We start from the raw sequence: 72089 nt of genomic DNA on the forward strand, positions 1-72089 counted from the left end.
ACCCCCTGGTTTCTGCTGCTGCACCAGTCCCAGACCAGTAAGCTATTCTATTGTCCCTAGTAGTTTCCTGTGTCTCTACCTTTACTCACCCTGTCTCTTATTCCCCCTCAGGTCACCGGCCACCTCCTCCATGCACTCCCATTCTGAACCGCCACCCCTGCTGTCCCATCTGTTAAACTTATCACCAAATAAACAGTTGTTTGCCTTTCTACCCCTCCATGTTCTGCTCCTCTCTGGGTCTTACAAATCCCTCCCTGATATGCAGGCTAGATAAATGAATATGCAAATAAAAACAGATCCACATTCAGGTTTCTTATTTGTCTTTTTCATATTAAAATTCTTGCTTTGACTTTTCTTTTCTCTGTTTGTGTTTTGTAAAGCACTTTAATGACACCGGTGCTAGTTAAAAAGCTTTATATAAATAATCGTGACTTGACAGCCTGACTTAGCCTTTTCTTTTTTTTATATCAGAGCACAATGGTAGGATGCATTCTGACTGCACATTGAGTACAATAATACATTTATCTACAGTTTGCTCTGTTTCTTGCTGACAGATATGCTATTAAAAGTTTGTTGCCCAGTGCACCTTGCACATGAATAACTATCTTTTCTGTATTAAAACACACTCATGTAGCAATCTGCCAAGTACGATTGCGTTCAACTACCCAAACCATTTCATGAAAAACTCATTTTCAGCCTCTTAATTATTTTTCATTACAGTGGCGCTGAGGAGTAGATTGAAATTGGACAGTAATTGCCTGGCCTGAGTGGTGCAACAATCCTGATGCATCAGTGTAGATGAAGTGTGACAGGGAGACATCTCACCATTGTGCACTGCCCATTAGTCTGTTTCCTCCCTTCTGATCGCCTAAAACCCCCCTTAGATTTTGGTCAGTGCAAGGTCAGCGCTGCAGCCTTTTAAGAGAGGCAAAGTGCTGGCAGCAATCTGCTCGAAATGTTGATAACCTTGTCGCCAGCATTGCAACTGTCCTTAAGCGTGTCTGATTGTGAGTGACTGTCACATTGCAGTGCACTTTACCATTCTCCGGAAGCTGCCACTGGAACTAAAGGGGGCAGCTCCTGCAGGTTTAAGAAGGATGTGTTCAGCACAGCTTGTGAGGCTGCTGGTAGGATTATCTTTTTTCCCCCATCTGCGCTATGATAGAAAAACTTCTCCAAATGTACTATAGTGAGCAGTGCTGCCAATCAATACAGCTCTCTCTGCAAGAGGTAAAAAAGGGGTCTCTGCTGTCAGCTCAGCTTCAGTCCCCCTGCCTGTCTCAAAATCTGGGTTTATCCTCCCTATGGTGGTCAGTTACATGTGAGATAGCTGAAGTAAGAGTATAATACATGTCCATAAGCTTGGCACACAAAAGTGTGACAACTTCTGGCAAGGTTCAGTTTTGGAAAAAAGGTAGTAGGATTTCTAGAGGTAAAGTAAAGTAGCAGTTATGTACAGTAGTAGTTGGGGCTGTTGGGGCTGGGCCCCAACAGCCCCATAGCCCAATAGAATCAAATAACTATGCTCTGTATACCAAAGTAATATGAGAAAGTAGAATGCCTCTGGAAATTTGGGGTAAACTGACATTTACCTGTCAGCAGGTTGCAGGTATTTCTACAAATATTTTATAGTATTTTATAGTGGTATTAGTGTGTGGAAATAGGACAAGGTGTCATGGAAAGCCTCTTGTCAGACAAAATGATTTCACAAGTGGTATGCTAGCAGGCCCAGAAGTTCATTATTATGCAGTATTTTGATTCGCTATGTGATTTGGTTTAGTCACAGAAAAGAGAGAGGGATAGGTAATATTATAAAGCCTAACAATCAGGACACAAAATGGTGTCTCTCTTTTCAAACTGCAGTGGTTTGTCAGCTACCTATTGACCCTCACCTTTCCCCTGTATTGATTTAAACTAAACTAAAGCACAATACCAACCATACATTGTCTATGTACATATACATACTGCATACACTATACTACACATACACACATCCATCACATTGTATTTTAATTTGTTCATCTTCTGCATTCGCTTTCTTAGTTGTCTATTTTAGTAAATTCTGTATTTGGTCCAGGGCTCTATTGCTTGTATAGTTTGCTGTGAGGTAACGTGATAAATAAACACACTTCAACACACAAAATATTTTATTATACCGAGTGCAATTGCCACTGATTTCATTCTGCTTTATAATATTTAAGTCACATCAAAGTCACAATTGGCCATTGTTGAACTTTATTTATGGCATCTCCAAATAATATTCATGTCAGAACCAATTTGTTTAAATTAACATTAGGAACCAACTGGGCATGTCATTTTTACAGAATAAAGGGGGCCTCCTTGAAATAACATAACAACTAGAAATAGAGTATTAGTGAAGTAAGTGATAAATATATTTGTTAGAAAGTGTGATGTTGAGTTAGGTTGTTAGAGGTGCTCATCATCATTCTATACACTAACAATACTCACGTAGACTTTTAATATTTGTAGCAGTATTTTCCAACTACAGGCATAAGTCTAAAATGGGATGACAATGGTCATCTCCATAGTAAACTACTTTAAATCTCAAAAGAAGCTTCTCACTGTGATAATGCAATTGGTAGAAAGATATATAGATATATGTGATGATATGTATCTGGTGACTTAATTAAAATGAATTGGGCTTTATTATAAAAGTCATTAGCAACTTGGCCAGACGAACCACTCATAAGCCCAGCGTACTGTAATTTGTTTTTTACACCGGAGAGCTATTGACTCTTGCATGTCATGTGTCCCTGGCACAACAATGATTCCCCTTTTCTGCAGCCATTTCCTGTTTTACAGCCACAGTACAGGCAATATTAATAAGTGGAGGCGGACATAGGGCAATTTATTCATAAAGGCCATTGGATAACCACCTTGAACTCTGTTTGGAAAGCTGTGATCCCTCAGTGCTTTTAGAACTTCCTGGAAATCTTTCAAATGTTTTGTATAGGCTTGACATTCGAAATAATGAACGGATTTTCTCATAGACAGCTGTCCATTTCAGTTTGACAAGGCTGTTATTTTCCCTTGTCAGCTTTGTCACAGCATGTGTCTTACTAGTGCACACACAAATATTGTCTACTGTATGTCAGAGAAACCCTTTTCTGTTTTAGAAGAATCCCCAGATGTATATACAGCCTGAATCTTCTCCTTCCAGGTGCAAGATCCATGCCACTGAAAGCGGAACACTGATGACCATGAAACAAGTATTAAAACAAATCATTTAGCCTGAGTGCCTTGACAGCAGGAGGAATCCTGCATGTCTTCATCCCTATCCCTTAACCCAGTTCTATCAAGGTCAGCCTTTACACTGTGAAACAAGGACACAGGTCTTTCCTGAGGGCAACAAAGCAGCAGCTATGTTTCAATAAAAGCTCAATAAAAATGTGGAGGCCTCTAATAGTGCAGTCAGAGTCTTTATTATGAGATTGATGAAGAGGAATGAGCACTTTTAGTCAGGTTCAGTCGAGTGTTTACATGAGGCTGACATATAACAGAGCCATGAAAGTCATGAAACCTATCCAGTGGCTTCTAATTTAACCCTGTGGCCTCCAAGTTAGAACTTATTGCCTTTGCAATGAAATGTATTACTGAGGACAGATTAAGAGATGATTTATGGTATCTGTTTTATTAGTAATGGATTAGAGACACCATCATTATTTTTTTCTTATGTATTTAAAAAAAAACACAAAATGCTTAAAATCAAAAGCTAATTTCTTTCAAAGGACACGAAAACACAACTAAACATTAGCAGTTACTACAAACTAGTGTAAAATGAGTAAAATAACAAAGCTGCTTTCAGAAATAATTCATCTCTCCTGACACCAGTAAGAAGATTAAATACATCCAAGCAGTTCAGTTGCAACACAGAAATGCAGTTAAATAGGGGGTAAGTAAAACAATTTTTAGCTGATTTATTATTTCCACTTTATGTACTGACAGTTCTATCTGTGAGTACATAAAGTAATTTACCTTTACTTAATGATAAGTAAAAAAAAATATTATTTACTATATACTATCTTTTTTTCTATATGACTAGGGTATCATTCTGAAAATAATACGAGTTCAACATCTTCAACTTTTCTCGATATCCACTTGCATAGCTCAAAATGTCAAACATTTCAGAGAGAAATCTTTGTGGGCAAGGAACAATGATCTTTTTATTGTGATCTTTGGGCAGTTTGATGACACTGCAATAGAAACAGACATGAATTTGTAATCTAAGTGCAAGTTAAGACTATCCAAAGAAACAGCAGAAACAGCCAGAAACCCCATCCAGAAATGTTGCCTGAGATGAAGTGGGAACCTGTCCTTTGGTCTGATTTGTTAAATTTGTTCATTTATTCATTTATTTTTGGAAAGTCATGGAAGCTGCACCATCCACGTTAAGGAGGAGAGAGATCATTTGACTTGTTATCAGTGTAATCAGATGCATAGTTTGCATAATGTGCATAGCAAGAGAAGTAGAGGCCTGCATCCATGGCCGCATGCTTAGCTTTCACATCAGGCACCATCAATGCCAAACAATATTTATACAGGATTGGAGCAACATCTACTGCCACCCAGATGACAGCTTTTCCAATGAAGGTCTTACTTCTTTCAGCAACACAATGCCAACACCACATTCTACACTTACAGTATCAGAGGTCCGTAGTAAAACAGACCGAGCTTTCAGAATGCTGTCTGCATTCCTGACCTGTCAACATTTAAAAAGATTTGGTTAAAAAACATATGACAAAGGAGGCAGCTGAAATCTTATATCAATTAAGAATGAGTATTTTTTTTAAGAAACTTACCAAACACACAATGTTATTAAAAGATGAGCTGTTGCATCAATGTAAATATGCCCCTGTTCCAACTTAAAATATATCACTGGCATCAAATTTTAAATGAGCACATTTTTTAAATTTATGTCTCAGTTACAACATTTGATATGTTGCCCTTGTGCTACTTACAATACTTTCTAAATAAAAAAATATTTCCAGAGTTTTGATCAGAGGGCTACTTAAAAGTTTTACCTCTGCTTGATGTATTCAAAGGTTGCAACGTTCACTACAGTTCACAGCTGACTGCAATACTGACTGCATTTCAGTTTATCACTGCTTGGACATAAACAGAAAACACCTGCTTAAAGAAATATGTCCTACTCAACCAAAACAGTAACAGAAAGACAGTCAATTGTTCCCTATAAAACTGCAATGTTTTGTACTTTGAGTGTTTTCATCATAGTGCCATTACAGTAAACATCCCGTCTCTGTCCTCAATGAATTAGTCAATGCACAGCCACATAAATAGACAATAGCATTTGTCATTTTTCCACCTCTCACCTTATAGCAATACTGTATGGAGGAAAGTGAATAAATGATCTAAGATTTAATTCCTATATGATCTGTGCATTTATTTCCATTTTGATAATTTAGAATAAAATGCAGAACAGAAGTATTATTCTCCTGCCATAAAGGGGCCCCCTCCTGTTAGAGAACAATCCAATCCTTTTAATAGAAAGAGCTATTTTTATCAGGTTTCATCTAGAGAAGAGGATGGTGGTGGGAGGGTGAAGAAAACAACTTTTTTGCTCAAGAACTGGGAGTATTGTCTAAGGGACAGCTGATCTGTATGCTTTACTGCCAGGAGAAGCCACTTACTCCATCAACACAGAAATCCCTGCAGTACAGCTTTCCCTTGTACACTTACAGGCTTGAGTTCAGCCCTGTATTCCACCTGTCAAGACAGAGAACTAAACATGTCCATCTTACTCCATTTGGCCAAAAAAGATACAGAAAAAAACTGGAGAGGTGTGCTCCTCTATCTCCACTCTTACTTTTTTCTCTGTAGTGTAATAACAAGTTGCATATTTATAAATCATTTATTGGGGTGCTAATGGATTGCACTTAGAGGAAGAATGTCCACTTTGGCTGTAATTACTCTGGCATGAGATCCTGCACGGTGTCACATGGGAGGTCTCTTCTGGTCTTTTTGCGTGACTATATGCGAAGAATTTTTATGAAACTTTTTGTGTGCAGACTGTTTTTATAGTCAGCAAGAAAGGTTTGAAATTAGTCACGTTTTATACTTTAGGTTGATAGTAAAAGGGAACTTTAAAGCCCTGTGGGGAATGAAACTTGTAATCCTACCTGTTTCATCAAGTAGCTCAGAACAAGCTTAATAGAATTACTAACATGCCAAGTCAAACAGGTAGGTGAGTAAACAGCATCGTAGTGTGACAATGCTTTGTGTGTATGGGCTGAGGAAAGGCCTTATCACATCCTCCTTATAGTGAACCATTAGGATGTAGGTAAAGAGTAAATGACCTGCTGAAGATATCTTTATACCCTCCTTTTAAACAAATGCCTGTGATATGACTGTTCAATTTCATTGACTGTGTCATGGAAGTGTTGTTTTGTTTGATGTCTGGTTACAGGTCTAATGTCCTGATTATCTCTGCCCTCTTTGTGTTTCAAGATCCTCCTCATTGTTCACGTAGCCTGTCCTTTGACTGCTGTGTCTCAGGAGGTAGAGCAGTCCACCAATGCTGCCTCCATCGGTCTAATGTCAAAGTCCCCTTGTAAAAGACACTGAACCCAGATTTAGTTGCTCCCAGTAAGTGTAGGCTCCCCCATCGGGGTGTGTGTGTGTGTGTGTGTGTGTGTGTGTGTGTGTGATTGTGAGTGCGAATAGGTGAATGAGAAGCATTTTAAAATGCCTTTTGTACCAAAAGGGTAGAAAAGCTTTATATAAGTACGTACCATTTACCATTTACCATCTCCCCTCACTATGCCTCTTCACCATCTGCATCTTGCTTTTGTCTTACACTTTGCTTTGTTTGCTAGGTGTTTACGCCTTTGTTGTAAGATCTATTGAGATATTATGCTATTACACAGAGATCAACCTGTGAATAAACCCTTTATGTGACTAGTAATCCTGTCTCACGTTCTTCCTTTTAGGTCCTAAATCTTGCAATATTACATTTAATTGTAATGTCTCAGAGGATAATAAATGAGTGCGGACTATGACTTATGATAAAATGTCACCCTTCAAACTAGGTTCATTGCAACGCAATAAAGAATATCAAGCTTACATATTCCATTATATTAAAATCAATATATTTGTGTAGTAATGATAATAATTATAATAATTATAATATTATTAACAACATTAATAACAACACCTCCAGCACTACCATACTGAGTACTGGGGGCCCCCAGGGCTGTGTGCTCAGTCCCCTGCTGTTCACTCTGCTGCCTGTGTAGCAATACAAAGCTCTATTCATAGCATCAAGTTCGGCAATTACACAACCATGGTGGGTCTCATTAGTAACAATGACGAGTCAGCATACGGAGAGGAAATGCAGAGGTTAAGGTTTTGGTGTAAAGCTAACAACCTGTCTCTGAGTATCTCTGAGTCTCTGAGGAAGGTCCAAGTCCCGACACCAATCCTGTCCATCTTCTACAGAGGGGCTGATAAGAGCATCCTGAGCAGCTGTATCACTGCCAAGAACCTACAGCGGATAGTGAGGACAGCTGAGAAGATCATTGGAGTCTCTATTCCCTCCATCATGGACATTTACATTACATGCTGCATAAGAAAAGCCACCAACATTGGGGCTGACCACTCACCCTCACACACACTCTTCACCCTCCTGCTGTCTGGAAAAAGGTAATGAAGCACTCGGGCCCTCACATCCAGACTGTCTAACAGTTTCTTTCCACAAGCAATAAGACTCAAAATACAAAGAGGCTGGACTGACACACGTGCCCTCACACACATACACACACACACTCCAACAACCCTGCTGGAACATTTTTCTTTTTGCAGATTTGTGCTTTGCACAATATTGCTGCTATTTACAGTATATAACACGCTCACTGTACTGGTCGCTGCTGCTCCTACTCACTGTCTCATCGTGTTGTGTTGTTTTTGCACTGAACCTTTGTCCGTACATGTGCACTTTATGTACCGTGTTGTGTCATCATCTGTCTTAATTTATGTTGACTCATGTAGCACCTTGGTTCAGGAGGAACATTGTTTCATTTCACTGTGTACTGTACTGTATAAGGCTAAAATTACAATAAAAACCCACTTGACTTGACTTGACCAATTCGACTTGTTTTTTATGGCTTTTAGGGTGTAAATGTATATTAATGCTTTAAATGATGAAAAAACTCCTCCAGGTAATGTCATCTGGAGGAGTTTTTCATCATTAGGAGTTCAGATGATGTCATCTGTGGGAGCTGTGGAAAAGCAGGTTGACCAATATTACAAACTCCATAGTGTAAGCAAAGAGATACAATAACCTGGACTGATGGTTCCTCCATTTGATGTCATCCTGAAGTGTTTTTGAGCTAGAAGTAGAGCCATATTTTAATGTAGGGAAGCTGAGGGAAGTTTAATAGCATTTATTTACATTTACTACTGAAACTAGAACCAAAAAAAAGAAGAAAAACAGGTCAATATCAGTGTCTATCAGTGCATCCTTAATGCCTCAACAGGTTGTTTGTACCACCCTCTCATATGACCAAATAAAAGGTTTGTTGAAATAGCACCACGGAGTATGGAGGTAGGTGTCTGTCAAATCGCACCCCTTTTGGCGCCAGACAACAAAATGACAGATACTGTGAGAAAAGTAGAGAGGGAAAAGAAAAGAGGGACAACAAGAAACAACAGAGAAAAAAAAAAACATTGGTCAGGTTGGTACAGCCACTAACTGCACATCTGAAACACACAGCTCCAAAGCTGGGGTCACCTGCAAAAAAGTACAAGCGAAGGGAGACAGAGAGAGATAGGGACAACTATGGGAGTAGGAAGACACAAAGTTAATGTCATTCAGTGGTGACATATAAACACATAGAGATGGAGGAGAAGAGCTGAGGGCAGGGGAGGAGCTTATTACATCATTTGGGCCCCCAAGCACTCTGAGCTGGGTCACTGAGCAGCTCTAACTATAAACTTTATCAAAAAGAAACGTTTTAAGCCTGGTACTAAAAGTAGAGAGTTTCTGCCTCCTGAATATAAATGACAAGCTGGTTCCACAGGAGAGGGGCTTGTTAGGTAAAGGGCAAAGTTATGGGTGCAAAGGTTTGTAATGTCAAAAAGATAAACAGAAGAATGTTTTCATTCAGCTAGTACAATTGTTCTTATATGATAAATTAATTAGTACATTTTTAGTTAACTTTGATCAACAGAAGAGTCATAGTTCTGTTGAGCCAACTATTTCTTTAACTCTGAGCAGCAATGTCTGCTAGACCCTAGAAATCATTAATGTATCTATAGAAACATCTACCTTTGAAACCTTTGAAAAAGCAGTAAAACTAAATCGCACTTGCAGTTTAGTTTAATATAAAACCATCCAATGATGTATTGTCAGTTCACATCAGCCCAAATTTATGTTTTAGTAGACAACTTTAGATTTTAGTAGATTTATTTCTAAAACATTGGCATCAGATAATGGACTAGTCTCTATGCTTGTTCTGTTAGATCTTAGTGCTGCGTTTAATACCATTGATCAAAGCATTTTATTACAGAGACTGGAACATGAAATTGGGATTAAAGTAACTGCACTAGGTTGGTTTAAATCTTATCTATCTGATAGATTTCAATTTGTTCATGTTAATGATGAATCCTCCATGCACACAAAGGTTAGCTATGGAGTTCCACAAGGCTCTGTGTTAGGACCAATACTTTTTACTTTATATATGTCTCCTTTAGGCAACATTATTGGAAAACACTGGATGTATTTCCATTGCTATGCTGATGACACCCAGCTATATGGTAAAATGGTCTGCACTTATATAGCGCTTTTCTACCTATTGGCACTCAAAGCGCTTTACACTGCTTCTTATTTACCCATTCACACTCACAATCACACACACACTCATATACCGATGGGGAAGATGCTAGATGCTGCTATGCAGCTGGCCAACACTCACTGGGAGCAACTAAGTTGGGGTTCAGTGTCTTGCTCAAGGACACTTCAACATGTGACCAAAGGAGCCGGGGATTGAACCAACAACTGTGAGATTAGTGGACAACCGCTCTACCTTCCTGCGCCACAGTCGCAGTAGTATATCTATCTATGGAACCAGATACAAAACATCTATTAATCAAGCTTCAATCATGCCTACAAGACATAAAGGCCTGGATGTCCCACAATTTCTTACTTCTAAACTCAGGGCCTAAAATGAAATATGCTGTCCAAGCCTATTGACTTAACTCTGGCCCACAGAACTACTGCAAGAAACCTCTGAGTTGTTTTTGTCCTTTACCTTGCATATCAAACAAATCTCTATAACAAATCTCTATAACAGCTTTCTTGTTGGACATTGCCAAAATTAGGAGCATCCTGTCTCAAAGTGATGCCGAAAGTTTAGTCCGTGCATTTGTTGCTTCTAGGTTGGACTACTGTAATTCCCTATTTTCAGGATGCCCCAGTAACTCCCTAAAGAGCCTGCAATTTATCCAAAATGCTGCAGCAAGAATGTTGAGTGGAATTAGCAAGAGAAATTATATTTCGCATTCACATGCTTCATTGGCTTCCGAAAAAGTAGAATTTAATAACTTGCTTCTTACATATAAAGCTCTAAATAGGCTCCATCATATATAGAAGACCTCATAGCTGCATATCATCCCAGTAGACCACTTGGAGCTCAGAATGCAGGCCTACCTGTGTTTTCTAAAATTTCCAAAGGTAAAATGGGAGGCAGAGCCTTTAGCTATCAAGCTCCTCTCCTGTGGAACCAGCTCCCAGTTCAGATTCTGGAATCCGGCCCCCCTCTCTACTTTTAAGTCTAGGCTTAAAACCTTTCTCTTTAATAAAGATTATAGTTAGTTATAGTTATGCTGTTATAGGTTTAGACTGCTGGGGGAATTATATATCTTTATAGTCCTGACGATATTCTGTAAAGTGCCTTGAGATGACTTTGCTGTGAATTGGCGCCATATAAATAAATTTGAATTATTAATTAACTTTTAGTTTAGTGAGTAGGATGCAAAAGTCTTTCATTTACTACTACTATTACTACTACTACTAGGGGCGACTGTGGCGCAGGAAGGTAGAGCGGTTGTCCACCAATCTCACAGTTGTTGGTTCAATCCCCAGCTCCTCTGGTCACATGTCGAAGTGTCCTTGAGCAAGACACTGAACCCCAACTTAGTTAGTGTTGGCCAGCTGCATAGCAGCTCCCCCATTGGTGTATGAATGTGTGTGTGATTGTGAGTGTGAATGGGTAAATAAGAAGCAGTGCAAAGCGCTTTGAGTGCCAATAGGTAGAAAAGCACTATATAAGTGCAGAACATTTACCATTTACTAATACTACTACTACTACTAATAATAATAATAATGAATATAATAATTAGATTAGTTTGAAAAGTTAATTTTCCAATTGACGCCTTATCATTCCACAAGCTTTAAACGTATGAACAGATAAATGTGCACTAAAAAAGTTGCACGGACAGAAAAATTTGTCCCACTCTGCATAGCTAAAGTGAGTTCCTGTACAGAGCTTCACACATGAACTGTATCGGTGGCAAATGGCATTACTGCAGGACTTTATATGACATATTTGCTGGAATCTCTGAAGAGAAAACACCACAACAACTCAGTGATGTGCTGCTGAAGACTTCACTGTGATCACCAAGATGAGATGTCATAACAGTTTCTGATCACTGCTGTCACAACAACAACTTCCCAGTGTGCACCTCAGTGAGGCCCAGAATCCCTAAACTGCTCTGTTGGTTTTTATCAGCCTCTCCCCACTGAATCATATCACCTCTCTTGTACATTCCTCCTCTACTCAGTCAAGGATGCTCCCATCTAGATAAAAAAGCCTTCTCCTGTGCTTCTTCTAAAAAAGTGCTTCTTCTGTGATTTATTTATTTTTTCTTAAAATTGTGGGGCTCACAAGAGATGCATTAAAAAAACAATGATCAACAACGATACATCGGGGGCTAAGAATTGGTCCCAGCATATCTCACAAACATCTTGAGGGGATTTCTTCTCAGATTCAAGAATAATCTGATTACATTTTTTAATACTAACTCAAAGTGAAGGTCACTTTGACACTTTCATCCAATTCTTGGGAATGAGGTGCTTTTACACTGAGGTTATAGACAAACTATTAGACATGGGGACCTTTCTAATTCCTTCATATAAGCCAGACAGAGGTTCTATACAGGTGCCTAAATGCCTGTTGATGAATTGTGAAACAAAGAAATGCTGAGATGCTGAAATGCTTTTTTGTGGTGTAACATTTAAAACACAGCACAATATCATATTCTGTGTGAATGCGCAGTACAGGACAAGTGAGTGAGTAATGTAAATTCCGATTTTGCCTGACAGGGAACAGCAAGCTGAATAATCTCACACTGAGCATTTCATGGATGACCTTTCCAGTCTTCGGCATGAGCGACAGTAATGTGAAAGGCAGATGGGAGGGAGAATGATAGGGGTTCAGGGGGAAGTTAGCAGTGCCCTGTGGCTCCTGCTTCTGTTAGGGTGCTATGAATCTCCAATGGCTTTTTATATATAACAAGAGATGTGCCCAATTTAATAATTATCACATCAATATGTGACAGTGAGTTCCCATTACAGAAATCCAGTGTGCCACTAAATTCTTCAGGCATACTTTGAAAAGGTCTATCGGTTAGAGGCGGACAGCTAGATGGAGATCATAACTGTGAGACGTTAAGCTTCTCCGCAGGACTCAGTGGAAACGGAGTTAATCTTGATAAATGCTGGATGTCTATATGAAATTGCCTAAACTAAATTCAAGATAAGAGGCTATGCAATCAACATTTTAGGCATCAGATTCGGACACTTTGTGGTGTAAGATATACAGTCTTGTTTCATTCTTTTTCCTCTTTTCTGCTGGCTTAGAATACTCAACAATAATCTTCTTTTTTCCATGTAGACTTTGAAAATCTTGAAAAACCTCATGCTCAGTGAGCATGGAAAGAAGACAGGAAATAATGTCTGACCTCAGAGAAGAGGTGACTCATAAAAGGGTGTTACACAGAAAGGGCATGACACACTGGGAGAGTCTGGAAACTAGATTCCCTTTAGCTGTGATGCTGATGAATGTACCACCATGAACAATCCATCTGTGATGCAACCTAGTAAAGATGTCACTTAGCCTAGCAACAACAAAAAGCAACCTACTTTACTCGCCAGCAGTTGGCAGGTTTTTTTTTTCAAGTGCACGTTTTTCAGGAAGCACTAAACAGAGCAAGAGATAGAGAGATCACAGGTGAAGTGAATATCATTCACTCACCAGGAGCTGTTCTTTAAGAGCTATTAAATGGTCCTTCCCAGGAATTTTTCCCCTCGACTCCAAGTCTCTCATTATGTCCTGTAGAGTCCTTTATGATCTCAGGCATGTTTCCCATGATGCCCCATCTGTCTGCCCTGCTGTGACAGAGGGTCCGGCCTCCTCTCATTTCTGTTGGACAGCTTTATCACTCACCTCTTACTGGCGCTATCTCTACATCAAAACAATGCTATGGCTGAGTGAATTAGTATGTCCTTCACCTTGGTTGGAACCCTGTCATTATTTTACCCACACTCAAGAGGAGAAAACATTATTTAGCACATGTTACAGGAAGTGCAACATTGGTATGTCCTTAAAAGCTGCAGGCAGTGAAATAGGAAGGATTTATATAATAGTTGCATAGCTGTTTTTGTTGGTTGTGTGACATTGTGTGGCCATCCCTGAACAAAACATCACTATACAGTATTTAGGTAACACGAGTTAAGTTATTTATAGATGCTTAAGTTTAAAATTAGTCCACACTTAAGAGTCCACACAACTCTTAAGGTAATCAGTCATTGCCAGTAATTGTTGATAAAACACATATCAGTCTTGCTTATGTTCAGATGAGTCCAAAAACTAAAATACAGTGGACACGTTGTGAAGAGTGAACATGACTATGGAAAGTGTTGGAATTCAGCTGTAAATTAATATTGCATATAAATTTACAGCAGCAAAATGATTAGAAAAAGTATTTCTTATGGTGTGTGTAAGACTAGAGAAAATAGTTAATGTCTATAAAAACTGCAAATTGTGGCTACTACACCAAACTCACTTCATAGTCCTGCTCTTTGTCAATATCTTTATTGTTCAGACTAGCTATGTAGAAATGGTAAATGGTCTGCACTTATATAGCACTTTTCTACCTATTGGCACTCAAAGTGCTTTACACTGCTTCTTATTCACCCATTCACACTTACAATCACACACACACACACACATACACCGATGAGGGAGCTGCCATGCAGTTGGCCAACACTCAGCGGGAGCAACTAAGTTGGGGTTCAGTGTCTTGCTCAAGGACACACTGACATTTACCGGAGGAGCCGGGGGTTGAACCAACAACTGAGAGAGTGGTTGACAACCGCTCTACCTTTCCTGCGCCACAATCGCACTTATTAAGCATTTGTAAGTAAAAATACAATTTCTATTCCAGATTAATTGTTTTTTTCAAGGCAATTGATTTGCTTGCTTTTTTAAGTACGGTTTACTTATCAGAATTTACAGTGTTGGTACAGGTGCCAAGTAACAAAACATTACTAGAATTAAGTTAAATTTATTAGCTGAATTTCAAATTGTGAGCAATTGTCATTATCTTATCACTTTACTACGTAATGCATCACTGCTAAACACCAACCATGTTAGATAAAAGTAAGTTTGAGAGGGTCATTTCTATACTCTTAGCATGACTGCCGGATTAAGTTGTAGTTGTAGACTAATTCTCAGTCTGTATGGATATTTACAGTATGTCATTTTAATTTTAAGAGATAAGGTGTGCACATTTAGAGGTGATGGCCCCATTTTTTCCTCATTATCATGTAAACATTTAAAATATGCCCCCGTATACACCAACTGATGTGTGGCTCAATGCACACAAATACTGTAGAGGCTTTCAGAGGTGCAAATAACAATTACTGACAATACTCAAGGTACCTGGCTCTCTCCTTGACAGTTCTGCTTTGCGACCTTGCTGCTGAACAGAAAATGTTTTAAAAGCCCTTGCTGTTGAGGAAAGAGACCAGTGTCTCCTGTGTGATACGGATCGATAGCGAGCTCGGGTGAAGTGCACCTCCTTTATAACCACTGAACCTGAGCCAGAAGGGTTAAAAGAATGAAGGAGGGCAAGGGCAGGCACGGACACAGACAGAATGCTTGATGAGGTGAGAAAACAGATTGTGGAGCCAGGATAAGGAATGCCTAAGGCTGGGCCTGAGATGGTAGCAGACAGTCTGTACCCTTGCAGCTTCTGCAAGGAAAAAAAGAGAAGCACATATCAAAATGGCCCATGAGGATGATGGTAGCAATAAAAGACAGATGATGTCCAATGAAATCTATGAGCATTTTAAATCTTGCAGAAGGCAAGGCCAGCGAATTTAAACAGGAGCTGAATTAACATTTCTGCTGGGTATATTTTGGAAAATGGGTCCAACCTTTGATTCAGTATTTAAAATAAGTAAGACTCCTGGGTTGCTACAAACTAAGATATAGAAACATAACTAGAAGAAAATAGGGTGGAAGACTTGGACTGAATTAAACAGACTATGTTCTTCATAAAACGGTGCAAAAAACAACTTTGAAACCGCTAAACCAAAAGCAGCAGGGATATATGGATAAAAATACAGCACCCCATCAAACTTCCATGTGTTCTAAAAGCCCCACTGAGGTCACTTTACAAGTGTTAAATGTGTATTCATATGGTCAACTATGATGGAAAACCAGGCCCGTGACATTTTGGGTCAGTTGTGGGTGTTTTGTCAGGAAGAGCCAAGAGGTGTGTGGCTGCGACTAGGGAAATGGAAAAGCTGAATCAGAGCTTGGAGAAGAGAGGGGAGGTAACTGGCCTGCAGCTGATGTTCACGTTCTGCTGTTTGCGTGCTTCTCAAGAAAAGACAATGGACATTACCAGAGGCAACACATGCCTATAAATAAGGCAGAAAGCTTAGAAGGTAATATTGACAAGAGAAGAAATAGTGTAGGAGTCCATTAGTCTTATAAAAAATGAAGGCAGGCGTTAGCGGTCAGGCTGAGAACTAACAACCCAATAGTTAAACAGAGTGTTATCCTGAAGACAATGCACGCAAAATCACTGACCTGGACTCAATCCCTGAAACTTCTGCTCTTTTCTTAGGAGTTGTTAATGGAAAAAAGTAACTGAGATGCATTCACCAAATGCTGTTGCCTTACTCTGTACTGTATCCACTTTGATTCTTTTTACTCAAAGCCTCACGAGTTAGAAACACATTTGTGAAATAGTGTTTTATTTCCCCATGGGTAGCCGCAGAGAAAGTTATATTTGGCACAAAGGTTATGTTGCAATTCACTCATTGCATATGGAGGACTGCAATGAAGGGAGCAACTTTTGCTTTGCAATTTAGCTGTCATTATAATCAATCATTCAGATGCTTCAAATTGCCAAATGAGACCTTTCGCAATGGTGATCAGTGCTATTTGTCAAAGGACATGAAGGGTATGAATGTGGTGGATGATGAGCATTTGGTCACATCAAAATCAAACGAAGGCTGAATAGTGCTGTGAATGCTCAAAAGAAGACCATTTAAGTCACGCAACTCTCCCAGGTCTCTGCATTAGCCTCTTTTTACTTAGTTTACAGTTTTAATGTTCTCTGGAAAATGATTAACAAATAGTGCAAGAATAAAAGAGCAACTTCTGAGCTCAAACCAAAAATTAAGTTTTAAAGAAGAATTTGAGATAAATGAAAGTGCTAGAAAACAGCAACAAATGTAAAACACTGCGTACTTCAGGAGTTTGATAGACTGGTGACCATATGTGGAGCTGTTGGGATACAGGGGGAATGACAGAGGAGAAGAAGAAAGCAGCCTTGTGGGGATCCAGTGCTGATGATCATTGAGTATGAGACATGCTCCCTACGCCTCACAAACTGCCGTCTGTCTGTCAGGAAGTCCGTAATCCACCTGGAGTCAGGCATGTTCAGCTGGAAGAGCTTGTCTCTTAGCAGAGCTGAAATGACTGCATTGAAGGCAGAGCTGAAGTACACAAACAGTATTCTGGTGTAGGATCCTGGGGAGTCCAGATGAAGTCGAGGGCCATATTTACAGCATCATCTACAGATTTGTTGGCTCTGTAGGTGAACTGCAGGGGGTTCAAAAGGGGGTCTGTAATGTTCTTGAGGTGGTGCAAGATGAGGGACTAAAAAGACTTCATGACTACAGAAGTAAGGGCAATGTGTCTGTAATTATTGAGTCCCTTGATCATTGCCTTTTTAGGGGCTGGTACAATGGCTGAGGTCTTAAAGAGACTGGCACATGGCAGATCTCCAGGGAGTTAATGGTAAATTGTCTGCACTTATATAGCACTTCTACCTATTGGCACTCACACTGCTTCTTATTCACCCATTCACACTCACAATCACACACACACACACCGATGGGGGAGCTGCTATGCAACTGGCCAACACTAACCAGGAGGAACTAAGTTGGGTTTCAGTGTCTTGCTCAAGGTGTGTGTGCAACATGTGACTGGAGGAGCCAGGGATCGAACCAACAACTGCGAGATTGGTGGATGACCAATCTACTTTCCTGCGCCACAGTCGCCCCATAGGTGTTAAAGATGTCTGTGAACACCGGAGACAACTGAATGGCACCTTGCTTCAGGGTGGAGGGGGAGACAAATTCCAGGCCCGCAGCTTCCGCGGGTTTCGCCATTTAAACAGTCCATTCACATGTCTTTCAAACCAGCAGTAAAACTCATTCAGGCTGTTGGCCAGGCACTGGACGTTCACAGGGTGAGGGGCTCTAAGCTTGTAGTTAGTGATGAGCCTTGAGCCCTTTCCAGACAGAGGCAGACAGAGTCGTTGACTCATAATTGCTGTCCCATTCTCTCATCATGTGCTGATGTAGCTCTGCTCACCTCCTTGCTAAATCTGTACTCAGCCTTTCTGTATTTGTCATTTTCTCCACTTCTGAATGCAGCAACTTTCTATGACTTCAGCCATCTGAGATTAGCTGTGAACCAGGGTTTGTCATTATTATAACTCACCCTGGTGCGTGATGGAATGACACTGTCCTCACAGAAGTTAATGTAGGACGTCACAGTCTCCGGGTACTCATCCAGACTATTAGTGGCAGACCTAAAAACTTCCCAGATCATACAGTCCAAATACACCTGAAGTTCACTCACGGCCTCACTTTTCCACTTCTATGATGTCCTGGCCCAGTGCAGCACGAGAAACAGCATGAGAAGCACCGCAGATGGTGGTGTAGCAGTGGTCTAGTACATTCCCCTCTCTGGTCAGGGACCTAATACTGTGTGTATTTGATGAATTCGTGAGAGATTACCTTTGTTAAAATATGCTAGGACAGTAACCAAGGCATTTGTCCATTCCACACACAGTGTCTTGTAAATCTCTGTTTTCAGCAGCAGGGTCAGATTGGCTATTTTGTTGGAAAGTGAGCACATGTTAAAGAGGAATATACCTGGGAGTGCGGCCTGCAATCTGCATCTGCAGGGCCTCACTTCTTGATCAAAACAGCCAGTAAATCTACGGTAGAGGCCAGAAAAGTCAGAAATAGATCCACGGGGGTAGTAGCTTTGATGTTCATGAGTTTTTTCCTAGAGTAAGGATACAGGAACTGTAAATGAAACACAAAACAAGAAAAAGTAGAGCTCACCGAGGTTGCCATCCACGGCTACATCATTCATATCCACTGTTTAAACAGTGTAAATGCAGTAGATTTGACCAGTATTACACCATTAAATGTGCATTATCAGTTATTAGCCCATAATTATGCTCCAGTAGGTGGTCTTCTGCTTACGAGCTGTGTGATAGGGAGGTGAAATCTTCTTCAGTCTTCACATAAAAAATATAGCAAACTAGGAGACTTTTGGTGACATATCTTAAAGACAGCGTTCATGGTAGCCAGCTCCATCTTCTATCCTGTGGTTTGCTAAGGCAGCAATATGAAGGAGGCAGACACTAACAGACTGGACAAACCAAGGAGGGCTGGTTCTGTTTTGGGGAGAAAGTAAACCCTGAACATTGTTGACGAGAGGAAAATGTTGTCCAAACTCTTCTCAACCCTGGACAATGCCTCCCGCCCATTCCATTGCATGCTGGCTGCACAGAAGAGCACTTTCAGCCAGAGACTGATCATAGTTAAGTGCTTCACAGAACAACACAGGAGATCCTTTCTCCCAGTGGCCATTAACTGTTTAACTCATCCTTCTTCTGTAAAAAGGAGGACGACTAAATAGTCCAAATGGACAAATAGTATTTTTTTGTAGTAGTTTTTATGTCATTTATTATTTTTATTTCATTTATGTTTACTCCTCAGCTGGGTTGTTTCTTATTTATTGATCAGTAGTTTGTAATTGTACTTGTTTGTTGTCTTGGTTTGGTGGAGGTTTTTTCCTTTCTTTTCTACTTTTCACGTAAAGAGCAGCTGTAACAAGGCAACACCATTTCCCTATGGGATTAATAAAGCTGTTTGAATCTTGGACTGGATTGTGTAATATGGCAGAACTAAACAGGATATTTTAGTGCAAGATTGGATCTTTTTGTGGTTGAAAATACATTGTCTAGTAAAGATTTATAGAGTATGTTCAGTATCAATGTATTTGCAGCTTGTATGTTCACAGGAAATCTTATCTTCTTCATGAAAATGTAATCACATTTGCTGTTTAGCTGAATAAGGACTTTATTTTAACAAACAGGGTTGGACAGGCTGGGAAATATAATTTTACCTGACTTAAGGTGTTTTCACACTGGAAAGACTAAACTTGGGTTTTGTTCATTTGTCGTTTTTACTAAAAATACACATTTGATAGTTCGTTTTGTTTTGACATTGCAATTTTATGACTGTACTGGAGGACTCTGCATGACACACCTACATCCTGCGGGTTTTCTTATGTTATCCCCTACTTTAATGTACTACTTTCAGTTTCTCCTTTAAGTGGCATTGATCCCCATTTTGGCATTATGTGTTTTCTGCAAGCTCAACATGGATCCAGCAGACTCATGATGACTACGCCAAAGGTTTTAGCCCAACGCCAACTTTTACCGCCACTTCATAAACGGAGAGCTCCAAAGCAGCACCTCTCCATCAAGTCACATCCTACAAGGTCAAGTTCAAGTGGTCCACCCAAGCATCCAGAGCCTTCGAAAATGTCATGCATTTCCACAACCCCTAGTCTTACCTTGCCCAACCCGACCTCCCATTCATTTATCCCTCGAACATAGGGGTCAGAGCTGCGTTTCACAGCTTTCCAAATAGGAAAGTAATGCTCTGTTTTTCTCGTTGTCTTTTGATAGCAGAGAGGAACTATGATTTTGGCAACAGAGAGCTTCTGGCAGTCAAGCTAGTCTGGAAGAGTGGGGACATTGGTTGGAGGTAACCAAAAAGCTCTTCTTGGTCACTACGGACAACAAGAATCTGGAATACCTCCATTCTGCTAAATGTTTGAACCCTTGTCAGTCTCGTTGGGCTCTCTTTGGCCGTTTTGACTTCTCCCTCTAGTACCGGCCTGGCTCCAAGAATAGCTGACACCTACATGCACGACGTGGATGACCAACCTCAAGATCCCAGGTACATCCTACCCTCCTCAGTTTGTCTTGCCACAGCTAAAGTTGACCTTAAGGAAAAGCCATTGGCCATGCACCCTCCACTTGTCCCCCTCATCCTCCTCTACCTTCCAGAAAATTTTCACTCAAATTCACTGGTGCCACTCTCTCAACTTCACGTCACCCTGGTGCTTCCCGTTTGTTATCCAGCAACGTTTTTGGTGGCACTCCAGGCACAAATACATAAAGGAGTAAGTCGCTGCGTGTCCGGAGTGGACACAGGCCAAGACCACAGACATCCTCCGAGTGGACTTCTTTGCTCATTAACAACCCCTACTCTGGTCCCACATCCCTATGGTCAGTGACTTGTGACTGGAGTTCCCCCTTTAAATGGCATGACCACTATCCATACAGTAGCTGACCACTTCTCAAAAATGGCTCACCTCACACCCCTTCCCAAGCTAAGCACTGCCAAGGAAACTGCTGACATTCTCCTCACCTAGGTCATCTTCATCGCCTCCCCAGCAACATAGTCTCAGACTGAGGACCTCAGTTCACTCTATTGAGTTGATTTAATCAAGTGAAAAGGACTGCTCAAGTAAGAACCAAGTTAATATCACAGAAGGATTCTCATGTTTGTCTATGTTGTGAACCAAGTTAGTCATGGAATGACTTTCATGTATGCTCATGTTTATGTCATGGCAGTGTTTTATTGGGACCCTAGAGGACCAATTTCTCTAAGTTTTGTATGTGGACCCAAAAGTAACAGAGAGGGATATAAAAATAAGTAATTTTATTAAAACAAAGGGAACACTAGATGACCAGGATTCAAAACAACGACTAGGCAGAGTAGACAGAAAATATAGAACACACAAATCAAGGACTAAACTTATTACAGAAGGCAGGACTACAGAAAAGTGGGAACTAAGAATCACTTCAACTCGGAGGACCAAACTATTCAAAAGGATATTTGCAGACTAGAATAAAAAAAAAAACAAAGAAAGGGAACACAAATCTAAGGGAACTAACAACTAGACAGATTAAAAATAACAGGTGAAGCTGTTGTGTCTGATGCATTATTGGAACCAAACTTGAAACCAATGCCTTAAATCTTCCTTGGGTAAATATTACAGTATGATATGTAACTTCAGCGTAAAGGGGAATTATTATTTAAGTAAGTATATCTGGTTAAAGAAAACTGGCTCATCATTACACTCAAATTTTGGAACAATAATTACTAAAATAAATAAAGTGGTAAAATGATCAGTGTTTGAACATAACAACTACATTTCAAATGAAATTATGTAAAAAAAAAAAGCCAACTGGTGTTATTGGCTTAAGACATTATTAAACCAACAGCCACTGTCACCACCAGTCATTAAAATATGACATGGTTTATTATACTCTAAGGCAAGTATTTTTACATATCAACCACACAGCCACTACCCTTCCAGTATAATAAACACAAGACACAAATGACAAACTCTAGGTTGATGAAACTATACTGTATATTTGAGTTTGTGTGCAAAGACGAGAGAGACAAAGAGAGAAGTAGGGGATGATTAGAGTGGTGGGTGTGGGGGTAACTGAGCAGACAAATAATTGTTGGCTTGAGGAGGGAAGCTTCAGTTTTCCAAATTTGCTTCTAAGCAGTTCTGTTTATTCAGCAGGAGAACAAAATTGAGGTTTCATCATGAGCTTTATGGGATGATCACACATGCAATCAGCTTGATGTGTGTCTATGTTTTCCACAGAATACCTTTGAGCAAATTCAGCATAGATGCAGTCCTGTTCTCTTATCTGCTATGTCAGGCCGCACATTTTCAGTTAGTCCAACATTTGTGAAGTGGAGAAGAGACTTCAAGCATCATCAACCTTTGTTTTTTACCTGTAATACATTTATAGTGGTTACAACAGCTAATTAACAGATGAACAAGACTGTGTTGCCTTACAATGGAAAGTGAGGGCAGTGTTAAAATGATGGAAACATGGGTCATGGTTTTCTTTACCTCAGTGGGTGTCACAGCAGAAATGTGAGTTTATGGTTTTAGAGAAATCTGATAAAACCACACTTTCAGCAGTGCATATAGGAAAAAATTTGATGCTTGCCATTATGTGAACTGTTGCAACACAAAGTTTATTGCAGCTTGCTGCCTATGTGGTTCTACAGTCCCTGAGCTTCTACTGTAGTGTTTATAGTCTATATCATCTGTAAGCAGCTTGTTTGTTTCATTATGTGGATACTGTTATGTTGCATAACGGCGTAAAATCCAGCAGAACCATGATACATCTGACCAGTCCATTATCTGAACTGTTTGTCCTGCTAGAGGTCACTGGAGGGCTGGAGCTGATCACGGCTGACATTAGGTAAGAGGTGAGATACATCCTGGAAGTATTACTCGTCTTTTGCAGGGCCACACAATTTAAAGTGCAGTGGTTAGTGCTGCCACCTTTTCTCACTGTCTACAGTTTTTGTGGCTAAGGCTGCACTGGAATATTTAATTGAAGGTATTGCTGCAAAAGAGGTTCACAGCAGTCATAAAAATTGTCACGTACTATTGCCAAACACAAATATATACATTTTATATTAATTTTAATATTCATTGTTTTAATATTAAATGTATTAATATTTTGACATTAATACTTTTAATGATTTTTGTCTCCTTTGTTGAAATGGTTGCCTTTATCTATTTGTAGTTCTAGTGTGTGAAAAGCTGATCAGGTCTGATATGTTTTAGCTCATGTTTATACAGAAGAGAGAAAATCATAAGGGTTTACAAACTTTTGAACAGCACATCATTTTGTGCAAGATAACAATCATGCACAAAATGATAACAACAGGTGTTTCATTCTTCATACCTGCTTTTTAAATAAAAGAAAGGAAAAGCCATGACTCTGTTGCAGGCTGTAGTTGAGCTGCTTGTACGTGTTTGCTAAAAGAGAGTATTCTAGAGAATTATAAAGAAAAGTGAACTGATGTAGTTACACATTTAGTTAATGTAGGACAAATTGAATGCAGGCTTCCTAGACTCAATCTGCCTATATAGTGTTTGTCTTTGTATTGCTTGGCAGAATGTCAGATGCCTGCACAGTTGTGTGTCCGGAGAAAAAGCGAGCAGGCTGTTTTATTTTTGTATTTTTTGTGTTTTTTTTACACTGCAGTGGCCTAAATGATTCTGGCCACTTCTAAATCTGATATCATTTGAATAGTCGGGTTTAATCTCTGTGCAGCTATATTTTTGGCCTCACATGCTGATGCAAACCATGAGTAATGAATGTTTATTTGTGGAGCTAAAGGAAGTGCTTAATTATGCTGTCAGCCTCTTCCTACAGAAAATTGATGAACTCTGTGTGTTGATGTAGTGGAGGAAAAAAAACAGTTAATCATACACCAAGTGGTATGTTCACAATCTATCTGCCTCCAGACACAATTTCCTGCTGACAAATGCTAATGTACAGCTTATAGTAACGGCAATTGTGCTACATTTCATGCTACTGTAGTTATCTTCCTTAAAGACTTCAAATTGTCAGTAAATAAACATTAAATATTTAAAACTGCATTAATAAGATTTAAAGTTAAATTCTTTCAGTTATTATTTGTTAAGAGTTTAACACTGAAGAACTTCGTAGAGAAAACCTTTGAGACAGAAACCCTCCCACTTCAAACCAGTTAAAGGAACACACATAACAGAGAGGAAAAAAAATTCAAAACAGTTTTGGCAGGAAAATAGGAGTTCATCACCTCCCACAGTGGAAAAATGTGGGTAGAACAAACAATGAGTGAACAAAGGCTTGAGAAAGCCTGGTGGTTTGCAAAAAAAAAAAAAACAACAACTATTTTAACACTTCAGAAAAAGATGATTCAGTACATACCGCTGTTCATTTGATCTGTTTGCTTTGTTGAAAATGCAATGTTTGTCAGGCATAACCTGTAATATGTGTCAATACACACTAAATGTTTTAATGCACCATATACTTGTACTCCATACATGTTTATACAAAGCTTTGTTGGCTCAATAATCAATATAAGCTTAATTACTTTCCTGTTTAATGTTATATATGACAGCTGTTAGTTGCATGGGGACTGTGTGTTTTGTCATAAGGAAAAGAAACATTTCAGTAAGACAGTGTGTAAAGATCCCAAACCCAACCACAAAGGACAACTGTGGCGCAGGAAGGTAGAAAGCTACCAATCCCAAAGTTGTTAGCTTGATCCACCTCGGTCTTCCTCTACACATCCTGCCTGGCAGCTCCAACCATAGCATCCTTCCACCGATGGCCCCTCTAACTTTATCTCCTAAACATCTAACATGAGCTGTCCCTCTGATGTCCTCATTCCTGATCCTGTCCATCCTCGTCACTCCCAAAGAGAACCTCAACATCTTAAGCTCTGCTACCTCCAGCTCTGCCTCCTGTCTTTTCTTCAGTGCCACTGTCTCTAAGCCGAACAACATCTCTGGTCTCACCACCGTCTTGAACACCTTTCCTTTCATTCTCGCTGATACTCTTTTATCACACAACACACCTGACACTTTTCTCCACCCGTTCCAACCTGCTTGCACTCGCCTCTTCACCTCTTTTCCACACTTTCCATTGCTCTGAACCATTGACCCTAAGTACTTAAAGTCCTGCATCTTCTTCACCTCTGCTCCCTGTAACCTCACTGTTCCACCTGGTTCCATCCCCTCCTATCTCTCTAGATTTTCCTCCACCTGCTCCCAGCTCTCACTACAAATCACAATGTCATCTGCAAACTTCATAGTCCACGGAGATTCCTGTCTAACCTCATCTGTCAGCCTGTCCATGACCAGAGCAAACAAGAAGGGGCTCAGAGCTGATCCTTGATGCAGACCCACTTCCACCTTGAACTCCTCTGTCACACCTACAGCACCTCACCACTGTCTTACAGCTCTCATACATGTCCTGCACGATGGGGTGCGATTGTGGCGCAAGGAAGGTAGAGCGGTTGTCACAGTTGTGGGTTCCCGGCTCCTCCAGACACATGTCGAAGTCTCCTTGAGCAAGACACCGACCCCGAACTTAGTTGCTCCCAGTGAGTGTTGGCTCCCCCATCGGTGTATGAGTGTGTGTGTGAATGGGTGAATAAGAATCAGTGTAAAGCGCTTCGAGTGCCAATAGGTAGAAAAGCGCTATAGAAGTGCAGACTATTCAGACCATTCATTCACCACTCTAACATACTTCTCTGCCACTTCAGATGTCCTCACACAATACCACAGCTCCTCTCTCGGTACCCTGTCATACGCTTTCTCTAAATCTACGAAGACACAATGCAACTCCCTACGACCCTCTCTGTACTTCTCCATCAGCATCCTCAAAGCAAATACTGCATCTGTTGGACTCTTTCTAGGCATGAAACCATATTGCTGCTCACAAATGTTCACCTCTGCCCTTAGCTGAGCTTCCACTACTCTTTCCCACAACTTCATTGTGTGACTCATCAGCTTTATTCCTCTGTAGTTGCCACAAGATCTTGTTAAACAAACTAGCCAGAAACTCCACTGCCACCTCTCCTAGACACTTCCATACCTCCACAGGTTTGTCATCAGGACCAACTGCCTTTCCACTCTTCATCCTCTTCAACGTCCTCCTCACTTCACTCTTACTAATCTTTGCTACTTCCTGCTCCACACCAGTCACCTCTTCTACTCTTCTTTCACTTTCTTTTTCCTCATTCATCAACTCTTCAAAGTTCTCCTTCCATCTTCCCATCACACTCCTGGCACCTGTCAATACATTTCCATCCTTATCTTTAATCACACTAACCTGCTGCACATCCTTCCTATCTCTATCTCTTTGTCTGGCCAACCTGTACAAATCCACCTCTCCCCCTTCAGTGTCCAACCTAGAATACAAGTCCTCATGTGCTCGTTGTTTGGCCTTTGCCACCTCTACCTTCACCTTCTACCCTATGTTCCAGCCTCTTCTGGAAGGAAGTGTTCACTACAGCCAATTTCACTCCAGAATTTCTCCTTCTCTTCTAACTCACATCCTACCTGTGGGCCATAACCACTAACAACATTGAACTTCACATCTTCAATTTTTAGCTTCAGATTCATAAACTTGTCTGATACTCTTTTCACCTTTAGAACATTTGTCACAAATTCCTCTTTCATAAAACCTCCTACTCCATTTGTCTTCCTATCTGACCCATGATAAAATAACTTGAACCCTGCTCCTAAGCTTCTAGCCTTGCTACCTTTCCACCTGGTCTCCTGGTCACACAGTATATCCACCTTTCTTCTCTGCATCATGTCAACCAACTCTCTAGCCTTCCCTGTCATAGTCCCAACATTCAAAGTCCATACTGTCAGTTCTACACTCTTGGCTTTCCTTTTCTCTCTCTGGCTATGAACACGCCTTTCTCCTCACCTCCACCGGCGCCCTCTAGTTCAACAGCACCGGTGGGGGCCGTTGTTAACCCAGCCCCAGGGTCATGATTCGCATGTTTAATTTGACATGTGTTATACGTTGGATGCCTTTCCTGACACAACCCTCTGCATTTATTCAGACTTGGGACTTGCACAAGTATACAGTGGCCGCTCATGGTTGCATTATAAAAGATAACTTTGGTCATTTTTTAAATGATTTGCATTTTCCACAGTCACCATACAGACACTAAAAGCAGCTTTAAACCTTGTTGCAGTGCAAAGGTTTTTATTGTATGAAACTTGACATTTTGAAATAAAGACAAATATTTAAGAAGGTACATATTTAAGGCACTGTACCCTGATCAAATTTAGCTGTTTTGTGAATATAGACCTTTGAGGTGACTATAATGACCATAATTTCAAGGGAAGCTAATAGCATATGTTTGTTAGTTGAGTTTAAAATTGCCATAATTTCGAGATCACCTTGTTAAATTACTAACCACAGCTTTCTACCCGACATCCTCTATTCTGTCAATGTGCTTGTGTCAGGCTGTCTGTGTTTTTTTTTTTTTGCTTTAATACTTTGAATATAAAGGCCAGTTATGACTTCAGTGTGTTGAGCATTTTCAAGCAAGAAAAACCCTTTCAGAGTTGAAGAAATATTAGGCTCTTCATGCCAGCATGTGTGTGTTTTGTCTTTCTTTATTTCTGTTAATTTGGACCTTAACCAACTTCTGTGAGTCTAAACACAACCATAAAAAACTTTAATATTCACTAAGTCTGGACGTACTGCAAAATCATATATTTTGGTGGAAAAGAAATACATCATCTGGGAACAATTTATTTTTGGGACAGCCTTTTATTTACCAGGTTCAGAAATACCTAAAAACTGGTAGTTGCTCGCTATGATGTCCACATTTTCTGTGGATCCATGGAATTTCAACATGATCTTCTGGATGTTTATACAATGTGTTACTGCATTTTCTGCATGTATATACTGAATACAGCATAAGCCTGCATCCACAACAATCATAAAACCACTGTTTATCATCATAATGGCTTCTTGACATGACTCACACAACTACACTTCTCAAAGGTCCGGTCAGATCTGAACATCCCTAAAACATTGTAACCACAAAGCAAACACAGAATGTAACTCCCTTACCTCTAAACTGTAACAATATGCAATGCTTTTTACAGACACAAACAGAGTTATGGTAATGTGCAACGGAATTCTATTATGAAAAACAAAGCAGAAAACGACATCATAAAAATGCAGCTGCTCATGGATAATCTAACACATAGAAACTGTAACCTTTTAATGCTGTCTCCTTTTTCTTTGCTGCTCTGGATCAGCTGCTGACTGTCTTACTCAGAGTTGTGTGGGAGCCACAGGCTCTAAATCACAGAACTTCTCATCTGAGACTGCTGGGGTTCCTTCCAAAATAATTTGTGTTTGTAGTTTAGTTGTTTAGGAATTTAATTTTCGGGAGACAGGGTTGGATGTCATCATCCTCACTGTAACAAGTACACGGTGCTATTATTTCTGCACCTAATCACTACAATCATATACATGCATTGGTGAAAATAAAATGTTCTTCTCTAAAGAATATGTTTCCTTTTGCCTTTCTTAAATGCTTGAATATGATCAAATATGAAATTCTTGATCACATGCTTTCATTTCTAGCACATACAAAAATATTTCCTACTTGGGAATCAAAGGACTAATTCTCTATAACTTCTCATTTTATTCACTTGCTTAGCAACAAAAAAATTGCTTTATTTTACAGCCTTTAATGTGGAACCACATTATCTAAAACAGCATACACCAGTGTAAAACATGCACCTCTGTATCAAGCACCCATCACTGTTTGTACAGCCTTACTGTCAATGGGGAAAAATGGAAACAATATTTTTTGAGGTCACATATATGTTTAACAAAGTTGGTCATTTTGGGTGGTAATTTTTTAGAAATACATGTGTAATAGGACAGTTTTCATCTAACAGTTGTGCTTTAAGAAAAGCCAGCGGATAAATTAAACATTTCGATTCATTCTTCAGATAATATGAACATCCACTGAAAATATCCATCCATTCATTATCTGTAACCGTTTATCCTATTTTAATCAAAGTGGGGCTGGAGCCCATACCAGCTGTAATCCGACAAGAGAAAGGGTCCCCTTGGACAGGTCTCCAGTCTATCTCAGGGCCAACACAGAGAGACACAACCATTCACACTCACATTCTCACCAGGCAATTTTAGAGTCACCAATTAACCTCTTAATTAACCTGAGTACCCGGAGGAAACCCACGCAAGCATGGAGAGAACATACAAACTCCACACAGAAAGGCCACAGTTGGCAGGGGCACCAATCACCGTGCTGCCCCTGAAAGCATCCTGTATATGAAAATATGTCTACAGGTGAACAAAGTTAGCTGATATTTACATTAAATTCAGACATGAGTCCTGATCTCATTCTTTACATTTGTCATTTTATTTTTTCATCCATTAAATTTATGTAATGCTCTTGGACCATGGTACAACTGCAATGCCTGATTAAAATCACACATCACTTATCTGTACAAAAATTCTCCCATGCAGTTCCAGCTAAACAGCTCCTTATCTCCAAAGAAACACCTTATTCCACTCTTTCGTTCAGCTTTTTCATTACTTGGTATAGAGAGTTGTGACTAGCCTTTGAATGGAAAACTAATCCTTTAGCTCCAAAAAAACAAACATTATGTTGATTCCTTCTCCATTCCACAAAATATGTACCATTGTAGGTGACCTTTTGAGGACCTTGTAATTTTGGCCCAAAGTCAAGTACTACTGTGTACACGCAGTATAATACCAGAGGGCTGCTTTGCTTATTCTTTCTTGCTACAGGTGAGCATCTATACCTGCAGCCTGGCTCGAAATAATGTCATAGCAGTTGAAAGTAGTTATGCAGAGTGTCTCTTTCTCTGCATAGCAACTTTGCCTACTCAGTTCTTTCTCCAACTTCATCTTTTCACCCTAGCAGTATTGGTAATTGTGCATTGTAAGGCTTTGGCACAGGCTGCTGTTTGGTCTATAGCGAGGACCTGATACTGCCTAATGCCTCTACTATTAAGAAGCAAATCACATTGCAAACACTTCATTAAACAGCCCGAGGTGCTGTCATTGTTTAATGACATATCGATGAATGTGTTCAGTGCACAACAACGGCAACAGCACTCCCTCTTTTTTTCCCCTCACTCCCTGGGGGTGTCATCTGTCACTCCATCTCCTGCTAATCGATGTCTCTTGAGAATGCTGCAGTAGCCCCACTGGTGAAAAGGTGCATTAAAAATGTACTGCTGTTATCTCTGCTGGCCTATTCATTAATTTTGCATGGTTTGGACAGGCCTTCGAAAACATGCGATCCATAGTGCTTAGTTAGGTAAACAGGAACTATGGTCTTGTCATCTGATATTTTGACACAACATAACAAAGTCTGTACTTCACGCTCCGCTAACAATGTACACACACTAAAAGTGTGGTTAGAGTGACAACACTCTTTAAAGTGAGCATGCTTCTTTCCAGTTCACCCCAGCTATGTAGCGTTCTTTACATTATTGCTCTTATGTATTATGGCTCAATTTGGGCTGTAAACAACCTGGTTTGCATCAGCAGCAGAGTGGAAATGTTCTCTGAAAGTCAGCTCTGATAGACCTGCAGTGTGCTGACTGGTGGCTGAACATAGAGCAAGCTGGAAGAAAAGGACATATATTTCACTCAGAGATGGTGAAAATACTAAAAGTAAAGTACTCGAAATGACTGCTCTTAAGTTAGTGCTGCTCTGCACAACAACTGATTGTGTTCATACTTGCACAAAACCTGCTCTCATTTCCATAGTTGCTCTCATATGGTAGTGGGCGCTGCAGGGGCATCTAAAGCAGTCCTTTGTGTGCTGCTGTAGAGGCCTCTACATCACCCACTACACTAGACAAAACTTTGCAGTTTTTGCATTTAAATGTTGGGCAACCCAAGCTCTGCTTGCCTATGTTGTGTATATATGTGATGTATCACAAACAACGTGGTGACTGCTAGTGTGACCCGCACTGAAAGGGATCCACCAGGCCTGTGTGCAGTCGTCATGCAACAATGATGTATCGCGGACCACTTGGGGTTTTGCGCCACCTTGAGCAGAAGACATTAAACTGGCATAATTTTGCTTAATTTTCGTGGGACATGTGAATTCGCAAATGTCTTCTAACATGTTAAAAGTTAGTAGACTGATAATCAGAATCAGAGATACTTATTTCTGCCTGGTTTTGAAATATTTCTGCCCATTAAGCAACCAAACAATCAGTAAGAACATATTAAAAAGCCTACATGTAACAATGCCACTACAGAAACAACAACAGCTCTTTTCATATTAAACTAGACAATAAATTATGTTTATTATATTTCGTAATGCTGCATTTTATTTGATGTGAGAGATCTTCAATGTGTTAAGCTTGAAGTGTATTTACTTCTTATAATAAAAGTGCACTCACTGTATCTTAACCTGCAAGAACAGACATTTTTGGCCTCATGATGATATCATGATTTTTGTACATATATTGGTATTCACACTTAATGGATGCATTTTGCTGGAAATAGTTAGTAGTGCAGCAACACTTAAGTTATGTCAGCTAAACAGTGAGCTGAAAGTTAAAAACCTCTGCAATAGTGACAAAGCCAATGACTTTTACATTGTCACTTTATTTTTACATTGCTATTAGATTCATTGTTAGAAAAACTTTGCTAGTTACTTTTTAAAGTAAACGTTCTTAGCTGTGGATGTCAAAGCTACATATATTTTAACTTGAAACTTCCTTTTAAATTTCAGCTATCTACCAATATGGATTATGTTGTCAATGTGCAAGTATATTCTCGAGTCAGACACAGGTTGAAATAGTAATGAAAACTGAAAGCTTTGGGAAATTTGATGTATCCACAAACCAGCAACAGCCTCAGGCAAACAAAATCGGTGTACCAGTTCAACACTGGCCCTATTGTTCCTTTCAGCATCTGTCAAGATTATACTAGCACTGACATGCTAGGCCATCCAGGGGAAAGGATGTCCTGTCACTACCTTCACTGTAGCTGCCTGTGTCTCTCTGAAAGCCTGTATTATTTAACATGTTTGGGCCATGAGTTCAAAACAATGTTAATGGTCTCTCTGAGACCTGGAGAGACTTCTGAGGGGGGTATTTGTTACAGCCACCAGCACAGTCGCCTAAGCCTGCCCCTAAGAGGCGTCTTCGCTTCACGTTTTTTTGATGCTGCATAAATCATTGTGGCTGGCTCTGACAGAGGCCAGTGACCTTGTGCAGGTCAAGAGGGTCACACCCTGGCTTTTGAAGTTATGGCTGTGTAGGATGTCAAAATACAATTCCTCCCTTTTTACCTCACAACCTGACTATAGATGAACTTCCTGGCAGAGGTCATGACTTACTTCTCTTTGGCTAAACATTTCACCGAAAAATTTTATTATTTAAAACTGACCAGGTTTAATTTCAAACTTATCGCTGATATTCTAGATGCTGTGACTAATTTAAATGATAACAGGTTCTATTCTGTTTTATGGTATGTGATTTGAAAGGAGCCTACTTGCCTGGGTTTAAAAGCTAGCGTGGAGTTTTTGTATTGTGAGAGGCAGGTGTTCTGGCAGACCCCACAGCAGCCATGACACTCCTCTGTCTCCCAGCTGTATCCCAGTCATACACAGTGTGGAGGAGATCATTAACAACCCCAGCATTTATCAGACCCACTCCTAGAATTGCGGTTTGAGTAAGGGCCCATACACTGTACATGCTGCCTGCATCACCTTCAGCAAAGACAGAAAGCAATGACGTTGGGCTTCCATCCTAGTATCATCAGGCATCTCTGATTTCATATTGTCTGCAAGAAAACATGTTTTTGCCAGACAGTGTGCATCACATCTAAAAAGATTGTATTCAGACATTCACATTCAGACAGGATTTGGATATGTATTCCAAAATGACCTGTTTGGTCCCTCCATCCATTGTCCTATCTGGAGGTCCCATGTTCTGTAACCTGTAAAGCCCGGCCACTCTATGAAGGAAACTAATTTTGGCCACTTGTATTTGCAATACTGTTCCTTCTGGAACTATCTAATGCTCTTTATTGTTATTATTTGGTTAAGTGGCGAGAAGTAAATCTGCTTATACTACTACAATAACGACACTATTCTTATCTCTTTAAAAAAACAACCTTTTTTTAAGCATTTGGAATGTCTAGCAAACAGTAATGTAACACCACCAAAACAGAAAAAAGGGGAATCAAAACAATATTTGGGGTCATTTTTATAGTTTTTTTGTTTTTCCTCGTTTTCACAGAAATGTCGCCATGATATTTCCACTATGACTTTTAAAGACATTTATACTGTAGTAAGTGAATGTTGCCAGGTGGAAACCATGTCATTTCACTTGGATGTAAATTTTATGCCACCCTGAGCAAATAAGGATCCTTTTGTATCCATTGTAGTATTTTTATCTCTCTTTAATGCACCAGTGTACTGTAAACCAGTGTTTAATACAGCAGCATTTTTGGAGCAAATGTAATTCATGTAAATGGACTTGCTCCAGTCAGCAGGGCTGCTAATGGGGAGTGGAGTAAATCCACACAAATGTTTCACATCACATTCAACTGAACCATAACTCTAAAACTTATTGGGTGAGCTTTGACGTGCGCCATTTACTGATAACAAACCATCCACATTCTATCTCACCCTGCTCAGCTGAATATATAACATATTAAAATAAAAGTTTCTTTGTTTTTGCTTGCCAAAATATTTAGTTTTGTAATACAATATACAATATGTCTGATGAGAGCATTAGAAAACTTTTGCTTGTTTCACTCCACTTAGGTAACGTTAATGAATAATCATGGCTGTGTTCGGGTACATACAACATTTTCAAGTCCTCCAACTTTAACACTAAAGCACTCTCTATTATTAATGAACCATTTGTTAAAATATAGTTGTGCCAACATGTCAACCATCTTCACTTCATGAGAAAAGATTCTAATATTAGACTATAGGGAAATAATTGCATATTTAATTAGTTTTAGAGAATATTTGTTTGCATGGAAATGTCACTACCGTTGAGGTTAAACAGAGAAACGTTGAAAAGGAGCTGCTCGAGCTGATCTGACACCAGAACCACGCACAGTAATAGGGTGCACAAAACATGACCATAGACCATGATGAATAAAACTAACTTTACTAACTAATCTCAGTCGGCAAATCAAGAAATTCACTTAACATTTAACAATATTTACACAGAATGTGCTCTGTTGTGCTGAACTTTGAAGTCGAACTCAGCTCACTAGTATTAAGCCCTGTGCTCTGCTCTGTGATATACATCTCTCTATGTGTCAGTAATTACTTTTTTTTCATTAATTTCAAAAACATATTGCAGAGGGCTATAATCCAAATATGTATGAGAAATTAATGTAATCTCATCATGATGCACTGGGGATTTCACTTGTCTGTTACAACAACAGTTGTGTGAAAGTCCTGTGTTTTTGCCTTACAAACTCTAAGGGCTGTAAAAAGTACATCATGTGGGCATGTTCAGTGCTCCAACTGAATGTCACCAAGTGATAAGAAGAAAAAGAAGAAACTTTACTGGTCATCACTAAGCACATAAACATTTTCATGTACACATTACGATAAAATTCAGTCTCTGCATTTAATTCATCCCCGTGGGGGAGCTGTGGGCAACCATGTGGAGGCACTAAGGGAGCTAGTGCTTCAGTGTCTTGCTTAGGTACAGAAACACCTGGTGTTGCACGAATTGAGCCACCAGCTCTTTATCACTTTTCCTGAATGGTACCAATGACAGACTCTCTCATAACTCACAATCTTGTGTTTTTGCTTTTAAACATTTTATTGTAACCACAACCTAAATACTTTTGTTGCCCAAACTTAACCGTACATTAAATGTGCAATCAAACTCAGCTCTGTAGCATGACTGTCCCATGATTCATATGTCCACCACCCAACCCAAGTAACTTGCATTCCATTACTAAATGCAGCACCCCCGTCATTCGAAAACTGTGTTGCATTGGAACCTGTTCATAAAAAATAATAATAATAGTTGCTTTGTTATGTAAAAAAAACACGCTCAGTGTTCCATGCACCTCTTTCTCTAGGAGTTTGGTAAAATTTGTGAAAATTATGAAATTGCGATCCAACAGAAAATGGAAAAGTGTGTGCGTACCCCAAAAAAACTACTACTTGTATTTGAAGGTGTATCATCTTAGTGAAGGTGCCTGTGAACAAGGCATTTAACCTTCACCTACTTTAGTGAATGTGCGCAGCTTTAATCAGCAGGAAGCTGATTGCATTTTGCACCTACCAAGTGTAAAGTGTACGTGTTTGAATGTGGAGCAGGACATTAGTGAGAAAGCGCAGTAATCCTCAGCACATCTTCTTGACTAAATAAAAGTGAAAGACATTAATTGTGAAGGTAAAATCTAATTTTTGCTGCAAGCATGAAGTCTTTCATTTCTCTTGAGGCCACAAGTTTTTTGTGTTCTATGTCTTTTCCAGGGTACTTTGGAGCTCTGCCCTCAAATGTTTTGACTTGAGCATGGAAAATATGCTTTTTGAGTGCATTCATATGGTGACAACTTTAAAAAACAGTGTTTTCATTCATTGTCAACAACCAATGTGAACATGAATTGGCTCTTGACAGGCAGAACATACATATTAAACTCATGGTTATCTGATATGCTCTGACAGCCCCTTCATATCATAGGTTTATCAATCAATTTCAGAGTAAAAATGTGTCTTTATTTTACTGTAGCTAGAGTTAAACAAAGCCAGGTGTGGAGCATTAGGACTGCAGCTTTGAGAAACAATAATAAAAAAGCAGAACGAGGAGACGTCTTCTGTCTCTGCAGGGTCTTTTCTGTGTGTTATGAGTCGTCTTTCACTCTTCATTGTTAGAAACAAAGTATTTGCCCGGCATGTAGACTCCAGCACATTTCTGATTAATGTTTTCTTCTGCTTTGCATCTATAAATTATTAGGGATGACGCCGGCTTTGAAAAGCAAGACTCCCAACAGATGAGGCTTACAGTATGGATTTATCCCTCACCAATAAAAGTCTCATAGCCAGGGTTCAGGGCCCAGCTATGCATTATTATTCATGAATTCTTGTTTCTCAATGTCTCCTCCCATCTGCGCCATTCACTGACTCTGCTGCTCAGAAGACATACAGACCATGCTATATACGATTCTTTTGGAACATGGATTACTGCAATGAAACCAACGTGGTCTGGATGCTAAAAGACCAAAGGCAAAAAAAGAGAGTGGAGATTCCACAAACCAAACATTTGTATCTAAATTAAGACACACATTAACATGAGTGAAATCTAATGATAGAGTTTAAAATGTATTTGATTGAAGAGTTCTAACTTATGAACCCAGTGTTGGAAGGCAGCAATTGATAAGTTCCAGTGGAGCATTATCTCCCCTGCCAGCTCCTAATTAAGTCCAGTTGTGCGTTTGAATTGGCACACTTAAATGTTGTGCCAGATACTTTGGAGAATGATGGATTATCACTAAAGTACAGGCAGGAGGGTTGAGCTTTAGGAGAGCAGGGGGAGTTACTTGTCTTCAGGCTGTAAGGGTTACAGAGTTCAGTCTGATCTGAAGTACTAAACCCAAGATAAAACAAGCAAATGCTTATACACTTCATTAATTCACTTCATACCATTCGTATCTAGACCAGAATTTATTTAATCTATGTCTTGTTTATTACATTTTTAGTAAGGCATCAAAAGAAGCTGCACATGTTTATTCGGTGACTGTTAGTTATGGGCTGGAAGCAAATGTCCCTAACATATGGCAGCTTAATGGACAAACAAACACACACACACACATACACACACACACACACACCCACAAACACACGTCTGTCTCCAAACAATCATACTTTATGTAACACAACTTTCAATTCATCCATTGATGTAGGAACATGACAAAGCAAATGTGAACAACTATCTCTTCGCTGATAAAGTACTGCAGTTACTACATAAAATAGAGAATAACATTCTTTCTGAACAGTCACCATTTTTATTTACAAAACGTTATTGTGGATGGTTGAGATATGGTAAATGTTCTGCACTTATATAGCGCTTTTCTACCTATTGGCACTCAAAGTGCTTTACACTGCTTCTTATTCACCCATTCACACTCACAATCACACACACACTCATACACCAATGGGGGAGCTGGCCAACACTCACCAGGAGCAACTAAGTTAGGTTCAGTGTCTTGCTCAAGGACACTTCGACATGTGACCAGAGGAGCCGAGGATTGAACCAACAGCTGTGAGATTGGTGGACAACCGCTCTACCTTCCTGCGCCACATATATAAAGTATTTTTATAAAGTATAAGTCTAAGTTTTAACCATGGCTACCGTCTTTACTAAATATTTATCAACTTAATTGCCTAACTTCTATCTAAACCATGTTTTTTTAAATTCTATCACAGTTCTATCAGTCATTTATGAAAAATGTGGAAGATACTGGCAAACAGTGTTAGATTACAAGATACTTACGTGGTTTGCTTTGAAAGACAATGGCAAATGAATTATTTTTCCTTTCTGTTCATCAGTTATAGTGGAACAAAACTGCTGTTTTTTTGTCCTGGAGACAAAAGCTGGTTGTACTATACAACCACCTTCATACAGATTGAAAGAGTTTTTTTCTCTTTCCATTTATGCACCACACTAATTTTGAAGTGTGCCAAAAAGAGAAATCCTCTGCTGAGGGTGCATCTAAATATCCAAGACAGGAAATTTTGCTAGAAATGACTGTGATCAGTGTCACACTAGTGAAATGTTTTTTCTTGTTGATGTGAAATTTAAAATGATGCCTTGTGGCACTTCCTTGTATTTTGTGTGTTGCATTAAAAAATGAATTTGAAAACAAAAGTTTTTACTTTATATTCTGCAGACTAAATGCTATGAAGCTGCTATGAATGCTGAAAAATATGTTTTGACAGTTCCATAAAATGAAATTATATAATTTGAATGTGCACCATTTTACACACATTTTGTACTTTTGGAAAGTTTGTTATAATTTGGAATGGATGGATGATGCTGTCATTACCAAACTGTAAGGATATCAGTCTTTTGTTCCAGTGCCTTATAGCAATCTCTGTAAAACCTAACAACAAATCTCAATGAAAGTAAGTGAAAATAAGTTAGTCTAACTTAATCCTCAAGAAAATGTGGAGTCACTCATTTCTATGTAGTTAACTTAACTCAAACACGAATTGTTGGTGTAATAACTTATATTGGTGTATAACTTGTTTTGAGTGTATTTACATTTTTGGAGACTTAAGTATTGGTGATATAGTTAGTTCCCTTAAGCTACATAAACTTGTTTTCTCTAAGTTAATTTTATACTGCTACAAAAATGTTAATCCTGTTGCCCGTGTAGCTACTTTAAGTATGGCTTGGTATTTTAAATATTTTATGTTTATCTTGGATTACAACTAATATTGAGCCAATGCAAAAACTATTTATGTCTTTATTTTGTTTTAGTTTACAAATATGACAAAGTTTGTCATAATTTTTTGTTCTAATCTCTATTGGTGTTAAAATGTGAGGGATATTTTCATTCTTTCTTAGAAATATTTTCATTTCTTTCAAAAATTACAATTCCCCATTCCAAACAGTTCCAGATAGTAATCAGTTGCAGTGTTCTCTTAACTGAAGAACCTCTTTTACTGTAAACATTAAAGAAAATACACATAATATCCAGCCCTATACCGCCCTGCTAACCCTTCTGTGCAGTTCAGATGATTAATATAGATATGTATTTTTTTTTAAACCTTTCTTAAGTATCATAATTATTCCTATATCAAAATAAGTGCTCTCAAAGGGACAGTCTCGTCTGTTGTGGCTGATAACCTTGCTGCTCATGGGTTAAATGGTTTTGAAATTTCTTTTTACAGTTTTTTTTATTGAGACTGCTTTGAAAACCTGAGACGCAGTCACAGAAGTTTTGAGATGAGACCATAAATCTGCAATACTTCACCAAGTATTACAAGGAGATTTGATGGAACATGGAAAAGGTAAAAGTATTTTTCATCCATTGCAATGGCACTGAATCTGAAAGGTATATATGTATTTTATAGTGCTTTTCTACCTGTTGGTGCTTTACACTGCTTCTTATTCACCCATTCACACTCACAATCAAAAACACACTTATGGTCTAATGGGGGAGCTGCTATGAAGCTGGCCAACACTCACCGGGAGCAACTAAATTGGAGTTCAGTGTCTTGCTCAAGGACACACTGACATTTACTGGAGGAGCCGGGGGTTGAACCAACAACTGAGAGAGTGGTTGACAACGGCTCTACCTTTCCTGCGCCACAATTGCCCCATAACATCCCCATATGCATAAATTTGTTTGTTTGTTGAGCAAGACAAGAAGAGCATCAGTGCAGATAACAGCCCTGGCTGGCCTAACATTGAACTATGAACTTTTCACTTCTTTAATTGCAAGGTATTTTTGTATTCTCTTTTCCCCCATATCTCTCTTAGGAGCATCCTGTCTCAAAGTGATGCCGAAAAACTGGTCCATGCATTTGTTACCTCTAGGTTGGACTACTGTAATTCCCTACTTTCAGGATGCCCCAGTAACTCCCTAAAGAGTCTGCAATTAATCCAAAATGCTGCAGAAAGAGTGCTGACTGGAACTAGCAAGAAAGATCATATTTCACCTCCACTAGCTTCTCTCCATTGGCTTCCCATAAATTTAGAATTGAATTTAAAACCCTGCTTCTTACATATAAAGCTCTGAATGGTCAGACTCCATCATATATAGAAGATCCCATAGCACCATATCATCCCAGTAGACCACTTCGATGTCAGAATGCAGGCGTACTTGTGGTTCCAAAGGTAAAATGGGATTCAGAGCCTTTAGCTATCAAGCTCCTCTCTTGTGGAACCAGCTCCCAGTTCAGATTCAGGAAGCAGACACCCTCTCTACTTTTAAGTTAAGGCTTAAAACCTTCTTCTTTAATAAAGCTTATAGTTAGTTATAGTCATGCTGCTGTTGGCTTAGACTGCTGGGGGACCCACCCCCCGATGCACTGAGCTCCTTTCCACCTCTTGTCCCTCTCTCCTCTCCTCCCATCCCACAGTTGTCACCACTGTATGTCATTAACTCTGTGTGTTTTCTCCTTCTCTGTCTCCCTCTCTCTGTCCCTTTCTGCAGGTGTCCCTGGCTTTGGAGCTCTGTGTTTTCCAGTGTTCAGCTACTGGTCCTACCAACCTGCTGATGTTTTGTTGTTGCTTTTGTTGCTCTTTTCTTTACTCTCTTCTCTTTCCACTTACCCCAACCGGTTAAGTCAAATGTGTGCCAATGACTTACTTCTCTTACTTCCAATGACATTTAGACATAAAGGAATTTGAGGAAATACTTGTTAAATATTTGAACTTCTTGTGTTTTGGAATGAGAAAACCTTTAACCCACTGTAGAAAGTTTAAAATAAGTTACATTATTGTAACTTTAGGGGTACAAGAGTTTGTCAGAAGGCCACATTTGTGTGCTTCAGACCTGAAAGGAGATATCTAGATATGAATATGACTTCTAGTTGACTGCTAAATACTACATGGATCTTTGCCATGTCCTGCATGCAGGAAAAATGGAATGTAACATATACCTCTGAAAATTGATTTCTGTCTTTAAAAACATCTCTGTAGTTGAATGAATATGACCATGCCTGTTACATAGGCCATATGGAAGCAATGCTTTTCTACAGACATTTCGACACAATTCCTTGATTTCTTTCTATAAAACCCATAAAACCTTAAAACATTTTGATGTCATAGTATTGTGAAATGCCAGTGTAGTCTTTGGCAGACCCCACTGTCAGATACAATAAGGTTTTAAAATGAGAATAATAATTTATTTGTTAAATTTATTTAATTTTATTGTTCTGTCATAGAAACTGCAAGCTATAGGAGGTGGTATTTGGGTGGTAGACTTCTAGTCCGGTTTATGCATAAAAAACACACATAAACAGACTGAGCCCTTCAGAGAGGTCACATGGATCGAGGTTTGGCCAAAATTGAAGTCGGTTATTATTGCAGTGTTTTATAGGAATGTCTTATTTATGTGCTGAGGATTGGTCTGTGACATGAATATGAAGCAGCTATACTCAAATAAATGTGCGTCATGGGGTTGGGAGGATGTAGTAATAGCCGAAACCAAGGTCGGAATATATGGTTGGGAAAATATCTTGCTGATTAGACAAGAATGCTGCAGGCTCTTTTGTGTGCAAACATACCAAAAAAGTGTAGAACCTGAACAAGATGACCTCAACCTCATAACCTGACCTGCTCACAGGAGAGGGCAAGCTTTTATAAAGCATCAGAGAGAGTGTGTTAGTGTTATGGTTATATTTGCTGATTTTCACCTCGGTAAGAGTTAGTAGTGTATGTGGTAATTCTGCCTCATTGAGAATGTCTCCAGAAAATAGTTGACTGCAGAGTCAATCTGGGTGGCAGCCCATGAGTTAACACATGGGTTGAATAAGTGGAAGTGCTGATATTTTGTGGATCAATATTTGCTAGTCCCCTGGGCTGTCCACACAATGAGAAAAGTGTAGCTGAAGGCTGTGTTTTTTCAGAGGCCTCAGACTAGTCTTTACATGATGATTACCATTTTAACTAGTCCTTGTAGAGCACAATGCAGTTGATAGAAAAGGACAATGCTTTCAATGTGAATATGGATACATAATGGGGACAAGACCTACTGCAGCATAGAAAAATGTAGAATGTCTCATCAGATTGTGTCATGAAATGGAAGGCAACACATGAAAACAGGTATTGTTATTATTTTTTTAAATTAGAAATTCACGTGTTGGACACAAAAACTAACCCATTCAGTCTTCTGCATGGCTGCCTCATTTTCAAAATGCTGTTGTCCCCTTTACTTTAAGCTTAATCTGCCATTGATTCTAAAGTCACATTAAACAACAACCCAGGAATGACTCCATGTAATAATCATACAATCTTCTTAGTAGTACAGAAAATGCTCAATAGCTGTGAAGCACCCCTTTGAATTTGTACACTACCATGCTGTGTGTTTTTAGGGTGTAATACAAAGCTACAGTGTGTTGACATAAATTTCACATTTAGCAAAAATGTAAGTCAGTGAGAAAACAAAAAGCACAGTGTTATGAGGAAAATATCTTTTCATTTGATGTAATGCAAATGCTTTTTTAGTACATAGGAAGTTGTAGATTTGGTAGAGTTCTGTTTTTTAAACACTGAGAATTTCGAGTTTGGCAGCTTGTTAGACCATTCGGAGACCACTGAACTGAAGAACTTTGCTTGGGATCTTCTCCTGTGTCGTGTAGTGGCCACAAGATACTATGTGTTGGCAAATCACATTGGGTGGGAGGGATTGTAAGCCTGGATGAGGGTGTTTAGTTTGGAAGCTGCTGTTGAGTTACCTACTCTGTAGGTATGAGTCAGAGGTCTGAACTTGATGTGGGGTGCTACATGAACCCAGTGCAGAGATCTGAAGAGTGGTGTGGTGTGTCCTCTCTGGCTGCATAAATATTTGAGGTGCAGCTCCATTTTAATTTATCTGCAGGGATTTAATTGTGCATGGTGGTAGCTCTGTCAACAGGGCTTTGCAATAATTGAGCCAAGTTACAGTATGACCAGCAACTGAAAAATGGCTTGCAAATCTAGAAAGGTATCTGATCTTTCTTATGTGGTAGAGTGACATGCCCAAGAGACAGAGGAGATTTGATTGATAAAGTCCAGTTTGCTATCGATGATGACCCCCAGATTTCTGGCAAACATAGGGGGGACAATCTCTGAAGATTCTACTTTGATGGGTTAAATATGTATTTCTCTCATGTCAGAGAGACTAGCAGAAATCGCAATGTAGAATCACACTTCAAGTTCATCTTTGTTTCGCTCTATTTTTGGAGTATTTCTGCCGCTCGGATTACTTACAGTCTAAGACTTTCTGGTTGTCATAATTAATTTCTTCTGTCTTAAAAATGTCTTTCACGTTGTCATTCTTTGTAGAATTTTGAGCAAAATAATGAACTTGATCCATTTTGGAACAAGGCTCTAGCATAACAAAACATGAAAGAAGTTAAGTGCTGTGAATACTTTCCAGATACATTGTATGTAAGTACAGTGTGCATAAAAAAGACTCCTTGAACAACTATTTAATGAAGGCTATATGTCTATATTCTTACATAGAAGCATTTCTAGACGTAGTACCTGTGTGTCCATGTGATATCCCAAATAACCTTAGGACAACCCTTTAGGACACAAAAACATCTTGGTTATCTTTAGGGAAAGGAGCTTATTGGTGAGCATCTGGTGGCTGGACCTCTATTCAAGTCCAGTTGGGCACAGCCCAAAGAAATAAGATGCAACCCTCTTGAACCACCACCTGCAGAGACAGGAATCAGGGTCAGATGCAATGCAAGTTGAGGGGCAATGCCAAGGACTTGACATGCTGATCCCTGGCTTCATAGGGTTTGAGGGATGTGGATAGTCACCTCTCTGTCAAGGAAAAAGCCAGGACTGGTGTGGGAGGTTGAGTGATTCCAAGAAGACATAGCTGGGCTTACCTCTAGGCAAGGCACTGGCTGTGGAAGAGGATTTGAATTATTTTCTGGAGTTGCTCAGAGTGAGTGACGCGGGACTGTGTTGGAGTTTTGGTGGACACCAGCAGATATGGAGGCTATCAGACTAAAGGAGGCCTTTTGGACATGGTTGGCCTAGTGGTCTCTTGAAGCAGCACAGGCTGTTCTGCTCATGTCCTCTGTTGTAAATTGGACTGGCAAACTGGGAGTTACCCTTAGTTACCCTTTTTAAGAAAGGGGAATGGAGGGTGTGCTCCAATTTCTGGGGTATCACATTGCTTAACCTCTCTGGAAAGCCAGGACACTCTTTATCCCATTCCTCGTTCTGCTCTCCCTCGCTCTCTGTCTCTCTCCTCCTCAGTCAACCATTTGTTACACCCAGATGTTTTTAATTATCCATCTCGATCCACCATTCACTTTCATTACCTCTCCTTACCTCCTTACCTTACCTTAGAAAACAAAAACATCATGAAATCCAAGGAACACACCAGACAGACCAAGAATAAAGTTGTAGAGAAGTTTAAAGCATGGTTACATTATAAAAAAATCCCAAGTTTTGAACATCTCATGGAGCACTGTACAATCTATTATCCAAAATGGAAAGAGTGTGGCACAACTGCAACCTAGCTATAAGAAGTCCCATTTGCAGTTCGTGACAAGCCATGTGGGGGACACAGCAAACCAGTGGAAGAAGGTGCTCTGGTCAGATAAGACCAAAATTGAACTTTTTTGAACCTAAATGCAAAACGCTGTGTGTGGCTGAAACACTGCACATCACCCTGAACACAGCATTCCCATCGTGAGACAGCAAGATACTTTGGGGATTATTTTCTTCAGCAGGGACAGGAAGCTGGTTGGAGTTGATGGGAAGATAGATACAAAGCCAAATACGGGCAATCTTAGAAGAAAATCTGTTTAGAGTCTGCATAAGACTTGAGACTGGGACAGAGGTTCACCTTCCATCAGGGCAACAACCATAAACATACAGCCAGAGCTACTATGGAATTGTTTAGATCAAAGCATATTCATGTGTGAGAATGGGCCAGTCAAAATTCAGACCTAAATCTAATTGAGAATCTGTGGCAGGACTTGAAAATTGCTGTTCACAGATGCACTTCATCCAATCTGACTGAGCTTGTGCTATTTTGCAAAGAAGAAAGGGCAAAACTTTAATTGTCTAGATGTACAGAACAGGTAGAGACATACCCCAAAAGGCTTGCAGTTGCAAAGAAAAACATTTATCCTTTTCCTTTTACAAATTGCTACATTTATGTTGCACTTTGTGTTGGTCTATCACATAAAATCCCAATAAAACAAACACTTTGTTGTAACATCACAAAAATGTGGAAAATTTCAAGGAGTATAAATACTTCTGAAAGGAACTGTACCCCATTGAATGGTGTGGTAACAGCTAAACAACAATCAATATCATTAGGAAACTACAATCACACAGTTTAAAGGGGAATGTTCTTTTATTACAGAATGTTCTATCTCCAAGAAGCTCTTAAATGAGCATTCCCAGTTTTTAAAATGTCACTTAATAATGTTGGGACAGGCCACAATAGACAGACTTTTTAAGTATAGCTCAAGCTCCACAAACACTGAATGCTACATTTCCCATAGTAAAACTTGCACCTTCGATTCTTAAATGCAGACCTACTATTATAAACTTGCAGCCTCAAGCCCAACCAGAGATAACTCAGATGACCTCAGGGTTATTTTCTCATATCTAACAAATCTCTCTCACTCTCTTTCCTTTTCTCTCTCTGAGGTGTGTGCATTTAAACCAAATATTTTGCAATATATCCAGAGATCATTTTTATAAAAGCCTTTAGGTAATTGTTCTAATGTTGGTGAGTTAGCAGCTCCACTCCGGGTGTTTATTCACACAAGGACATCTTGGTGCGTATTATAGAGAGAGGACAGATTGCTTCAATCCCTCCCCAATCTGTACTTTCAATAGTATGTTAACTCAATTGATCAAATCTATAAAATGTAAATGAAGATGTGACTAAAGCAACCCATTTGTCAAATATAAAAAGAAAGCAAGCATTTTAAAAGCATGTACTTTTCAAAAATGAAACAAATAAATAAATCGAAGTGATTATTTGTTCATTCCATAGTTAATGCTCACTGCAGTGTGATGTTTTTTGCAAATAATAACCATTAGTGGCATTACATTATTCAGGCTCAGATTTTAATTAAATAACACTGAATTAATTATATCCCAGTATCTGGCAGAATTCAATTATTGCATCTCCTTGCATGTACCTGTCCTGGAAATATAACATTCCTCAGACTGCAGGATCATGGATAAACTGCCAAACTTTCACCCCGAGTAGTTTTCTCCAAAGACAACTTGCTATCCAAAATAACTGCATTTGTATTAAAATGTGATTCACATAAAAATTGTATTAATTTCACTCAGTTTTCACCTCAAGTGGTGGGATATGTGCACATGCACCAATTAGAAAAGAGATATAACACTGGTCCTGATTATGTCATGGAGGATAAAGGTCAGCATGGCCACTCTGATCAGTCTGTAGATCACACGGCCCTATATGCAGTAAAATGTGATACACTTCTTGCAGTGGTGGTAGAAGTACACAAAGTCATTACATTAATTAGTACAAAAGTAAAAGTACTTTTATAAGAAAACAATGTATTTTAAACTACAATATGGTAATCATGACAAGTTAATAGCAAATGGGGTCAAAGGTCACTGTTGGTAAAGGTGAACCGGATTTTAAACACTGTGCTGACAGGTGGTCAACACATAATGACACGGCATTTATTAGTTCATAATATTTTTATATTAAAACCACCAGGTGTTAATATTAATGGGGGATCAATGTCTGATCACATAGTTTGTATCATATTTTCTATGAAGAAAGAGAACAGTTCAGTGGTCTAAGTTAACTGATAACACTGCAGTGGAAACAATAAAAAGACAAAAAAGACAAAGTGGCAGGGAACTGAGGTCCTGTGTATACAATACGGAAGAAATAGAAATATGGGAATGTGCACAAAACAATCAAACGAGCATGTAGATGTCTGGTTTTCATTTGAAATATTAAACCTCTGGACACTGACCAAAGCTGATTAGACTGATTGGAAAAAAGCATGCATTGCTTTCTTTCCCCAATTCTCCCAATTTTCTCAACTTTGCTGTAAATAGACTCCAATGGAAAAGAGGGTCCTCAACTCAAGTTTTAGTGGAGTGGTGTTTCTTTTGAGGATGATTAATGAAGGCTCCTGCCCACAAAAAACAGAAGTGTTCTTCCTCATCAGACAAGCGATGCTGATTAAACTGTTGAAGTGTTCTCTGATTACTGGCTCAACTCTTATTCCTCTTTTTTTTTTTTAAACTGGGCTTTTTACGTGTGTGTGTGGGGGGGGTGGGGTCAGCACTGATATGATAAGCTGTGTTTTTTGTGGGTGGTGGGATAAGTAGCTCTTCGCTCTCAGCCCCACCTGTCCATTAGTTCTACATGACTGAGTGTGCTTCAGCTTTCATCAATGTGAAATGCACACAGTCTCTGGCCAGCCTGAGATGCGAGGTACTAGCTTGTATTTTCCACCCCTTTGGCAACTGTACTTTCTGCAGTCCAATTTTCCTGTACTTAATTTCCACTGCAACAGCACTCCTCTATGAGCATACTATGTATGGTTTGCCAGTACTGGCCTTTTATTAAACACTAAATCATCTACACTTGACAAGATGGTGGTTGCTCGCTTGTTCCTTTTGTACATTTCACTGTAGACTTGCAAAGTCTGAGGAAGGCAACACTGGTCAGTCCATTAGTTTCTCTGTCAAACCCTTGGTTCAAAGCAGGATACAATGTCTACTACTGGTCAGGCTTTGGAGGATTCACAAGGCTTCACAAGGTTTTGGAGGATGAATAGTTGTTATTTTGTTGATCACATTTTTTGGTCAAGGTGTCAAAGTCTCTCAAGGAAATTAAATTCAAACAATCCCTTTAAAATCCAAACGTTTTAATTTTGTCTAATCATCACAAATGTTCTTGCAAATCTGACCTACAGTCTGTACTGTCCCCGAATGTCTCCCACAGGAGACCTTTAACTTCTACTCCCATGTATTAGGGGAAATATACTGTAGAGCAATGATCCCTGCAAGGTAAACAAGATTGTTAACCAGCTTGTTTTTTATAGTCTTGACGTCTACCACTGTGCTCTCTCGCTGTGCGAGTTCAGCCCTGTGCTCCTGTAAACGGTGGTTGACAGGGAAGTTAGAGCTGACAACGTTTACCCTACAAGTTCAGGTTACATTAAGTCTCACTTGTAAGTTTAAATGGTAAATGTTCTGCACTTATATAGCGCTTTTCTACCTATTGGCACTCAAAGCGCTTTACACTGCTTCTTATTCACCCATTCACACTCACAATCACACACACATTCATACACCGATGGGGGAGCTGCTATGCAGCTGGCCAACACTCATCGGGAGCAGCTAAGTTGGGGTTCAGTGTCTTGCTCAAGGACACTTCGACATATGACCGGAGGAGCCGGGGATTGAACCAACAACTGTGAGATTGGTGGACAACCGCTCTACCTTCCTGCGCCACAGTCGCCCAGTTTCTTTGGATAAAAGCATCTGCTAAATGACTAAAGGTAAATGTAAATGTTCCAGGTTACACACTGGTCTGGGAAAACAAACAGGGTGGGTGTAGGGTGTGTGTGTGTGTGTGTGTGTGTGTGTGTGTGTGTGTGTGTGTGTGTGGGGGGGGGGTTCTAGTTCCGTCCATATACGGCCACAATAATACAATTTTGCATTTTAATAAGCCTTTTGTTTTCAGCTGCGCCAAGATAAACAATGAACCTTTACATTCTACAAAAATTTTTTATCTCCATTTTTCATTATATTGTATTGTGGGTGTAAGATCCTTGCAGCTTTCAGGGGATCCCCAACCAATTATCCGACTGGTCTTAGTGCATCATCCTGTAAGTCTTAAACTAAATTTTTCTCTCCACAGTTTCCCTGTGGGTAAAGCAAAACACCCTGTGTCAGTCACAGATTTAGTATTAGGTTTTTGAGGTTTTAGTAATAATAAATAGTAAGTGGGTATAAATGGTGGGGGGGGGGACACAACTGAAATCACTCCACGAGGGCTAGAAAACACTAGCAATAAAGGCAATAAACTATGATTTGGAACATAAACCTATATACAGGAGTGTAAAACAAAGACAGAAAAACAGTAACCAATAAAAAAACCAAACCTCAGAACAAAATGGCAGAAACAGTCCGAAAACAGGGAACAGGCAGAACAGAGAAACAACAGTCCAAACAGGGAAAAGATCCAGAGGTTTGCTGTCCAGAAGCATGCAACGTAACAAAAAAAAAAAAAGACAAACTGGCAGGGAACTAAGGGGAAAGCCGGGTTTAAAGAGGACAGGGGAGAAGGTGAAAATAATCAGGGGCTGATGACACTAAAGACAAGCAGTAGGTTGAGGGGCTACAAAGTAAAAGCTGGGGAAAACAGAGACAAACTAAACACAGCGAACAAAATCGTGACAGTGTCCGCCAATCACATCGCTGTTCCTCTAGCTAATCAGAGAGCAGTGAAATTTACAGTACATCCAGAAAGTGTTCACGGCACTACACTTTTTCCATATTTTGTTATGTTACAGCCTCATTTCAAAATGGATCAAATTCATTATTTACTTCAAATGTTCTACAAATAATACCCCATAATGACAGTGTGAAAGAAGTTTGTCTGAAAACTTTGCAATTCTATTAAAAAAAAAATTAAAAAATTAAAAACCACACGCACATACGTTTTCACCGCTTTTCCTTGATATATTGAAAAAACACCTTTAGCACCAATTACAGCCTGAAGTCTATCATTACTTCTCTCTTAATCGCTCAGTTTGGCCTGCTGGACCACTCTAGAAAGAGTCCTGGTGGTTACAAACTTCTACCATTTATAGATGATGAAGGCTACTGTGCTCACTGGGACCTTAAATGGTGCAGAAAGTTTTCTGTACCCTTCCCTAGATCTGTGCCTCGATACAATCCTGCTTTGGAGGTCTACAGACAATTCCTTGTACTTCATGGCTTGATTTGTGCACTAACATGCGCTACTAATTGTGGGACCCTATATAGACAGATGTATCGTTTTCCAAATCATGTCCAATCAACCAAATTTTCCACAGGTGGACTCCAATCAAGTTGTAGAAACATCTCAAGGATGAGCAGTGGAAACAGGATCCACCAGAGCTCAATTTTGAATGTCATGGCAAAGGCCATGAATATTTTTTTTTAGTTTTTAATAAATTTGTAAAAAACACACTTCTTTCATGTTGTCATTGTGCTGTATACTTTGTAGAATTTTGAGGAATATAATGAATTAAATCTAGTTTAAAATAAGGCTGTAACATAACAAAATGTGGTAAAGGTTAAGCGCTGGGAATACTTTCTGGATGCACTGTAACCTCTGAACATTTGATGCAAACAAGATAAAGCTACCAGATGCCAGCAGGACATAAGGGAAAACCTCAGCTAATTTGGATCCCTAAAAAATTAAACATCTTAATGGTTTGTGGAATGGGCATGGATATGTATGAATGTCTAGGTATGAATATTTATTTCATGTTGGTCTACCTCTTATGTGTCATAGATAGAAAAATGACTACCAGCTACTGTTACTGTGTTAAATAGGCTCAGTATCAGTTATGAATAGATGATAAACGTTTCAGTCGATGATGAACCTGGGTTGTTGCTGCTTCACATTGCATTGGCGTCCGCTGCATATGTCTCATTTTAAAATCCTAAAATGAGACAAGATGCCTTGCACCAGATTTAGCCACTGGCCAATTTCCATCTGTAGTCCCTGGCAGACACACAGTATGAACAAGCAGATACACATTTAAAATCTTAAAATAATATAGAATACAAATGCACATCTCAAATGTTATACCTTAGCTTTACCACCAACACGTGTACACACATTCACCCTCCTCTTTTCTCTACAGAATTCAACTAATGTTTGCATATTTGGTTCCTCAAAATAAGTTTTTTAGCTTCACAAGAAAAACTATGAAATTCAACACATTTTCAAAGTATCAGAAAAATTGTTCCATTCCTTAATGGGAAAGCAGATTGTGCAATGATAGAAAGTTTTTTGGGGATTCCACATTCGCCAGCTGTATATTTTTTTAAGTAGAGGCAAAATGTGTGTTAGCCTGAATAGCAGCTCCCCCATTGGTGTGTGAGTTTGTGTGATGTGTGTGTGTGAATGGGTAAATGAGAAGCAGTATAAAGTTCTTTGAGTGCCAATAGGTAGAAAAGCACTATATAAGAGCAGACCATTTACCATTGATGATGGTGGCTTCAACCCATTGGCAGCAACTTAGGGTTCAGTATCTTCTCCAAAGACACTTCAACACAAAGAAAGGAGGGACTGCGAATCAAACCACTGAACATGCGGTCTGTGGACGACTGCTTTAAAACTGAGCTACAGCCGCCCCTGTAAGAACAATATATGACCAGATAAGAATACTATATGACCAAATTCTACAAATTGTATTTACTTCTTATATGGCAGTAATGTGACTTGTAGTTTTCTTTCCAGGATTTGAAGCTTGTATCAAAGCTGTCTTACTTGCCTGGGAGCAACAACAAATGCAATAGTTGAAGTGAGAGAATGTTATATTATTTATATACATCCTTTTTCCAAGATTCAATGCAAGACATGATGATGTAAGCCACTTTTTTTCTCAATAGTATGTAACAGTTTAGCAGCAACTTTTCCATGAGTGTATATCACTGCATCATCTGTGTGCATCAAAATTTCAACATCATGACACAAAAGGGACACAACAATGGCCCCACTATGGAACCTTAGCCCATATTACAAGTTCATGTTGATTTACCTGATCAGACTGAGTGTGGCCTGACAGATATGAATATCTCAATTTATTCTTGCTTTTAGAAAAATAATAATTGACCAGCTCATAATATCAGTTATGATATATCATATCACATATCATATATCAGTCATATCAAAATACAATATTTTTATCAAAGACTTTACGTAGATCAAGAACACTGCTCCTACTACTCCTTCATTCATAGTAGTCCTAATGATTTTAATTAAGTAGCAAAATGCTGTTTCAAAATAATTAAATTATTTATTCTGAAGCCAAATTGGATAAAATGGGATAGATTCCCCTTTTTCAGATAATCTACAAAATGTTCTGAAAATACTTTATCAATAATCTTTGATATAGGAAGCAAAATGGGCCTGTAGTATTAAATACTGTAGTTACAATAGAAGGTTTTAAAACTTTGGGTAAAACACTTTTCTCTACTGGCCTATTTTTAATATGAGTAACAGAGACTATTAAATGTTGAGCATCAAGTCTCCAAATAGCCTTTGCTTTTTAGTTTGACAAAGATAAAATTGTTTTATTCATATGCCTGACTCAGAGCTTTGCTTATAATCTACCATGGGAGCATCTTTTAGGAGCACAGGTAATTGAGATTTTGGAATGTTTTTATTTGGTTGCATCACAAAAATCAATAAAATATTCATTAAAATAATTTGCAACCACAATTCTGTCCTTATGATCAACTTCATTTATCTAAGCCTTGTGTATTTCCTTTTGCCATTAAAATAACTGCTTTGTCCTTCTAAGCTGCACTTTATTTTTAAGGCTTTTGTACAGTAGCTGTTTAGTTTGTAAGCTGGATTTAAATGTATTTTTTAGAGCTGCAATCTCTGGACTTTATTAAATACAAAAGGTTGTCATTTAGCAAGGGTAAAGTTTGTTTCTGTTTTTCTTCAGTATTGTGATTTTAGTAAATGTTGAAATGGCTTGTTTGAAAGTTATCACAAGCTCACAGTCTCATGAGTTATGCTCTTCCATTTCACTTGTCTAAATCTTTCTTCTGAATGTAAGAAATGCCTTCATATGCCTTCCTTCATATTTATTTGAGGTTCTATAATGGCTCCTTTCTAACTTTCTAAAAAGTATGAAATTATAATCTAATAAACCCACTTTTAGGTTGTATGTTTCTAATATATGCGCTACATTATTTGGATAGATTTTAATCCAACACATTTTGAGAGTATTTTGTTTAATCCTGTTGCAGTACTTATTATCTACTGTGAATACTAATTTAGCATTCACAGTAATGTTATTTTAATCTTCCATACGTTTTTTGGAACCTAACTGTCAGTTTTTAATATCTTTTATACTTTTTGATTAAAATTTCAGCTTTCTTTTGCGATTTTTTCTCATTCAAATATATTGAGAAAATCTTCAGCTCCTTTCCAGCTTTGCATTCTTTCAGCTTTAACTAGTCAGACATACTTTCTCCTAGAGAAACCATTCAAACTTTCAGCAAGTCACAAGACCTTCAGCTATTAGTCTTCAGTTCAGCTTTTATAATAGTTTTCATGGTTTTTGAATATTCAAAGTTTTTTAATTTTTAACTACTCCCATCAGTGTATTTTAGAATGTTAGCCCAGCTTTTTTTCTTCTTGTCTTCAGTCAACTTTCATCTTTTCCTCAGCTTATACATATACATTCTTTCAGGAAATATAACTCTTATGGCGACAGAACTTACGGTGTTTGTTCAGAAGCGAAGAGAGTGCCGTCTGAAACTCCCATTGGAGCCCATCATAACGAAGGTGAAGGAATTTTCCTCAAATCATGAATTGGGCTGTTTTAAAACCGCCGCCAAGTATATCAACTGTGAACGATGAAGACTTCTGTTACTTACATTTTTAATATGACTAATAATTTTACACATTTTGCCAGGCAAAGTCTGAGAAGTATAACCTGACTTCAGCAATTGTGACGGACTTAGCAGACTGAAAGCTGCCATGGTAACAAACACAGCTGAACGAGGCCAAGGGATCAGCCTCAGAGCTTTGTCTAAACACTTTACACTTTGCTATTGATTTTTCAAATGTTTTGCGTTTAAATGGTAAAATGAGTTTGTGGTGAAGTCTACCTGCAGTGGACACACACACAACCACACACATACAGACAAGTTTGTGCTTCTATTCTACCTGCATTAATAGGTCCAGGTTCACTGATTAAACAATGGAATCTTGTCAACTTTCTCCACATTGAGACTTTCTGTCTGGTTCTGCATACTTTGACCTACTGAGACGTCGACGTTAACATTATGTTTTCAAATGGTGATAGAAGTTTATAAACTTTACTTTTCTTCAGGTGTTTGACTACAGTTTCCAGGATTTTCATGCTACTATTTTATGTTACATTTAGTCAAGTCATCCTTGATTTCTGCATGTTTTCTACTTTTTTCAATTTCCTTTAGATTTTTATAGTAAATGTTTTAGCTATTTTAGCAAAAGCAGAACTTTCAGCTTTTTAAAAATAGTTTAGCTTCAAATCAGCTCTCAGCAAAGGGAAACATTTCGGTTAAATGCTTTGCACTTATAAAGTTTTTTTTCAACCTATTGGCACTCAAAGCACTTCACACTGCTACTTATTCACCCATTTGGACATACATTCACTGGGAGCAACTAAGTTGGGGTTCTTTGTCTTGCTCAAGGACACTTTGACATGTGACAAGAGGAGCCGGGGATTGAACCAACAGCTGTGGGATTGGAGGATGAGTGCTTTAACTTCCTCCACTAAAGTCGCCCCAGTTCTTTAAGCACAAATATCTTTTTCAGCTTTACATGCAAAATCAGTACTAAAGAATTCATCAATTTATGTAGTCTATTCAGATTATGTAGAAAAAACATGCAGAGAAAGATAACTAAAATAAATATATAGCTAATAAAACATAAAAAATCATATTTTTCATATTTCCTTTAATGGTGTTTTATTTCATTGCTTTTTAAAGCTCAGGTTAATTCTTTACCAGACAATTTGTTTCTATAGCTATATCATACCTCTTCAGGTTCAGGGATAAGGAACAATTACAAATGCAAAGGTAAATGAGTATGTCATTTATTTTTATTTTTTTCATAAACTGTGTTTTAAACCTAACTTGCTCTAGCTAAAATTGTAAATTGGTGCAAATAATAAGTAGCACAAAAGATCAGCATATATGTAAATAAAAATAAATATGTGTACTGGTTCAAAATAAATGTCAGTTGGTCAGACTAGCCCTAATGTGCCTGAGTAACAACTTTCAGAAAGGTCAGTCTAAATGCAAAGACACTGCAAAGCTGAATGCCAGCATGTTCATGCATAAAGTGCCTGCGGGCTCTCAAGTGTTTTCACCACACATATCATTCACAATTGTTTACCTACTTATGTGATCCTAGCGGGAAGTGATGATCACTCAAAACAATATTAGCATGTCAAATATTGTACCACATTTTACAGAGCCACACTGGGACTCAGTTTGCAGAGCAAAATAAAGAGTCTCTATTGATTGTTCCCATGTTTGACCAAACAGCTGCTCTGCACTGGTGTCAATCAGTTTATAATTGTAAACACAGTTCTCCCAAAACGTTTGGCAGGTCAATACGAAGCATCTCTTGAGTGCTTTACTTATGGACTTATTTAAATAGGCTTTGTCCCAAGATCTCTCATTTCAGTTTGATGAAAGAAAAATATCTTGGTATGTTTTTTATGCAAATGTATTGTTTGTGTGATCTATACACACCAGAATTAAATCAAAGCTGTACAAATGGCTTATGGCTGCAACATAACACCCCCCATTTTGAGACAGCAAACAAAGTTAAATTGCATACAATGTAAATGGCAGAGGCAGAACATGAACTTATTCTTTTCTTCTTTTAGCTGTACAACAAACTGAAAATAAAGAAACCAGTCATTTAAAGCTTAAAATTATCAGAAAACATATATGTAAACAGCCCTGTTTTCAAGCACCAGTTGACTTCAGACAACAATAAGCATGTCCCAGCTGTGTCCATCACTTCTTAGTGCCATGTAATTGCATAACTGAGACATATAATTGTAGATGGTCTGTATTTATACAGGACTATTCTACCATACTCTGGTAAGCACGTTGCACTGCATCTTATTCACCCTATCTCACAATCTCACACACACTCTCTGTCTCTCTCACTCTCTCTCACACACACAGAGATTAATGGGGGAGCTGATGCACTGAGAGCAGCTAAGTTGGGTTCAGTGTCTTGTTCAAGGATGCTTCAACACATGACAGGAGGAGCTGGTAATCAAACCACTGATCCTGCGATTGTCAGACATCAGCTCTACCTTCTGATCCACAGTGGCAGCTGTATAGTTTCTTGGTTCCTAAAGTTTTATCATCACCATTGTTATGCGCACAAAATCCTGGCTTTACTAATGGATTGTGGTTGTGTTAGGCTTGGTACTGTCCATAATTTTGGACAGTTCCATCATAAGATTTAATTGTTATTAATTTTTTTTTTACGCATTATTTATTAATACTTATTCAATTGCATTTCATTTTTGATTAATTAATATACAGAACAAACATTTAGAATATGCTTTTTATAGGAGCTTGGAGAGAAACAATGAAGAGACACACTATCACAATTTGCAACCCCTGTGGTATATGGACCTTGTTGCTGCCCTACATCAGTTTTTATTTTTTAATGTGCTGTGTATAGATGAATTGTGAACTATTATTGTGAATTGTGAGCCTATTAATAAAAATAAAAAAGGAGTTAAGAAATATGAATTCGAATTGTTTGTCAGAGTGAGACAGTGTCTGAAAGCTGCAAGATAAAGGTTCAACAGCACCAATGCACCACTCTGGTATAGTCTACAGTCTATGTTACCACTGCCACCGACTGGTGTTTTGCCAAGGTTTGCATGCGTGCTAAGATCTTTATTTATCCTGTGGGAGTTTGCACATGCCTAAAGCAAAACCCCCTGGCCCTATTGGGACTTTTCCCATCCTGTAAGTATTTGCTACAGTAGCAAGAAATCTTGCAGCATCCACTCCCTTTGTACCAGAGGTGCATCTGCAGCCCTCTGTGACACATAGTCAAACCCTTCAGTCTGTGTCTTTTTAACGTGCTGTCAGCACCTGGATGGTGAGATGCATTAAAGTGCCATGTCAAGGTCATGCCCTGAAGGGAATCTTTTTTCCCAGCAGATTTAGTTACCTCCATAATGTTCTCTTGCTCAATATTAAAAAGGTGTCGGCGCCTGCCTGCATCAGTGTGATGCCACAGAACTTAACAAATTGTAAAGCAAAACAATGCAATTGCTAAGCCAGACAACAGGTCATACAGGTCAGATCAAAGACAAGACTAGACATTGGTAATTCTTGTGCAGACTTGCCAACAGCAACACAGGGGTTTGAATTGCTTGAGTTTGAGTTGCAGTTTCTGATTTCTCTGTCATTGTTTGAAAAAAAACTGTCAGTGATGGAAAATATTTGTTTAACGTGACCTTTGATTGGAAGCAATATCAGCAACATTTATTAGTAGACACGTTACAAGCCACCTGACAAATGTCCAATATCCACTTCTTATTTTCTTAGTTTTGGTTTGGACTCCCTTTGCTCCCTTGCAAAAAAAGTAATGTGAGTAATATGAATAAAAACAAACATAGCATTTCAATATCTGCGCTTTACAGGTTTTAGACTGTTTCCTTATTTAACAATTTGTCATGTGTCTAAGAATCCTGGATTTTTGTGGCTACAGGATGAAGAGAAGATACAGTGCATCAGGACAGGCAGCAGGCTGAACACTGTCCAGTACAAAGGCTCTGAGGCATAAGGCCGGTCATGCTTGAATTACTTTAATCATAATCTGCAACCTGCAAAAGCAGGAGCATACAACCTGAGGCAGAAATATTTTACACAAACAGCAGACTGAGCTGAAGTTTCCACAACACAAGTTGGAGTGAAGTATTCCTCATTATTTACTGTGAAACAAAGAAAGTGCAGCCAAATTCATTGGTTTAGGGATGTTATAAGCTTATGGAATCACCTGGATTAATCAAATTGGTTTTGTTTGGTGCATTATGTGCCTATGATTGTTTTAGCTTTCATCTGTGATCTCTGGGATGATCCTAGTGGGACATACACACACACATACACACATACATATACACACACACACATACATACATACATACATACATACATACATACATACATACATACATACATACATACATACATACATACATACATACATACATAAACTTTTGGAACTGGCTTCAGTTATGTAAAGAGTTGGATAAGCACCACCATCAGCATCTCAGCCAAGCTGGCAGCACATACAGGAGCTAAATTGAGTGTAGTTGGTCTCTGACTGTACTGATATACAGTCTCCTGTCAGCAGCACCTCAGGTAAAACTGTGCTACAGCTACTGATGAAAGCCGTACCAGTTTGTCTCATCATGACACTAATTTCAGAAGTACACTCAAATGAGAAAGTGCAGCAGTTGATCACACATAAAAATGTATCAAAGGAGTAAATCTATTAGTGACAGCCTCTGCCCTTCAGCTCACACAGTGTTCAGGGAATACATGAGGTCTATAAGCTCCTATTACCAAGAATAGATGTGTCTTCACAGGGCTGCCATGATGAAGGCTGTAGCTCTGGATTACAGCAGGTTGCCTAGCAGCAAAAGTGATAATGATTCCAAGAACTTTTGTTGCCCCTTTGATTCTTGATATGGTAACTTATAATTGGGACTGGCGTTCATTAACATTTTTAAAGTGAGATATTAAATCCCTTATCAAATCCTGTTCTGCTTTCAATATTTGCAATCGAGATTAAAAACAAGGAAAATGTAAGAAAAGATCAGTATTTGTATATGACTGTAAAGGTTGTTTTTGCATTTGGCTTAAATGTTCTGAATGCATAGATAAAACCTAAAATATGGAGATTGGCATTTTATAATGTATTAAATTATATTCTGCAACACATTTTTTCTGTTAATTTAGTGCTGCATTTATTAACACAAAGCCTAAGTAACAAGGTGGTTGGGGTGAATAGTGGGCATACAAAGTACAGGACTGTAAAACCACAGACCCAAGTTCTGCTCCTGTACTGTGTGTTGTAAGGTTCGAGCAAAAAATTACTTTGGTTAAGCTTTTGTTTAAAGGTCAATAAACATGTTGCATCTGAACAGACTTTAAACTTAGAGTTTATTAAGGCAGATCTTTGTCTCCACTTACTTTACTCGACTGCTGTGACGGCCTATACAATACCATAAACATTGATTAGGGAAGTTATATTGATGCTCAATAAAATATGATACATATGCATTGATATATGCTCAATATCAACATGTTTGCAAAAACTGCTGTAATCATACACAGCCTTTACTATTCACAGAAATTAACAAAATGTCTCTATTTTATGAATAAATCAGATTTTAATGTTTCCTACAAAACAGTTGCAAAATTAGATGCATAAAATGCATATGACATAAAAAAAGCAGGTTTGGTCAACACGTTTGTGCAAAACCAACAAAAGGTCCTTGATCCACATCCCGCAGGTCCTTCTATTCTAGTCAAGTAATAATACACATCATGTAAGAGATACTTCTTTCACCCCGAATTCACGATTATTTGGCAAAACCAGATGTGGAGTACTGACTAAATATGACAGGTGAAACTGAATGCACATTGGTTAAATTACAAAATTAAAAAAGGAAGATAAGTTCAAAGATTTGATTTTCATTAACCTTAGAGATGAGTGAATGCACATATTTTTTCAGGCTCAAATCTATGAAAAAAGGTACTCAGCTATACTAATTAGACAGCCCAGGATCTTTAGAAATGTTGTTCTTATTGCATGATTCCGTACAGTTATGAATATCTTCACAGGTAATGTGCTCTAAAGAGATTCAGACAATTTTTGCAGATCAGTACTTGGTTATCTTCACTGATTTTGAATCAGTTTGCACCAGATTAGTTGTGCAATGAGGAATAAAAGTTGTCTTATGTTCCACAGGTGTTATTTTTTCTTGATCATATAAATTTGAATCCTCACTGAGCACAGCTTAAAAGAAGATGGTAAGCTGAGAAGCTGAGGTTAGAGATCACTTCAAAGTTGCATATTGTTAGGCCAAGTAAGCTTTTAAAATTCTTAACAGTGGTTTTAATATGTGTTTAATAGAAAGTGCTAAAATAAACTTTATACTACTTTTTAATCAAAAAATAATCATTAAATATTTTAACCAAGACTTGCCTAAATGTAGTTATTTTTTCACCCTGTAACTCTAGGAAGTAAGTTGTAAATAAGTTGTAAATAAGTTGTACAATCTTAGTGAGCTCCCTGAGATTGTAAAACTTGTGAAAGCCCCTTCAGTTTTTTGAAGGGTAGTGAAGAGTTTTAACAAATACTAATTTTTATGTTATTTACTGTCAGCATTATTAACACAAATCACAAAATGTCAACAAGATATATTCAAAGTTATTAACTAAATCTGTAACTAGAAACAGTAACGGAGATAGTAGTAATTAAAAAGAAATGTTCCCAAAAACAAAAAAGAAATTACAAAATCTAGTAAACTCGCCTCTCTACATACACCATTAACTTTCAAAATATGAATAAAAGAATTGAGATCCTGGATAGAGAGACAAGGACAATGTGGAATAATGAGCTACAGCACATAAAGGAATAAAGGTGAAATGACTTATGCTAAAGATGTAATTACTGCAAGTTTTAGTTCCTTCAGTTTCTTGATTTGACACTGATGTTGGTTTTAAATATTAAACGTTTTAAAAATCTTAGAAAAGCTTGAATGCAGTGGGTCTTAATACTAAAGACTACAATCTTTATTATCGTTATCATTAATCATTAAGCACACACTTAATGATTCTCTCTACCAACTGTTAGCACAGACTGAGCCAGACTGAACCGACTCGGTCCAACTATGTCTGACCAGTCATCATGACCAAATTTAAATTTTTTTTTACCCCAATCTCTAATATGTTGCTGAGTCTTTGTGCCGCTCATATTACTTCTGAAGTGTTGTATTAAGCCACAGATGGTTGTGTTTTTAAACGGTAAATGGCCACTTATATATCACTTTTATTCAAAGCACTTTACAATGTTGATTCCCATTCACCCATTCTTTCACACACTGATGGCAGTGGCTGCCATGCAAGATGCTCACCTGACCCACCTGACCCACAACTTCGAACACTGTACAGCAGCAACATAAAATCATAAACACTTAAAAAAAAAACGAAGACGGCAACAAAACATTATTAGAATTAGTGCCATCAGAAGCCATCAGTGTGCTTCAGTACAGTGTGTCATGTAGTTTGACATATTGAGTTTGGCAGGTTCAGGGCATTTTAGTAATGACTTAACTAACCCTGACACTTGGACCTCTGACTCTCATTAGAGTGAGGGCGTTAGTTAGTAGTTAATGAGCCAATTTAACCTTCACGAAGGAGGTCAGAGCAGACCTGATATTATTTGATATTTATTTACAATGTCTTATTAGAGTTTTCTCTCAATGCTACAATATGCTATTTAACAGTGCAGGGTGCAAGATTTAGTAGTATCAGGAAGTAAAGCTGTAGATTGAAACCATCTGAATACCACTGTACAACCCCTTTTCTAAGCGTGAGAGAGCCTACTGTGTCCACAGGGTGCCACATCATCATCCAAAACCACAAATATCAGTGACAACGGATGATTTATCATGGCTGCGTTACTACCTGGTGTTATTGAAATCAAATGCTTTTAATGTGAAGGAACACTAACAGGACATTAGTGGTTAACATTTGCAGATCAATATGTTTTCCCTACACTGTAAACAGAGGTGACAGAAGCTTTTATTGCAGCCTAGAAACATGTTAGTAAATCCATATTTATTAGTTTCTGATATCAAAGAAAGTGTCTTCTGTTTGTGTCTTGCTGATTCTGTGTTACACAGAAAAACTGCATTAACTTCAAGGGAGTTGATCTCAATGCACAATAAGACACATTTTGGTACAGATAGAGAAAGAACTGAGTCTGAGAGCCAGGATGAGGAGATATCTGTCATATGGATAATAACATGGCATTGGGGCACCATCTGAAGAAACTTAGGCATTTAAATAATTATAAAGCAAACAATGTCTAATTATATTTTTCTCTTAATATTCACGTCAGCTTTTATGAAACATTACTTCTAAAAGTGTATTTTGTTCATTTCTGAATAATTCCATGTACATCCTGTGTGTTTGGGAGTGACCAAATGAGTATATGTGGCTCCTTAAGCATTTTACAGTCAGGTTGAAATCAGGCTGATTGACTGCTTTCCGATGTTCCACAGGTTGCTGTGTTTGCACCCTTGACACCTCTCACTTTTGCTAATAATTCTTGCTACTCTAAATACTTGATGGAGTACAAATGGGCCTTTGACCATAACTTTAGTTGACCAGTTTTTTGGATTTGGTTTTATTTATTTATTTATTTATTTTAAATCAATTTAATAGTTCTAAGGGGGCAGTAAAAGTATACTAGATCGGTTCTTAAATAGACTAACTAAAAATGTTTTTATGTGCTAGCTGTGTTTCACCAAATTCAAGCTGCTGCTTCAACTTGAAGCAGTGTTAAACAGTGGGGGTTTGTCTGTTCTGGGTTACCGAAGAAACATGGCAGCCTCCCTACAGTTCTTTGTCAGGTGATAACACAATATTTGCTATTCAAGCTTTCTCTTTTGATGCTCAGAGAATAAACTGTGATTCTCATGTCAGCCTCATTTTAGTTTCTATTTTGTCTTTTGTTTATAATGACATTAGTCTAACTTTAAGGAATGTGCCAAAAACACGTCTGCACATTAAGATTACTTTAGATTAGATCAAAAATAATCTTTGGAAAATATTTGTACAAAAAAGTACATACAATAAAAAAATATACAATTGATGACAAGCAATGATATTGTAGAAAGTAAAAAATTGGCAAATATAAAGGAGTACAATGTAAATATAGTAAATGTGTACATACATTTTGAATTTTGAAATCAGAAATTACTCTATCTTTAACTGTGTTTGCAGTTGTCTGGGCTCCAGATGTACAGTATTTCTTTGGATACACAATAAGATTTTAAATGTATTAAAAAAGACATGTTCATAGAAAATCAGACTGACATGTTGACTTTCTTCCCAGAACCTCAGAGACCGTTGGCCTTCTGATCTGTACATCTGCTAGAGTAAAACTCCAGCACATGTAGTTCAGCCTGATCACATACTGAATATTCTCCAGGGTGCATTCCATCAATTGCATCAAAGTTCACTACAGGGAAGCACCGCAATCCACCAGCCATGATGCAAGCATAGCATATAACATGTAATACAGGAGGAATTCAGACAAGATTCAGTGAACAAAATCATCTAAGTATAAAACAATTGATTTTAAAACAATTGTGTTATGTTTGTAGAGTCAGTATAGTTATGGTATAGTTATGATTCAGTTATATTGTGTACAATACAATACAATATATTGTAAACTTATAAGGATGGTGGAGTGGGTTTGATCATACAGGGGTCTTTCCATTTAGAGACATATCTGAATTGAACCCTCGACTTACATTTTTCTGTCGAACCATGAAGATAAGCCACCCTTCCATTAGAGCCATGAGAATTGTTGTTTGTCTAGTGGGCAACCAAACATAGATACAAAAGCCTGGGGCAGCAACAGTTGCCCAGAGAGCAAGAGACATGAATTTATAACAATGTTGTGCTGAGTCAAGCTGCTGTGTGGCCAACTGTTGTTCTGTTTGAGCGCTTGATCTCTGATCTACCCCTCTCTCTCTTTCTCCAATGTTCAGTTCAGTCCCATAGTGCCATCCACCTGCTTATCGCTTGTGTTTGTATTTTAAAATCATTAAACATTGGGGCAGCAGGGATGGAGTGCTGCTCGCTCACCTCAGATGAATATTGAAGTTTAAAAAAATATATATAGGTGTGCATCTATCGAGAGCAGATCTGCAGACAACAGAGAAGAGGAGCAGAGTGAGGTGAACCAAAGCCACCAACCACAATGTAAATAAACAAGACAACAAAAGGAGGATTCTGAGTTTACTTAACAGGATAATATTTTAAAAGGTATCCTGTTTACATTTACATTTACATTTACATTTAGTCATTTAGCAGACGCTTTTATCCAAAGCGACTTACAAGTGAGGTACAAGGCAGCAAAAATCTAAGTCAAGGAGAAAACATCAAAGCAAAGTCCTATTAGAAAAATGTTCACAGTTCACAAGATACAAGTGCAAGAGAGCAGAAAGGATTTTTTTTTAAAGAGATTTAAGTGCATAGGAAGATGCGGAAGAGTTCAGTTTTCAGCAGTTTTTTGAATATTGGGAGAGAGTCAGCTGAGCGTGCAGAGTTTGGTAGCTCGTTCCACCATCGTGGGATCATTGCGCTAAACAGTTTTGCTTGGTGTCTTCTATGCTGTGCTGGGACCACCAGACGTCGTTTGTTGGCAGACCGCAGCGGGCGGGAAGGATTGTAGACTTGAATGAGTGAGTTGAGGTAAGCGGGAGCTGTCAAGTTTAAAAAAGTTTTTGCTGGTTTCATCAGAAATTATAATACTGTCAAGTGGGCGAATGTGGTGCAGGAAGGTAGAGTGGTCGTCCATCAATCCTACATTTGTTGGTTCTATCCCCGACTCCTCTGGTCACATGTCGAAGTGTCATTGAGCAAGACACTGAACCCCAACTTAGTTGCTCCCGGTGAGTGTTGGCCAGCTGCATAGCAGCTCCCCCATCGGTGTATGAGTGTGTGTGTGATTGTGAGTGTGAATGGGTGAATAAGAAGCAGTGTAAAGCGCTTTGAGTGTCAATAGGTAGAAAAGTGTTTAAGTGCAGACCATTTACCATTTACCATGTCAAAAGATCAACATGTTTCGGCTTGTCCCTTCAGGGGTCGCTGCAGCAAAAAGTGTTCCATATGTAGATTGGCATGAGTTTTCATACCGGATGCACTTCTTGCCACTCTGAACCGGTGTCAGGGTGGCCCTTGGTGACTTGTCGGGGCCACACCTGGTGGGGTGGGATTTGAGCCCTCAGCCTTCTGCATCCCAACCCAATGCTGTAATACTGAGCCACCAGGCCCCCACAGAAACTATAATACTGTAAATATAATGTATAAAAATAGTACTTTAACATTATTAATCTAGATGCTGTTGATTACATTGACAAATTTAGCTCAGATTTGTTCCACATGTACTTTATAAGTAAGGTTTCAGAAATATAAATGGTCTGCACTTATATAGCGCTTTTCTATCTAGTGATACTCAAAGCACTTTACACTGCTTCTCATTCACCCATTTGCCCTCACAATCAGACACCGATGGGGGAGCTGCTATGCAGCCGGCCAACACTCCCCGGTAGCAATTAAACTGGGTTCAGTGTCTTGCTCAGGGACACTTCGACATTTGCCAGAGGAGCCAGGGATTGAACCAGCATTTGGGGGATTGGTGGACGACTGCTTTACCTCCTGCACATCAATCGCCCAAACATTCACAAGCAAACAAACATTTACCTAGTAAATAACAATGTTGTGCTGAGTTTAACCACTTTATGTTATTACAGCTGCTTCATCCATAATAATACACCAGCATTTATTGTTTCTCTTTCACCTGTATTTGCAAAGTAACTAAGTAAATATCAGATAAATGTAATCCAGTAAAAGGTACATACTGTAAAATGGAACCCAACAAGTACCAATAGCTTAAATTTCACTTCAGTAGGCATATGGTTCTTATATACATATACAAAATACAAAAATATCAAATGAAGGAAGAAAAGCATATCTGTTGCTGCATTTGTTGCTGTACTGTTCAGTCTAAATAGTCATTTCACAAAACAGCTGAATAACTTGGAGTGCCAAAATGAAAATCATTAATGAAGTTTAAAACAAAGTTATCAGCAGTAAATAGCAGCTACCTTAATAATGTCCTGTTTGTGTTAATCAGTTCGACTTTGTTTGGTTACTGTGCATTGTTGTTGTAGTTGTGGTCTATTATTTGAAAAGTTTTTTGCTAATGCAGTTTTTCTGTAACAAACTATGGAAACACAATTATAATACAATCAAAATAACATCTGTAATATAATTGGATAAATAATGATTATAATAACAACTTGAAAAGGCAATTTCTGAGGAAATTATGAGGGAGAGCTGTTAAAATCCTTAACTAACAAAAGTTTAAAAAAGTAGAAAGAAATAAAAGAAAAACTTAATAATTAAAAAGTTGATATTAAAATTTAAAGGAAACATAGGAAACATAGTTGTCTATGCAAAATGTTCAAAATATGAAAAAGTATTAGTCCTACCTATGAGTGGCAGAAGGCTTCACCGAACAGGGTGATATACTTTTTTTTTGAAGACACTCCATAAAATAAAGGCAATGGCGCGATTTTAAAACAGCCCTTGTTTGTAAAGTGAGGAGAATTTCTGAAGCTCTGTATAAAGGGCTCTGCTTCTGGTGGAGAGAGTGACATAAGTCCTGTAAATATGAGAGTTACATTTCCTGAAAGAAGACAAAAATACCTTTGTTTTGTATAACGCTGTATAATTTGTAAAAAAAAAGGATAAAAGTTTATTGAAGAAAAAAGAAAAAGAAGGCCAAAAATTGACAAAAGTGGAAGCTTAAAAGTTTAAGTCCATGTGATGTCACCCACTCCGCAATCGTACTGATGGAGTGTTGAAAAATCAGCAAAACCTGCCTCAAACTAAAACTGCGATTATTCGAAAAGTATAAAAGATACAAAGAAGCTGATCAACAGAGGCAAGTTGAAAGGAATTTTCAAGTGTCTCTCATCGAGTTACATAAAAAAGTGACAAAAAGCGAAATAAAATGAAAACTATAAAAGTGATTAAAGTGAAAAGTAAGACCCTACATATACTAAAAGTAACCTATCTTTAGGAAGTGGAGCAAAGTTTCTACGACAAACAGTCTAGAAGGAGATAACGACCGAAAAACTGCAAAATAATAATAACTAGAATGGGCATTTCCTACCAGTGTGTGATTGCTGCTGCAGGTGCTTGCAGCCTTTGCCACTCTTGTAACACTTAAGATATGATGGCGAAAACATAAGCCCCCATCACAGCCCCCCCCCCCCCCCCCCCCAGTGGAGAATAACAGAAAATGTAACATGTGTGTTCAGGATAGTGTCCTGCACTTATGTGTAAAGTTTCATTTAAGTCATTGGATTGACTTAAAAAACAGATCGAAATAGTTCCAGTTCCGTGAAAAGCCCCAAGAAAGACATTATATAGACAGCCATTCAAATAAAAAAAACGATTTCATACAAATATTCATAACAATTATTGTACATTAGCTATCAGCACACAAAGTAAAAGTTTATCTCTCCTAATTGTACTTAACATGTTAGAGTTGGACCCATGTTTTCTTAAGAATTCTTATTACATGTCAGGTGGTGGCGCTATAGAGACAATGCAGTAACATGTGAAGCATTTCATCATGGGGCAGCTGTACACAGAGTTTCATCATGCTACCAGGTGTAGTTTTTGAGATATTACAGTGTAAACATTGCTCCCATAGACCTTTCATTTAAAAAAATAATATTAATATTCATAACATTTATTGTACATTAGCTGTCAGCACACAATGTAATAGCACACTTCTCCACTCCATGCTTATTATAGTTGGAACCATGTTTTTAGCTATCACTGTTTAGGATTAGATAACGTGCCAAAAATCTTATGGAAGAATCTGGAATAATAAATACTGGAAACAACAAAGCATGTCATTACTGTGACAACTGTGTTAGAGCTCTCACACTAATAACATTAATACTGTAAATTGTGTCACGGGCTGTAGGTGTACGTGATGGTGTGTCTTCACATTAAAGTTGGCGGGCAGGTCTGAGTTAGACATCAGCTGATTTTTAGTCTAACTTCATCCCTGGACTACAATTCAGTCAAGGCACACCTTGTAAATAAACATGCTTAACAACACATCTTCACAATTAGGAATACGGTCACATCTGAAATTTCTACATATAAAAAAAAAGAAACCAAAAAAAAAGCATGCAAGGCTGTCAGGGACCGAGCAGGTAGACACAGGACACAGGAATAAAGTCTCAAAGGAAAATGCGTTTTATTTACCCAAATGTAACATATACAAAGAAATTTGACTTACTAACAAAATGTGGGCCCTAAAAGAAGTCAACTAAAGAGGTCAACACGCTTGAACCAGCAGAATGGTAAATCAAAAAGAAGAGAAATTAAATTAATGCAACTTAAACTTAATAATGGAAAGAATCTAAACTAAAATTAAATAAATAAGTGAAAACATTACCAACTTAGGTTGTGGCCATCATAAAGGCAAACCTGGGCTCAGACATAAAACATTAACTGCCGTTCTACTGCTGACAGTAAAGAAAAAGAAATCACTAGATGGAGTTGTGTTATATTTATATGCCTGAGGTGAGATATTACAAAGGCCAAGCGAAGGTACAAAGCAGTGAATAAAGAAAGACTTCTCCAGTTAACAACTCCTGGTGCATGTGGCAGGGGATGAAGACTCTCACTGACTACTTGCCATAAACTACACAAACAATAAACTTACAGATACTCTGAACCATCTCTTCTGCTGTTTTGACCACCAGAGGCCAGAAACCCTCCTGCACCAACAGAGAAACAAGACCAAAGACCAAATCCATACAGCTGCACCAACATCAGTTCAGACACACTCTGCACAGAGGCAATGCAAAGAAAGCAGCTGGTCCAGATGTAGTCACAGTAAGGACCCTCAAAAATTGTGCAAACCAGTTAGCAAGGGTATTTGTGACCATCTTTATCCTCTTGCTCCTACAGTGCACAGTTCCCACCTGCTTTAAGTAAGCCACAATTATCCGCCTTAATGACTGTTGCCCATTTGGCCTTGCACCCATCATTGTTTGTTATGACAGGTAAAGGTGAGACTCACCTGAGGGACTGTTGGGGCGGCTCTGCGCTCCTCCGTTCAGCAAAGGCTTTACTCTGCCTCAGAGCTTTAGTGTTCTACACTAAGCCTGAGCGTGGACTGTAAGGCCCACTGTGAGCACTGTAAGGCTGAGCCTGGGAGCCCAAGCTGAGGGCAAGGAAAACATTACAATACAGACAAATTGCTGTACACACACAAATCTTGCAGACGGTAGAACAGTAGCAAAATTCCACCTATAAAAAGACAGCCAAGGGAAGCTTTCCAGCTCTTTTAGTTAAAACCTATGTTTTTTTTAATTAGACATTTACATTTAGTTTTTTGAATGAATATATTTTCACATTATTTTACATACACACAAATATTATTTACAGTTACAGATTTGTGTACAGACAAACAAATCTGAGTACAGACACAAAAACAGACTGAAATACAAATCCCAGCACAGACACAAAAGTCTAAGTACGCACACACAAATCCCTGTACATACACACAGATTGAGACACACAGTCTATGCAAGCACAAATCCCTGTGCACATACAAAGAATATTGCTACTATTCTACTTCCATACTTACGTCTTTATTCCCACTTCACCTATGACTGCTCCCCCTTTCACCCTTGTAATGCAATCATCGAATTTGGTGATGATGCAATTATACAGTAGCAAGACTGATATTGGAAAATAATTGAGACAGTGGACAGAGATGACTTGGATTTAATCGATACAAAAAGATGTTTAAATTGAGTATTCAGCCTGTCTACATACATGGGGTAGAGAGCTTTAAGTTCCTTGGTGTTTTCATCTTAGCTGGACTCACCTGGACCACACACACTTCCTACCAAAAGGGCAAAGGACCATCAAAGTCCTTACTTGCTGGGTATGGTAAAACAGTCCCATCTCCCTGATTACCTACTTACCAACTTCTATCGGTCAGCAATAGAAAGTCTCCTGACCTACTGCTGCAGGGTTTAGTTCACCAGGTGCACACTGAAAACTGAACAGTGAAAACTGAACAGACTTGCAGAGGGTGGTGAGGAAAGCAATGCATGTTATCAGTACCACACTCCACCCCCCTCAGAGTCATGTATACTAGCAGATTCCAGAAGAAAGTAAGCTGCATTCTAAAGGGGCCCACTCACCCTGGACATCACCTGGTCCATCCCCTGGCCTGTGGGAAGAGATACAGATCAACCAACTAAACCAGCTTCTTCCCACAGGCAGTCAAAGGCATAATTCCCCCACTCCCCATTCCCTTATTTTTAAAGTGCAGTAAACACCCACTGCAAACACTGGAAGAGCAATACCCCCCTCATCTTTAAACATCCCCCAATGAAGTCATCTAATTTTAAACTTACACTGAATCGCCCTTATAATTATTACCCTACTGTCCTGATTATCTTCTATTGTTACGAATCCTATTAATCATATACTTATGTCTTTACATTTTCTATTTACATCTTTGTTATGTGACTTTTTCAACACGTTAAATATAAAGCTGCTAAACGACTGTTGTCTAACTTTGTTATGTTTATTTATGCTTCGTATATATAAGTTAGGATGAAGAAGAGTAGAACACAAAAACATGCAGTCAAAAAGGGTAAAGTAAGGATATAAGAGAAGTAAAATACTTAAAATACTTTAAGTTCTACAAGGTTTTTCTCTCCTTTTTCTTTGGTTTGTGAAAAAGAACCGATAAAAAGGAGCAAACATGGCTGGTGGTTAAGTCAAATTCAGGTCTCAGTGATAAATATTCAATATTCAAGATTTTCAACAGCTTCCAAATTGGTCTCAATCTGATTTTAATAGAAATGTTAATTATTCTATTACAAAAATATGAAGAATTACATCACTCTAGTCCTCACTCGTAGGAGTTTCTGGTCTCCTTCTTACTTGCAATTATAAAAGATACAGCACATATGGTAATTCTAAATTCTCTTGCTTTCAGCCCCTTTCCCACATACAATGCAAAATGGGAGTGGTGTTTTCAGTACCTCGTCTATTGTCTCTTTTCCCAAAATTGTCACAGCAATGAACAATGCCAGAACCCAAAAGTTTTGTATTGTTTGAAATACCCAGTAGTACAGTATTTCTCACTAGAGTACTTTCACTTTTTGTACTTTCACTAAAATGTAGACAATCTGTTTGTATGTTTCCTTAGTAAAAAGGTAAAAGATCTGTAAAAGAAGTGAAGAATTTCTTAGGCCAATGCTTGTAGTATTTACACATTTTGCTGTGTGTGGGGCTGTGTGGCTGCAGACTGCTCAAAGTGGCCATGCTTGTTGACTTTCTCTGGCTAGCTGTATAATTAAATGCTAATACCTGGAATATATTAGTATTCAATTTATATTCTTAAAATGCTCCATATTACATTGTGTAAGGTCATGACCACTTCTGGGAAGGAACTAGCTGGTTGCCCAAAATATATTAAAATGTCACCTGCAAACCAAAACCAAACCAAACCTGCAAACCAAAACCTTGTGCTCTTGTATGTATTGTATTTTTCTATTCTGCCTATTGCAATAGTACTAATGACGACTGGAAGCCCTGACGACATCCCCTTTCAAAAGAGGCTGCTAAGTTTCCATTAATTCTTATCTTAGTCGTTGGTTTTGTAAAAGTAATTGTGTATAAAATATCCAGAAAATGTTTAATCTTCATTTAATACTCTTACAGGCCTGTGATTAGAGTAGTCTTGATACTTTCCTTCCTTTGATATTACTGCAATTCATTCTTTTCCCAAAGATGGTGGAGTTTCCCCATTCTAGCAACCAATTAAACATTCTCAATAGCAATGGCATTAGTAGTTCTTTGAAAGTTTTGCATGTGTCAGCAGTACTTTCTGGAGATCTTGGTCATTACTCTGTTTTCTTTCCAAACTCCAACTATAGGTCTAATTTAATCAACTTTTCCTGCCAATTTTTATTTATTTGTTGAATTGCCTTTTTTGCTATTATCTTTCCTCTCAACACTGTTTTGCAGGCATCCCAGAGGATATAGTGGTATTTTTTCCCAATGTCATTGTCTTTTAGGTTGTTCTGAATTCCTCTCTCTAATTCCTGCTTTATTAGTCCTCTCAGCATGTTTGAATTTAATCTCCAAGAAAATGTTTTGTCCTGATTTTAGTGCCCAGAAATGAATATAAGGGGTGTGATCAGATAGATTTATGACTCAAATTTCACATAACCATATTCTTTATTGTACATAAAAAATAATTAGGAAATATAATAAGTAAGGCATAAAGTTTAATCTCTAGTAGTTGTATAAAACCATTTTAATACATCAGATATATCTACCTTTCTACCTCTGCTGCTTTCTGCTCTAATATTTGTACTTCTCTATAAATTATTGTCAAAGATACCTTACTTAGACATTAGTGGTTCTATGCTTAGAGGATTAAAATACATATATATATTATTAAATTAAAAAATTGCCTATACCCTGTTTTCCAAGTTTGGCATGTTCTTGAGCTGTTGCAGGAATAATATTCCCGCTCTCTTAATTTATGTAGAATTTTGCTCCTTTTTAAAATGTTGAGGACTCCCTTCACAATTTAGGAAACTAACATAACTAGAGCTGTTGTCACAATTTTGTATAAGGATGGACCCAAGT

General features: G+C 38.5%; 1 long non-coding RNA gene across 1 annotated transcript in view; it reads left to right on the forward strand.

Annotated features, from left to right (window-relative positions):
• Positions 1-312, forward strand: part of LOC137102779 (uncharacterized) — an 856-nt gene extending 544 nt beyond the window's left edge. The window contains exons 2-3 of the long non-coding RNA XR_010911271.1: positions 1-37; positions 112-312. The exon at positions 1-37 is cut by the window's left edge and continues 59 nt beyond it. This is a non-coding gene — a long non-coding RNA (uncharacterized lncRNA). The remainder of the gene's footprint in view (positions 38-111) is intronic.
• The last annotated feature ends 71777 nt before the right edge of the window (positions 313-72089 follow it).

The sequence above is a fragment of the Channa argus genome, chromosome 17, assembly GCF_033026475.1.
Source record: "Channa argus isolate prfri chromosome 17, Channa argus male v1.0, whole genome shotgun sequence".
Classification (NCBI taxonomy): Eukaryota; Metazoa; Chordata; class Actinopteri; order Anabantiformes; family Channidae; genus Channa; species Channa argus.